The sequence below is a fragment of the Hemicordylus capensis genome, chromosome 6 (assembly GCF_027244095.1).
Source record: "Hemicordylus capensis ecotype Gifberg chromosome 6, rHemCap1.1.pri, whole genome shotgun sequence".
In the NCBI taxonomy this organism is placed as follows: domain Eukaryota; kingdom Metazoa; phylum Chordata; class Lepidosauria; order Squamata; family Cordylidae; genus Hemicordylus; species Hemicordylus capensis.
The window spans coordinates 80,373,698-80,429,305 of NC_069662.1; the positions used below are offsets into that span (position 1 = coordinate 80,373,698).

Sequence of the window (55,608 nt, forward strand, 5' to 3'; positions counted from 1 at the left end):
GTTTGACTGTGCAAACAAGAAATGATAATAAAAGCTAAAAATCCTAAACTGGTGGCAGCAGGTGTTTAGACTGAGGGCCAGATGAGGCCAAGTCCTCACAGGCCCAATAAAACAATGGGACTTCTTAATCAAGGGAAGGGCAATATGTTCTTTTAAGCATCCCTATATAATGAATAAATCCCACTGGTTTTATTGGCCCTTAATGTCAGTGCTGAGCCAGTAGCAGCAGTGGAGTGGGACTTAGGAACCAGGAGCTAAGAGGCAGAACCCATGAACTCAGAAGCCAGTAAATACCAGTGATGTCCAGCCAAAGTTCTAACATCAAGCCTGCAGTTCTGGTGGTTCATCACACAAGTAGAGGTGGTCAAAGGCATTTTGCTACCTTGAGCAAAGGACAATATGATGCCCCTGCCCACTCTCCAGGGAAACATTCCACATTCTCATACCATGCTGCCAAGTTAGTAGCATGTAAGCACTCCCAGACTGTCACAAGGCCAGGTGGAGACAGCAGGGGGGTTCCTAGCTTGCATCAGAGATGAGAGGGGGGGAGAGGTGAAAGAAGACACCTCCTCCAAAACAAGACCAAGATGAGGAAATGAACATCATGCCCCAGTGAGGTGAGAAAGGTGGTGGCAGGGAGCCCCATGTAGTAGTGCATAACAGGGGTGTGAAACACCTGATGCCCCCTGCACACCTCCTCATGAGGCAGCCGCCTTGCCCTGCCCATGCACACAAGGCAGCAAAATACAGATCTATGGTTCCCAGTTATAGTCCTACATGTTACTTAGCCCGAACCATTGCTCTTAACACCACAGTGACCTCTTTTGGCCACTAGAGACATGAGGAGTTATGTTAATAGGTCTGTGTTGGTCAGTTAGATTCAATTGTTGAAGGCTAGTGCAATTTGTGTACAGGTACGTTGTTCTATGTCTCTCCCTCGCTATGTGATGTTTTAGTTTCTTAATAACCTTGTTTTTTAAACTCAACCTAATGTCTACAGATAATCTCCTGTGCTGAACTTCTTTACCACCAGAGCATACCCTGCTGTGAGAGGATTTTAATGTTTCTCCTCACATCACTCAACACATCACTGATTCCAAGTACCATTTCAGGAGGACTGAAAGATGGCCAGGAAAGCAAAGATATCAGTATGTCACATCTCCAAACAACTTCCACAGGGGTCATGTATAGGAAGTCGTGGTTCTGGTCCTTCCTGAAAGATAGATCTCAGAAGGTGATGCTGAGAGACTGCTGCTCTTCCCCATGGCTTGTGTGCCACAGGGTTCCCACTGGTCTCCATGCTATTTAGCATTTACCTGGAACCATTGTGCTCTTTACAATGACCTCATCTGAGTTGAGAGTGGGAATTGGTGTCATGGCTGCTGATGTCACAAAGGCAATTGTTTTACCTCTAGCTATTGTATTTGCATGCCTAGCAAGAGTGGTGGGCATTTGTGGCCACAGGGATGGATGACAGCTGACTAAAGGGAAGAGATGGAGAAAGGGGCTTCATAGAGGTAAGAATGCAAATAATGACTCCTATGATATTTATATATCACTTTTCAACAAATCTTCTCAAAGCAGTTTGGGAAAACTGCATAGGAAAATAAGCAGCATAGGAAAAATAAATAAAAGATGGTTCCCTGTCCCCAAAGGGCTCACCCTCTAAAAGAAACGTAGACACCAGCAACAGCCACTGGAAAAATATTGAACTGGGGTTGGATAGGGACAGTTGCTCTACCCCTGCTAAATATAAGAGAATCATCACTTTAAAAAGGTGTCTCTTTTCTCAGTTAGCAGGGATGTAAATAAGTCAGTGGCCAGAGGGATAATCTGTTGGGGGAAGCCAGGTGGAAAAGGCTGTGTGGTCAGCTATGGCTAGATCATCATACATATTTTCACCCATCTTATTTGGTAGTTTCCAACAAAATTTAAGAATCTACATTATTTGAGTATAAGATTTCCCCATTGCTTACAGGCCCTCTTCTGAAAGCCTGCAAGTTCTTCAGACACAGTCTGTTGCCTTCCCTGCTTAGGGACATAGGAAGCTCTCATATACCGAGTCAGACCATTGGTTCATTGAGCTCAGTACTGTCTTCACAGACTGGCAGCAGCTTCTCCAAGGTTGCAGGCAGGAATCTCTCTTAGCCCTATCTTGGAGATGCCAGTGGGGGGTGGGGCTTGAAACCTCAGGTGCTCTTCCCAGAGCAGCTCCATCCCCTAAGGGAAATATATTACAGTGCTCACACATCAAGTCTCCCATTCATATGCAACCAGGGTGGACCAGGGTTAGCAAAGGGGGAAATTCATGCTTGCTACCACAAGAGCAGCTCTCCTCCCAAAAGAAAGCTTAGATTTCTGATGATACCTCTCTCATAAAAGCTGGCAAAGTGGTTCAGGAGGAGGAGGAGAGAGACAGATTTGCAGAAGTGTGAAAGTTTAACAGAGGATGTGCTTTCCAGTGGGAAGCAGCAAGCAGATGGAGACTGCTTAACTGTTCGCTGGATCAATATTTGCTCTGTCCAGCTACCTGTCCAAGCCATTGCCCCCTGCCCTGGGTCCCAGACCCATATTTCTATCACAAACACAGGTCTGGAATCTGGTTGGCGGGCAACTTTTGATGTGTGGAGTTGTGGGGAACCTGGTTGGCAAGGGAAAGATTAATCACCCACTGTTCCTCCACTGGAAATTGCTTTCTACCTGCCTGTTTATTGTTATTGTTTGTTAATCTGCTCTGTGACCGCAATAAGCTTACCACTACTACTGCTACTACTACTGCCTGTTTGGCTTTGAAAAGGAGTAGTGGTGGTTAGGCTTTGAACGTGGAAATGGAACATGTAGTTCCAGCCTATGTTAACATGGATACCAACACACAGTAATTGCCAAATTCCAATGTAACAGGAAACCAGAAGTCCCTTCACCTCCAGTTTCCTAACCCACACATCCAAATTGGAGGAAATTGAGTTTGTGGGGGAAAGCAACCTACAGTTTATCTCCCCGAACTCCAATAATAACTTTAGGTTCAGATTGGAGTTTGGGTGTCACGAACTCCATTTCTGTGGCACCAACATTACAACCAAACACTGGCATCCCTAATTCCCCAAGGAACTAGGGATGTGCACGGAACCGGCAGGGGTGCGGGGGCGCAAAGCTGGCAGGGTCAAGCATGTAGGTACATCTGCTGCTTCTGGGTACTTCCGGTAAACTTCACAAAGAAGGCAGCAGGGAGGCACATTACCACCCCGGGGGATGTTTAAGGAATTGAGCGCCAGTGGGGGAAACACGGCGGGCAGGGGAGTGCATCCTCCCCCGCCCTTAAAGCTGCACACACACACCCCGCCGTTGAACTGGTGGAACCAGCCACCATTCAAACTGGTTCGGAGGCTCATAAAGGCCCTCCAAACTGGTTCCGTGCACATCCCTACAAGGAATTGAGTTGAGGGAGGAAGCTCCTCCCTCACTCCAGCTCAATTGGCTGTGCGGACTGCCCCTCTGTCAAGAAGGAAAGTCACACAGCCAGCTCCCTCACCTCTCTGCAGTCTCATTGACTGCAGAGAGGCAGCTCTCCCAAACATCCATATACAGGTGAGAGAGGGGGAAAGAACCGCAGTCCATTGGACCTACATTTCTGCATTACATCTGAACAGAGTCTTATCCTAAGTATATTGACTTGAAGATAAGTGTCACTGAGTTCAATGGAACTTACCCCAAGCCCTGTGCAAAGTAGCCCTGCTTAATGTCAAGGACCAATTTGGAGCTTTCACATGGTCCCCTACAACTCAGCCCATCTTCGCTCATTTCCCCTGCCTCTAAAACCTTACTGGGACTTGCAGGTATAATATCTTCATCTCCCCAAGCATCCAAGCGGGGAGCTCCACATCATAAGGGTTAACAGGTGGTTGAGCTTGCATGTGGACCCAGTTAAAGAAATATTCCAGCAATAGAAGTTCTTCACCAACAATGACCAGTTGGGGGGGAGGTTCTTCCCTCTCCCCTGTGTCCATGCTTCTGTTCTGGTGCAGTCCTTTGGAGGGAGCTCTACACCCTGTAGTTTCTTCAACCAGGTATGTAGTGCTTACCCCTTCTTATTGACTTAATCATGCTGCAGGGTCCCTATACATCTGCTTTTATTTCTTTATTTATTATTCATTTGATTTCATCCTCCTCTCAGGGATTCCACTCCTCTAAGGCAGGCTCCCCAACCTTCTGTGAACTTCCAGATCTCTGCTTGCAGACCGCAATCCCTGCAGACAATCTTGCCTGCAGCCCTGGGTGGCTGCCCACACGACTTCTGGCTCCATCACAGAGCTGGTGGGGGCTGCAGGAATTGGGGGCTGTGCAGCCCATGAAAGTTCCAGGATGCCCCATGCAAGTGCATGGGGCATTCTGGAGAGACTGATGAGGCTGGAAGGCTGGCTGCAGACTCTCGGTCGGGGGTCCACTCGTGTGTCGCCATGCGTGGCAGCACATGAGCAAAAAAATGAGGTTAACCGAGCACTTGCTCTGTTAACCTCATTTAAGGAGAGGGGGGAATTAGGTGGGCTAGCTGCCTCACAGGCAAGCCCAGTGGTTCCCACGATCAGTAGAAATCAGGCTAGGTCCTCTTAGCCCACTTTCAACTGATCGTGGGAATAGCTTAATTATCTTCTTCTTTACTGCCCTTCCTTTCCAAAGTTAGTAGGTAGGCTCGTTGCCCTACCTTGGCCAGATGTGCTTGATGAGTCTGGAAGGCAGCTGTTCTTTCTTTTTGCTTAGTCATCCATATGCCAGTTGCTTCCAGCGAGAGATCTACCTCACAGCAAGTGACAGGAGACAAGCCTCTTCTTCTCTTTCTTCACTTTTGTGGTGAGGGAACAAGCAATCATCTTCCATAGTTTTACTTTTAATAAGACTCCCTTTTTACTTTTCCCATGGAGTGCAAGAAATGGTGTGGGAGCTCCTGGATTGTGTATTATTGGGTAGCAGCCATGCAACAGAAAATCCCAGAAAACACCTGCACCATATCCTGGACTCTGGCAAATTGTCAAAAAGAGCAGCAGGAACAACAATAATAAATATTTTGGACAATAAATTTGTTTGGGATTTGAAAAGTTGATAAATTTAGCACTGACTCATCGTGCCACAGCAAGCACTACACACTAAGAGGACCGGGTCTCATGATCAGTGAGACCCAGTTTTGTCTGGTGAGCGAGAAGAGCAGGCTAAGCCCACTCTCTCCGCAGATGAGCGGGCAGGGAGCCCTGGGCGGCCGGATCGGCCACCCACACAATGGCCAGCTCTGAGACGGATCCGGCAGGGGGCGGGGGTGGGGGGAGCGGGGGCCGCATGGCCCCTGCAAGCCTCAGTATGCCCTGCGCGAGTGCGCAGGGCATACCGGGGAGACCCCCGAGCCAGGAGGCTGCTTTTAAGCCTCCCGGCTGGGGGGCTACTCGTGAGTAGGCATGCCACGGCTACTCACGACCGCAAAAATCAGGTTTGCAGGAGTGCTCACTCCACAAACTTGCTTTTATGCCAGGGGTTCTTGAGCGGGTTAGCCACTCCAGAACCACTGGGCTCGGCTCCGAGCCCGGTGGTTCTGACGACCAACAAAAATCAGGCTAGCCTCTGCTAGCCCGATTTTTGTTGGTCGTGAGAATAGCCCCAGTGTGTTTTAACTATCTGTTTGCTGGATAACTTGTGTTAAGGTCTGTCTCCTGACAGTAGGAATGCTTAAATCTAATTAATGGGTTTAAACACACAATTAAATTGAGATTTCAGTGGGGTTCTCTTACACATCATCTTTTTTGCTACTTCGGCGGTTCTAGCTTCCTGGATTCTAGGAATAGTCACTTGGTGAAGTGTTGAAAATTCAGTTAGATATTTCTGCTTCCCACAAATAATAATTCCCAAGATTCCCTGGGAATTGAGAATTGGTCTTAAACCAGTTTAAAGTCTGTAGTGTGAATATTTGCCTTTAGTGTTTTGACAGTAACAGTTATCCCAATCAGGTCTTCATTCATTAGACTTCTTTTCAGGAATTATTTCAGAATGATCTCCTTCACACGATTTAGCAGTATTGCATTTCATCCTCTCTCAGCATGAAGTTTCCTGTGATTTTTTCACATTTCCATCTGGCCTTTAGTTTTGTGGGAAAACAGAAGTAAATCCTGCCTGTGTGAACTCAGACCACACAAACTGAAAGCATGGTAACAGAATAAAACTCCGGGCAAAGACTTGTTCAATTAAATATTTTGCTATTCTACTTGGACTTTTTTTTTTTAAGCCATCAAAACCCCTATCTTCTGCTTCCCCTAACACTCTTCAAAAAGCCCTGTTGCTTCTGAGAATAGCATCTGTTTTTACCCAAGATGGAAGAATGGGCCATGTTCCAAAAGGAGATGTCAGTGAGAACGATTGAATTGGTATATTCTCTGTGATGGAGACAAACTGCAAGTATTGTGACTTAAAAGCAGAAGCTTTGCAATGTTTGGAGCTACGAGCCATAACTTCAGCTGTTATTAATCGGCATAATTCTGTGGATTTCAAAGGAGCTATGTCCATTAACACCAGTGGAGGATGGAGCCTTTGAAGTTTTCCTAATGCAGTGCCCAAGCTTCATTTATTTAGTTCTCCATGTGCATCAAGTTGCATCAGAACACTGCTTTGGGGAACTGACTTTTTCCCCCCTTGGCAATCTGCTTAAAGCATAAAATGCCTTTGAAAACACTTACTCTACTGGATATTAAACATTTAAGTAATTCGATTAAATATATATTAATCACGAGATCTAAAGAGCTCCTTTCTGGTGGGATTTTTAACACTTTTCCCCCCCTTTGAACGGCAGACTCTACTTATCTGTCATAGTTCAAAAGCAGCTTGCAGGATTTGCTCCTTCTGCTTTGGGAAGGAGTCACCATTATAATGGCTGTTGTTTCAGGACCTTCCACCACCACCAGTGCTGCTGCTCTGGGAATTGCCACCACTATTGCAGGAGCCAAAGCAGTTGGCAAACTTTTCATAATTGGAGACAACTTATCTAAAGAGTATGTCAGACAATGAGGTATCATAACAGAAACAATGTAATGATTATCATGTGGGTCAAGATAACAAATCATGGCTCTATTGTTACAGACCAGGCCTGATTGGTATACCAAATATGCTCATTAGCTAGTATACAAAATTAGGTCTGGCTTCAAGTTCTTTTATATGGTGACTGTGTATGATCTGGGCGCAAGGAAGAAAGGAGATCAAACCACTCCTGAAAGAGTTCAATGGGCTTTATTGAGTATAAAGACGGACAACATAATCTAGCAAAGCAGAAAGCAGAACACTCTATCAATATTGCTAACAGTGTTTAAACAGAACTTCCTAGCCAGTACCAATATTCAACCCGTGTGCCTAACTAACATATGTGTGTGCATTAAATCTTCCTAGATTCTAATACATTTCAGATACAGGCAGAAAAGACGGGGGGGGGGGGGAAGGCTGAGGGCTGGCATGGTTTTGGGGAGATTAGTAGAGGGAAAGAAGGGGAGGAAGGAGAAGGGAGCAGGGAAAGGATGAAGGTGATTCCAAGGCTTGTAAAGGAGCAGCATATTTACCCAGGACCAGAGGCTTGAAAGCAGAGAATCACTTCTGCTGAAGGGGTGAGGTGCTTGGCGGAGACAGGAGTTGTTGCAGTGCTCAGATCACGGCTGATAGCCGGAGCATCATGGCTGGGGAGTCTTGACTTTCTCACTGCGCAGTAGAAGTCACAGACAGTCTCTGACCATGGCAGAGTTCCTGCTTTGCCCCGCGGCTTAGCAGCAAAACCCTGGGATTCTCGTGAGCAGCTTTTGCTGTAGCAAAAGATTGCTGAACTCTCTGTCTAAAGCCTCATTCTTTATAGTGTTTTTCTCTTTGATCCTTGAATAGAATCTATTCAAAATCTCCTCTTTTCCTGGGTGTCCAAAAAGGTGACAACTTGCTGCTACCTTCTGAACAAAATATTAATTATTCAGGATATTGGCCAGTCCAGAGAGATCTCTGAATCTCATCTTCTGTAAACTCTGTGCTGAGAAGGGAGGGGTGGGAAAATCTGCAAATTGCATTTCCCCCCAATAGGTGTTTAAATTCAGAGTTAGTAAGGGAATTGATCCTATTTGGTGTGAGACAGTCATTCCATTATTTCTTGTATATCTCTCATCTAGTGTGTAATTATATTTAAAGTAACATATATGTGCATGAGACATTCAATACATTTGTAGCATTAGTGAGGTGTGATTAAAATCTACAGACGGATCTCTGTATGCATTTGGCTATGTTGAACTTCCATGGAGAACAATACAGTTAATCACTGACAAGGATTTAACACTAACAGGAAGGGGGGGGATCAGCCCCCTGGCTCCTTCCACAGACACTTGGTAGTCAGTGGTATTAGCATATGGATTACAGAATTCAGCATTCAGACCTGGCTCCATTGTGTTTCCTTGCATATCCATTTTAACAACACAATGCTGGATCACCTCCTGCTCCAGAGCAGGGGGAGCACCAAGAGGCCTATAAGTACACTATACTTCTGAGTTGGTACCTCTCTGGTTCTGATATGTTATAGACCGTTCATAACACTATGTAATATCATATGACTTCAGTGTTGATTGCAAGAGCTAGTTTTTTCCTTTTAAAAAATGAATACATTTCCCCAACCTTTTAAGAGGGAAGTGAAAATGCTGGAAATAGACCCTGATTTTCACAAACACAGCCTTGGCTGACCCCTGTCACCCAAATTCTGTACTTCAATATAATTTGTGAGAAATGTTTTTTAAAAAATGAATTAGTTGACAAGCTGTTAAGTCGGAGCATGAAAGGCTTTCCCCAGCAATTGAGCAACATGTTTGCTGGATACAAATTACTACAAATTGCTTATTCTATGCTGAGTATGCCTTCCCAAGTGTCACACTAGAATGCTTCTATCCTTCCTAATAAAGGTAAAATGTGCCGCCAAGTCAATTTCAAATCCTGGTGCCCACAGAACCCTGTGTTTCTCTTTGGTAGTATACAGAAGGGGTTTACCATTGCCTCCTCCTGTGCAGTATGAGATGATGCCTTTCAGCATCTTCCTATATCGCTGCTGCCCGATATAATACCAGCAGGAATTCAAACTAGCAATCTTCTGCTTGTTAGTCAAGCATTTCCCCACTAAACCACTTAAGGTGGGGAGGGCCCATAGTAGTATCTTATCTTATCTTATCTTATCTTATCTTATCTTATCTTATCTTATCTTATCTTATCTTATCTTATCTTATCTTGTTTATTTTAACCCTAACTCTAACCAGCAGAAATCCGCAATTTGAGCTCATTACTGGCCTTCAGGAGACCCCATAAAAGCTATCTGTTTGGCCTGGCCTTCCAGGGTTTTTAAACTGTTGTTAATGTCCGGCCTGGTTCTCCAGGTTTTTTTAAATATTTAAATGTTTTAACTGTTAATTGGTTTTATGCTGTTTTCATAGTTTTGATTTTAATTGTTTGTTTTTATTTTGATGTAAACCACCCTGTGCCATTTTTGGAAGGGCAGTATATAAATTGAATGAATGAATGAATGAATGAATGAATTTGTACACTGCCCCAAACTTTTATCTCTGGGCAATTTACAGTGACATAAAACAGGTTAAAAATAGGTTTTTAAGAAATGATTTGATTCACACCATGCTGTCTTGTCTTCTGATCATGTCCTTTCCCTCAGAAAACTGATGCTTTATATGTAAGTCATATGAAGCATGATGTATAAGGCATAGCTCTCAATGGGGTGGTTAACCTGTGTCTAAGTGATAACCCTGCATGACTGCTGCTTTTCCACACAAAACCTAGCCATTCACCCAGGCTTGTCTTGGACATGGCCTGTTTGCCTCAGCTTCATATGAATAAGGCACAAGGAGTATGGGGCTCTCTGGTTGGCTGCTGGGTGTTGGAGGGTTAGGACAGAGCAGGGAAATCTGCTCCCGCTCTCTACCCCAGCAGTCCAAATTTCGAGAAGCTACTGAGTGCATCTCCATTGGGGCTTTCCCTCTGAATCAGCTGGCTGCAGCGTGCCATGCGAGCAGCATTTTGTCGAGTGGCAGCACAGTTCTGTCCAGTGGTTTGGCCGGAGCATTCCTTGGCAGTCTTCTCTTCTGGCTAAAGACCCCATTGGTGCTTTTCTCTTCTTGCTTTTGTGGGGTGGCATTTGGGGAGTGGATCTGTCTGCAGGCCCCTGTGTTGCCTGCCCCTTGCGGAGGAGGCCCAGCAGGGTCCCCCCACCGCACTGAAAGTCTAGCTGATTGAAGGATCTGGGTGTAGGCTTGCTTGCATTGGTGGGCCCGCACTCTTCCCTTGCTGGGCGTGTCCCTCTAAGGTTGTTGGCGGCCCCTTTTGGCTCTCCATCCCCACCTTCTTGCCATTACTGGGTGCTTTTGATTACATAAGATTTTGGTGAGGTAGGGCCGGTCTTGTGGAGGCAAGCATGATATTTCCCCTTTGCTAAACAGGGCCTGCCCTGATTTGCATTTGTGTTGGAGGCTGTGCTATGAGTCCCACAGCACACACCCTCACACCTGAAGGGGAGTGCTGTTGGTTTGGCTGCAGCCCTATTGGGCTCTTTTGGGTAGAGTTTATTGGGTTTGGTGGGCTTCACACACTGTGTGCCCTCATTTATTACAAAAGGGGGGGGTACACTGCAATCAGGTGTTGTTTGGTCAGGTTCCATACTCTTTTGCTGTTGTTTGGGTGTTCTGTCAGTTTGTGCCTGGCTCGGGCCTGAGTTCTCTCCTGTGTTTACTGCGATGCCCCCTAAGAATGGGGAAAAGGCGGGGCTGGCCCATTAGGCCTACCTATCCCCCAACCTGTCTGTTGTCCAATGAGGAGGAGGACATGGGGACTATTAAGGCGCTCATACCTCAAGTTTGAGGCTTTGGAAAAGTCCAAGAAAGCTGCCCCTACTGACCCTGATGTGGAAAGCCTTTCTCGAGTGTCTGACAAGACTGGGAAGGCAAAACTGGTGCAGGCTTTGTCTGACAGATTGGCAAAGCTTGAGGCTGAGAGTACTCCACAACGTACTCTGGAGGTTGACCTCGTTCAAGATACAGTAAAGGCAGCTCTCTGCCAACTCAACTATCGCCTGGTGATGACATGCATGGAGATGAGAGTACTGGCAGCATGTGGCCATGGTCATTTGCACAGTATGGCTTTTACCCACTGGCCCAGGGCTCGGGGTTTTGGTCAATCAAGCTTTCTCCCTGGCTCTCAAGGTTGGCGCACAGCTTCTGTAGGTCAGCAATGTCTACCCTATTAGACCTGTAGACAGGAGTGGCAGGATAGCCATCTGCCCGGACATGCCTCATGTCTCTCCATGCCCACAGGCACTGTGACCTCCTTGGTGACTCCTCATTCATCAGAACACTACCCTAATGGGGTGTTTTCTCTGCCATTGGATAGGGATGTGCAAACTGGTTTGATGTCAAGCTGGTTTGACATTGAACCAGTTTGGTTTGACAGTTCAGGGCTGAACTGAACCACCCCATGTTCAGTCCAACCCCAGAACAACACACACACACACACACACCGTGGCCATTCAGGGGGGTTCACAAACTTTTTTTTAATTCACTTACCCCCTCTGGAGGGCTTCTCCAAGGCTGCATGGGGATCCATGGAGGTTCCCCCTCCCCCTGCCACCCTCCGTTACGCAGTAAATCATCCCAGTGTGGGCCTCTACGTGACCTGGGTGATGACCAATATCTTATTTTCTCACTCAGAATAGTTCAGGAGTGATGGAGTTCATCTGTCTCTGAGGGGGTCAATTATGTTTTTGGTTGACCTTCAAAGGGTATTGGCTGTATTTTTGTAGGGTGGTTGGGTGGTCAGAGGGCCAAGCTAGGCTTACTCTCTGCTGTGGCAAGTACAGTGTGGATTTGGGCTTTAAGTTTATTGGTGAGCACCTTAAGGTATGTATTTGATGTTAAGAAGATTCTTTGTCAGTCTCTAGATGTTGTACGGCTCAGAAAGTGCTGGTCAAGAGTTCTTCTAATCTGCTGAAACATCACCAGTTCAAAATATTGTATGGTAGGGATGTGCACAAATTGATTTTTTAAAATTCAATTTGTACCCAAACGGAATCACCCCCAATTTGTTTTGGGTCCAAATCTGCCCCCCAAATCACCCCAGATTCTATTTGTACCTGCATTTTCCAAATCTGAATCAATTCAGGGCAAAAAAGGGTTCTGGGGGCAAAAGAGTGGGGTGGATGGTAGTGCCCAATGGGTGGAAGCTACCACCTAAATTTCAAAGAAATTGGGCAAAGGGTTGATTTTAAGCTTTTCCCAATTTCTTTAAAATTTGGGTAGTAGCTTCCAACCCACTTTGGCCACAAAATGGAGGTCCAAATCTCTGAATTTTTCGGGTCCAAATCTGGGTGATTTGTTTTGTACCTGAATCTGGGTAATTGAGCACAGGGGTGATTTGTTATGTCTACAAATCAGCTAGAGTTGGGTAGAAACCATTTTGTACCCAAAGCGATTCACACATCCCTACTGTATGGTTGGGGCTGATGATGGGGAGGCAGTTACCTGACCTTAGGTCAGCTAAGAAGGACAGCATCAGTTTTAGACACGATGCTGCCTGGAGCCAAGATGTGTTTGCCTTTTTGCATCACAGTCTTTAGGGACTGCACTAAAGAGGGTGAAGAGCCAATGTTGAATCTTATCTCAATCAATAAAGTTGTGGCCATTTATACACAAACTATGGTGTCTCGTGTCCTTATTGTCTGGGTGCAAAACTCCCTCCATATATGAAACAAGCATTCTTGCATGAGCATTATGGGGTGGAAAGGGTATTGCATTTAGTTCACATTTAGTGGTTGGCTCCTTCACTGAGAAAAACAGCCTTCAGCTCCAAGCCAACACAGGGTTCAGAATGTCCCAAACCCATCAATTTCAAGAACACAAGAGGCCAAAGGCTGTTTATTCATTTAATCTTAAACTATCCATAGAAATAAACAGAAGAAATTATTTGCTTTAAAAACACTATTCAAGTATGTGTGGTAATTAATAAAATTACTCTCCTGTCTTTTAAAAAAGGGGGGGTGGGGTTTACAGATAAGAACAGCACGATTCCGTCACTGCTGGGATACAGAACAAGATTAAAAGAAGCCATACTCATTGTATATTGTACTGATGTCATATATAAGTATTGATGTCATATATAAACTTTTGTAAGGCGAAACCATGTTCAGTTGACCTAGTCCTAGTACTGTGTGACCAGCCACAATTCAAATAGTTGTAAAGCACTCTATAAATATAAATAATGAGACACATTATATAAAATGTTAATTAAAATGATATTCTCAAAAGTGAAATGTTGCAGCCCAGCTCCAGACCTCCAAAAGTCACTTCATCTCAATGGGAGGACTTTTGACCCCTGAATACAGAGGCGTATCTAGGGAAAATAGTGCCTAGGGCAAGCCCTGAAATTGCACCCCCTGCCCACACATCTGACACCCATCTTTCAGATAACTTTACCATAATATCAGCTCAAAAATACAAGTCAAGCTCATGAATCTTTTAATATTTCAAAAACTATTTAGCAGTGGACGTAGCCAGACTAAAAAATGCTGGAAAACTACAAATTTCAGTATGGGGCTCATGAAATACCCAAATACTATGTGGAGGTGTACTTGGAAAACTAAACAGAAGTGCCTGTCTAATTCTCTACTATGCATTGTAGCATCACTATTACATAAGTTTTAAAAATAATTGGAGAATTTGACTTTTCCCAGATACTCTGAAAATAATTAAAGGCTATGCAGAGTAAACTGTGTCACTGCTTGGAATATATTCTAGTCTTTCAGAAAGACAGTTAAAATGAGAGAAAGAGAGCAAGAAACTCCCAGTGGGCCTTAATACTAAGGATTTCACACTGATTCAAAGACGAACTCACCATTAATAGCCATATTATTAAGACATCACATTTAACTCACTTATCATAAGAAGCAAAGTAAGAGCAAATGATACAATGCTAGCTCATAAGCGTCAGCTCAGTATTCACAAGCCCTGATTCTCTGTACATAGTGCCAAACTGAATATGTGTACAGTGATTTATATTATATTATATTTTTAAAAAAATGTATCTATAGCCCCTTCGGGGGGCTTCCTAAAGGCCATGGGGGGTCAGCAAAGGTTCCCCCTCCCTCCACTGCCCTCTAGGGCCCCGCAGGGACCATTTGAGCATGTGCGGTGGCCATTTTAAAAAATAATTTTTAAAAAAATTGCCACTGAAAACAAAATGGCTGCCGTGCATGCTCAAATGGCTTCTGCGAGGCCTGGCATGGTCTAGGGCTTCAAAGAGGCCATTTGAGCTTACGCAGTGGCCATTTTGTTTTCAGAGGCCATTTAAAAAAATTTAATTTAAAAAATGGCGTCCCCTTCAAGTGGTGCCCGGGGCATGTGCCCTGCCTGCCCAACCCTAGATATGTCCCTGCCTGAATATACTGGGCATATTGTAACATGGGGAGTGTCAGGAACCCACCCTGATGCCTCCCAAGTCCAGGGATGTCAGGGGGAAAGGGGTGGCCTAGAGCGGAGTGTGGTGGGTGGTAGTTCCCAAGGGGGGCAAGGAAGCTACCAGAATTATTTGAAAGGAATTGGGCAAAGGGCTGGTTTTTAAGTGATTTTTGAAGTTTACGCATCTTTATGGTTTTTCTCCATAATGAAGAATGGAGGTTTCAGCGCCCCTTTCCGCCTGACGTTAAGCTATACATTTGCTGGAATCCTCATTATTCCCTATGGGGAATTCAAAAATATTTTAAAAATTCACCAATAATCAGAGAAGTGTCCGATTGCCTACCACCTACCCCACTTTTGTGCCCCTAGGTGCTCCACAATAGAGGATAATGGGCTGGTTTGAATCCCATTATACCCTATGAGAAAAATAATTAAAAATATTTCAAAAATTTATTAAAAATAGTAGGTGTGTCCAATTGCTTAAAGGTTTGGGTGGTAGTTGGCACCCATGCATGCTCCACAATAGGGGATAATGGGCTGGTTCAATACCCATTATACCCTATGAGAAAAAATATAAAAATATTCAAAAATTCATTAAAAATCATATAAGTGTCTGATTGCTTTGGGTGGTGGGGGGTAGGTACCCATGGCTGCCAACTACCACCCCACCCACTTTTAAAGCTTTGAACCAATTTGAATTGAACCCCCCCCAGTTTGGTTCAAATTCGAACCTGCAGCTCAAACCTGATAGCTGGTTCAGTTCAAATTCAAACCATCGAACTGAACTGGTTTGAATTCAAACCAGTTCGAATTCAAACTGGTTTGCACATCCCTATTTTACATGCTAGGAAAATAATGCTAAGGATCATCCAACACAGATTAGAGCCTTACTTGGAAAGGGAAATGCTGGATGTTCAAGCTGGTTTCAGAAAAGGCCGACGAACAAGAGACATCATTGCTGATGCACGCTGGATAATTGAGAAAGCCAATGAATACCAGAAAGAAGTCAATATGTGCTTTATTGACTACAGAAAAGCCTTCAATTGCATTGACCATGCCAAGTTGTGGAATATCCTTAGGAAAATGGGCATCCCAGAACATCCCATTGTTCTCATGAGAAACCTATACACAGGACAGGAAGCCACAGTCCAGAAGGAACATGGTGAAACTGGTTCTAGATTGGCAAAGCAGTAAGACAAGGCGGTATACTTTCTCCCTCTTTATTCAATTTATATAGTGAACATATACTAAGAGAAGCTAGATTGTTAGGATATGAGCGTGGTTTTAAAGCTGGAGAAAGAAACATCAATAACCTGCACTACGCTGATGACACCACTCTGATAGCTGAGAATGCAGATGATCTGCAAGCTCTAGTAATGAAAGTCAAGGAGCACAGTGAAAAAAATGGACTACAACTAAATGTAAAGAAGGCTAAACTAATGACAATGGGTACAGCAACCAGTCTCAGAACTGAAAATGAATACATTGAAGTGGTGGATAGCTTCTGCCTTTTAGGATCAAACGTCAACTGTAAAGGATCCAGCAGTCAAGAAATACGCCACAGACTAGCACTTGGTAGGGTTGCAATGAAGGCCTTGGAAAGGATATTTAAATATTATGATGTGTCTACACCTACAAAGATTAGAATCATTTGCACAATGGTTTTTCCCATGACACTCTATGTATGCGAAAGCTGAAGAAGCAAGATAAAAAAGGCATTGATGCTTTTGAACTTTGGTGCTGGAGAAGACTTTTGAGGATTCCATGGACAGTCAGGAAAATAAACAAATGGATCATAGAACAGATCAATCCAGAATTTTCACTCGAGGCACAAATGACCAGGCTCAAACTATCTTACTTCGGACACATTATGTGAAGACCCAGCTCCCTTGAGATGTCCATAATGCTGGGAAAAGTTGAACAAAAGAGAAGAAGAGGACGACCAGCAGCAAGGTGGATGAACTCAATGATGACAGCAATGAATGCACCACTGAGAGACTGTAAAGGCCAAGTTGAAGACAGATCATCCTGTAGAGAATCTATCTATGTGGTTACTAAGAGTTGACACTGACTTGACAGCACTTATCAATCAATCAATCAATCAATCAATCAATCAATCATTCAATTTCATGCATTTAGAAATGGGAAGGCTTGTAGGCACTTACAGTAAAACTAAAATCACTGAACTGCTCCATCCTCATTAGGGGTGTGCAATTCGGGTTTTTGGTGATTCGGTTCAGGACCTGAACCGAATCACCCCCGTTCTGTTCTGTGCCCGAATCTGGGCTACCCGAATAACCCCTGATTCGGTTCGGATAAGGATTAAATCCGAATCTGAATCTGAATTGATTCAGGTATGAAAAACGGGTCCTGGGGCAAAATATTGGGGTGGGGTGGTAGTGCCCAATGGTTGGAGGCTACCACCCAAATTTCAGGGGGATTGGGCAAAGGGCTGATTTTGGGGGAATTTTTGAAGTTTTAGTGTCTTTGGGGCAGTTCGGGGGCATAGAGTGGGATCTGGGCAAAAAGAGTGGGGTGGGGTGGTAGTGACTAATGGGTGGAGGCGACCACCCCAATTTCAGAGTGATTGGGCAGAGGGCTGATTTTGGGGGAATTGTTGAAGTTTACGCATCTTTAAGGTTTTTCCCCATAGAGAAGCATTGAGGTGTCAGCGAATGTATAGCTTCACGCGGGAGGCAAAGGGGTGGCCTAGAGAAGTGTGGGGTTGGTGGTCGTGCCAGGTAGGGTCAAGGAAGCTACCTGAATTTTTTCAAAGGATTTGGGCAGAGGGCTGCTTTTTGGGGAATTGTTAAAGTTTACGCGTCTTAAAGGTTTTTCCTCATAGGGTATGCATGGAGCTTTCAGCAGCCCCATAAGTGCACTTGGGGGGTGCTGGGGTGGCCCAGAGCGAGTGGTAGTGTAGTGCAAATAGGGTGCCAACTACCCCCATGGGTTTCTAACCCATGGGGTACAGGGTTCTGTTGTTTCAGAGGTATTCTGAGTGTGGATTCTATGATAGCTAATGAGATTTTCAATGGAACACCATGAATCCACTCTAATTTGCTATCATAGAATCCACACTCAGAATACCTCTGAAACAACAGCACCCTGTACCCCATAGGCTAGCAACCCATGCGGGTGGTTGGCACCCTATGTGCACTACACTACCACTCGCTCTGGGCCACCCCAGCACCTCCCAAGTGCACTCATGGGGCTGCTGACACCTCAATGCTTCTCTATGGGGAAAAACCTTAAAGACGCGTAAACTTTAACAATTCCCCAAAAATCAGCCCTCTGCCCAAATCCTTTGAAAAAATTCAGGTAGCTTCCTTGACCCTACCTGGCAATACCACCAACCCCACACTGCTTTAGGACACCCCTTTGCCCCCCATGTGAAGCTATACATTTGCTGACACCTCAATGCTTCTCTATGGCTATAGAGCTCTGGCTATAGAGCGGTATATAAATGTAAGTGCTATTGCTATTGCTATTGCTATGGGGGGAAACCTTAAAGACGCATAAACTTCAACAATTCCCCAAAAATCAGCCCTCTGCCCAATCACTCTGAAATTGGGGTGGTAGCCTCCACCCATTAGACACTACCACCCAACCCCATTCTTTTTGCCCAGATCCCACGCTATGCCCCCGAACTGCCCCAAAGACACCAAAACTTCAAAAATTCCCCCAAAATCAGCCCTTTGCCCAATTCCCCTGAAATTTGGGTGGTAGCCTCCATCCATTGGGCACTACCAACCCACCCCACTATTTTGCCCCTGGTACCCAAAATTCGAGCTGACGTCACATCAGACCTTTTTGCATTCAAATCAATGGAGGCAAAAAGGCAGGAAATTCAAAGAGACGTCAGCCCGAATCACCCGAATTTTTCGGGCCCGAATCAGTGGTTATTCAGCTCGGGCCCCAAAAATATCAGGGTACATCAGGGGTGATTCGGTTCGGACCCGAATCACCCGAAATTGCTCGTTTCGGGCACAGATCATTCTGTGCCTGAAATTTTTTGCACATCCCTAATCCTCATGAACCACATTATGAAGGAACAGAGTCAGACTACACATGTCAAGGAGATCCCAATGCTTTTATTAAAGAAAGGCAGCTGTGCGTGGCTGCAATTGGGAGCAAAAGTACAGTATGGGTGTGAGCTGCAGTGCCAGATTTAGGCACACATGACTCTGTGGTCACCAGGAGTCGACACCAACTCAATGGCACAATTTTACCTTTATCTGGATACCAAAATAAATAAATAAATTCAAGTTGTACATAACTGATTGAAAAATAAAGGAGAAAGGGGAGAAAGTCTCTAAAACAGACATTATCATTCTGGTAAGACAAAAAATACACTTATACGGTTACACAGTTGTTTATGATATTGAGTTTACAAATATGTGCAGAAATAATTGTAAATTATTTCAAAATTTTATTAGACCAAGGCTCAATCTAGAATGAAACCCACCTGTATATTTTGTGCTGAACTTATATGTTAATTCCCTAGTTGACAAATTGAAGGGGCAGGATTTTTACATACACACACCTCATATAATTGCAAATTAATTTGTAAATGCTCTTCTATATGCGGTTGACGTAGCAAAATGTTCCCAGATGCCAATTGGACTGAAAAGTACTCTGAGAGTATTATCCCGATGGGGCTCAGAGGACTTACCAAAAATAACCAGTCTTTGCTAAAAGACCAAAAAAAAAAACCCAAACCCACACAAACAGAGAATGAATGGAGCTTACAGCAAGTTGGGGTTTTTTAAAGTACTTAGAGGTAGTCTTCCACTCCTCTGGGAAATGGAATGCTCAAGTGAATATGTAACTTGGATTGCCCAAAGAAGTGCTGCCACAATTTCTTGGGGGTTTTCTTTTTCAAACAAAGGGAGGTAAATATATCTCTGCAGCAATTAGGCTTTATGAAACAATGGTAGTGGCACAGCTTTTTAAAGGTACACAGCTTGATTCTTATTCAAATGTTCCCCCTTAGGTGTTATGACTAAATTTTTAAGAATGATTTTTCAAGTGGCAAAATATGTGCCGAGTGTAGTTTTAAAATTGGAAGCTGGACTATTGAAGATAGAAGCTAAAATCTGATTATTTATTATAAATTATTGCTTAAAACCTAGGTGTCTATCAATTGGGCTAGCCTCCCTGACACTGGAAGATTCCTTTAAGTCAACTTGGTATCAACAAATGGAGACAAGGCTTCTACAGTATGGGTTCTCTTCAGAGATGTTACTCTCCTTGGGTTACAATCAGGCCAGACAGGTTTTGAGACATGTTCTAGATATTGAGCATCAAAGGGATATAAGTTTATTCACTGATTGATTGATTGATTAAGTGCCGTCAGGTTGGTATCGACTCAGTGACCACATAGATAGATTTTCTTCGGGATGATCTGTCTTCAGCTTGGCCTTTTTGGTCTCTCAGTAGTGCATTCATTTATGTCGTAATCGAGTCCCTCCACCTTGCTGCTAGTCATCCTCTTCTTCCCTTTCCTTTAACATTTCCCAGCATTATGGTATTCTCAAGGGAGATGGATTTTCGCATAATGTGTCCAAAGTATGATAGTTTGAGCCTGGTCATTTGTGCTTCAAGTGAAAATTCTGGATTATTACCCAAATCTATTAATTTGGAAAGACGGAAATGTGGTTTAAATCGAGCAGAATATCCCTTTATGTTAAAGGTTCCTAGCCATAGAAGGACTTTTACTCTGGTATGATGTAACGCATTACCATCTACAGTGCTATTTGGGAAATTTCTGAAAATACCATATGAACAAAGAATTTGTCCCTGTGGCTTGCATGAAATTGAGACAACTGAGCACATATTATTAAACTGCAAATTACACCAAAAGAATCAGAGTTTCTTTTATAACTCTTTTGTTGTTCTATTTTCCAGGGCGTTTAGAATTGTTTCATGTAAAGTATTTATTGGTGAACCAAAAACCAAATATAATGTTTGCAGTTTCTAAATTTTGTGCTGCTGTTTGTAAAATAAGATGTAATTTATCTAACAAGGAGTAGAATGTAAGGTAGCTTGTCGAACTGTATTGTGGATCATGGTTTGAATTTATGTATTACAACTGGTTATAGACCAAATAATTTTTTTATATTTTATATATATATACATTTTTATATGTTGCTGGTCATAGACCATAATGAAGAACTGAACTAAACTGACCAATGCCCATGATCACAGTTACGGGGATCGCTTGCCTCTTCAGATTAACACTGCTGTAACCATGAGCAATGCAGTGAGAAGTGGGGTGAGTGATGCTCTGAGGTGGGACTTCCAACCCATTTTGTAACACTATGGGGCCTTTTAAGCTTGACATAGCCTAGGGCCTCAGCCTGCCTTAATCCAACTTTGGTGGGTTGTTTAAGCCTTTCTTCTCAAGCCATTTGTCCGATCCAACATCATCCCTCTATATGCCTCTGAAGGAAGAAAAGCAGATTGGAAGTGGGTGAAAGGGAAAGGTTAAGCAGCATCTCATCTAATCCCAATTGCAGGTTCTTACAGCTCCTTTCATGTCAAATACAAACAAACATTAGAAGTAAGGAAGAATCATGGGACTACCCATCACATGCAGTTTGATCTTGAGCTACTCCTTTGCACTAGTTCTAATATACACAGGGGATTTGGAAGGGGAAAATCTTTCCTCACTCACAAAACATCTTAAGAATAAAGAGAATTTCATCTCAGAGCATAGATACCAAAACTGTGTTTGGACATTAAACAAACTACAAGGTATTCTCCTGCTACAGAACTTTCCCATATAAGCAACAAGATCACATTAATTTCCTCTTAATTCAGCTGTTTCCTAATAGGGATGTGCACGAACCTGTTCGGAGGCCCTTTTATGGGCCTCCAAGCAGGTTTGAAAGACCAGTGGTTCAACCGGTTCAAAGGCAGGGGGGATACCTTTAAGGGGTGGGGAGGTTCTCTTACCTCCCCGCCCCCGGTGCTACGTTTGCCCTGCAGGCGCTGCTGTTTAAAAGGATCCTGCAGGGTGACAACATACCTCCCTGCTGCCCCGTTGTCTCCTCAGACTGGAAGTGATTGGAAGTATCCGGCACGAGTGTGAATGTCGGGTGCACGCATGCGCACGGCATGCTCGCTCACACACACATTTGGCGCATGCGCAAGTGAGCGCAACATGCATGCACATGTGTCCGACATGACCACATGCCCCAGGATGCAATGGGGTTGCAGCGCACCTCCCTACTGCTGGAACCTTTTAAACTGCAGCACTGGCCTGGGAAATGCGGAGGGGGGGGTAAGAGCACCCTCCCCATCCCCAGTACTTAAAGGTATCCCCCCTCCACCCTCGAGTCACCCCCCCACCGGTTCCATGCATATCCCTATTTCCTAGGCCAAAATCATACAGATTATGCATCTGAATATTTTTTATTTGAATATTTTATATAGTTATAGAAATGTTAAATAATGAACTTGGTAACGTGTAATGAATTGAATCCTTAAATGTATTATATTTATGTTATGCTGATGTGAATGTTTTCTTCTAAAGATTTAAATATTAGTATTTTATAGTAGCAGTGCCATTTGGATAACATAGAAGCAGACATTGTTTATTATTTGCATAAGAGTGTCTGATACACTGCTCAAGAGTACATCAGCCTAGTAATGTTGCTTTCCAGTGGACTTCTGCTTGTTTAATGCAATTTGTGAAAAATTCGCATTTGCCCAACTTGTGCAACTTACGCAAATTGTGCATATGCAATGTCATTAGCCTGACATACTCTTGTACACAGTATGTAAGCCAGTAAACCTACTCACCCAGCACGAGCTGCCAGGTGGCTGCTCCAGTTACCCAGCTCTTCTACCCAGGACTTTACCAAGGTAAAATGAATGTTAATTCATTAACTTCAAAGGGATAGTTGAAATTAATTCAAGATTTTTCCCTCTTTGCTCCACCCCTCCCCCAGCTCGATAATAATCAAATTATTATTATTATTATTATTATTATTATTATTAATTAAAAACACACATAAAGAGCAAATATGTTTTATGCAAGGGCAGTTCCCTAGTTTTCTAGATAAGATTAATTATGTAACATATGTATGATACAACCAACATCTGTAATTTTGTGAATACTAATGCTCTCATGTGAATGCTGTGGAATCTCTCTCTGTGTGTATTTCTCCAACCCCTACTTTGGTGACATAAACAAATAAATACTGATAATCACATTTAAGTGGATATTATCAATCACTGGGATTTTGGGACATTCATTATATCTGGTTGGGACTGTCAACATGCCTGTGTGAATGTTGATAGTAATCACATTTGAGGCCTTCACTGTAACATATATATTACACACACTACATACATGTCTATAAACTTGATGTTCTAAAGATACATCCCCCACCACCACATCCCTTCCATGGAGAAATTTCACTAATCATATCAACATTATTAGAATGCAGAATTCCTGCAGATGTTTTGCCCGAGAAGGATGCACTCATTTTGTATCCAATTTCCCTTTAAGAACTGGTGGCAACATAAAGATGTGTGAACCTCTCATTCCCTGAAAAGTTTCGCTTATTGAGGTTGATAGAACTTTTTTGAAAATCCCTACAGATGTTTTATCTGAACAGGATCCTCCAAATTCTCATCAGCCACTACTGTTGCTACTTCCACCACTGGATGGGTAAATGAAGGGTTAGTGGGGAGTATGTTTTAGGGCTGGTGAGGATGGTTGGTGGGCACTGCCAGTCAAAGAATTCTTCTGAATACAAACTCAGAGTAGAACTGTGGTGCTTTGGGGAGTAGCAATTTTGTTAGATTATTTTCAATGAGACTTAAGTGCACTTATTTTAAGTTTCACCATTACATCCATTAGAATGCAGGAAAAGCCATTTGTTAAGATCCAACAAGATACTAGAAGTGTGCCCAAGCTCTTTTGCACACCCAATAAGATTTTTTTAAATGTTTATGTCATTAGAGGTCCCCCCCACCCGTCAGAAGAACCTAAGTGAGAAAGACTGGTGAGATTCTGACTTTGAACTAGGGATGTGCACAAATCGCAGTTCAAAGGGTGATCCGTAACACATCCCCTGCATCTTTAAAATGGAGGAGAGCAGGTGCATTCCTGCTCCCCTGCCACTCGTTGCCACTTCCTGAATCGGCGGCACTCCTCCCAGTGCCAATGGTGTTCTCCCCCAGCTGCACCCACACAACTCTGCCACATATGTGGCCACCACACAAGTTCCCTCCATCTTAAAGGTGTAGGGGATCTGTTATAAATCACCCTTCAAATCGTGATTCATGCACATCCCTACTTTGAACGTCAGTCAGCCATGTAATATGAAAATGCATTTTTGAAATTCCGTTAAATTTCAAAATTGATTTGCCATGTGGCATGAGGAGAAACAGTCTGATACGCGCTGGCAATGTAAAACTAGTCACTTAGTTCTTTGGATCCAGGTGACTGAGCTCTGCACCATACAAACTCAGAGAGCCTTTTAAATATTTGTTCTTCGTTGCACAAAAACAATATGAATTACAAATTACAGCTGTATTCCCACAGCATATCAGCTTCACTCTGCACCCTAGGCCTCCTAGGTTGCACCTCTAAACCCTTTTAATGAACTACATCTAATTAAAAAGCAACACCTGCTGTTGGGTGACAGGCATTGCCTTCTAAACGCATATTCATGTCACCACATTTCCAAAACACGTCTCTAAGTTGTCAGCAGCACTGTGTTCAAAGTTCATTTCTTTTTGAAATGTGTCTTAGAAAATAGTAATGAAGATAAGGCATCCAGCTAGTTCAACAATTTATTACTATTTCTCCCTTCTTTCAAGAATAAGTCTGATAAAACAGTTAACTTATATGTTAAATACTGGTAGCAGGGGAAAACCTATTTACTTATCTGTCATGGTCTGCCTAAAATTTGCAGCTCAAGATCTGATTAAGTATTCCCATTGCACAAACACAATATTCATCATAAAACTTCTGGAAGTCATCAGGGTTTTGAAGAAGATTGGCTCTAGCTAACATAGACAATATATTTAATTTCCTCCTGGACTTCCTTTTCCCCTTTAAAATGATCATAAATAAAGTCTCTGCTGCTTCATACTAAGGAAAACATCCCAGCCTCCACTGCATTCAGCACCAGACATGGTAAAGGATGTCTTGACCATTTCCCACACGTTTTGTCTGTACTGTATAAATATAAATAGCCTGCTGTATACACAATCCTTTCTAAAAATCAGTGACCCAGAGCTCATTAGGCTGAGTACATTAGATCAAGAGTGTTTGAACATTATCAGAATGAACCCCCAAAGGGATAGAGTAAAGTTTAATTAAATCCAAATTAAATATAAGGCATTAGATAAATTTATCCCTGAAAGGGGGTGTTGGGGGTGCATGGAAATGGTTTCTGCAGTTTGTTTTGAATTTGAACCAAATTCAAACTGGACCTTGGGTTTGAGAAACTGATTCTATTGAACCAGCTGCTGCTTCTGTTAGAATTCAAACCGGATCAACCATGGGGAATAATGGGGACTTGAACCAGCCCATTCTTCCCCATGGGTAGCACTTGGGGCACCAAAGTGGGTTGGGTGGTAGGGCATGATGGGTGCTACCTATCATCCAACCCACAAAACAATCAGGCAATCAGGCAATTTTTAATGATATGTTTGAATTTTTTATGGCTTAGTAGGTCAACACTAACCCTATTAGGGTTAGGATTAGGGCTGATCTGACCCCCCAATTTTTTTAAAAAAAAATAAAAATCACCTGATTACCTGATTGTTTTGTGGGTTGGATAGTAGGTAGCATCCATCATGCCTTTCCACACAACCTGCTTTGCTGTCCCTAGGCACTACACATAGGGAATAATTGTCTGGTTCAAGTCCCCATTATTCCCTATGGGTGAAACAATACAAAAAGGGAATCTCTCAGAACAGAACACACGGTGCACAAAACAGTTTTTTAAAAAAATCACTGACCCTGACTCTGCCAGCCACCATGCCAGGTGTGCAGGCTGAGTCATTGTCAGAAATTGCTCTCTCACACACTCACACACACACACAACTCAGTTGCAACAGCAGCAACTCCCTTTGCAAGCAACACCATAAGCTGCTCAACTGGTACAACCTAGGAACATAGGAACATAGAACATAGAAAGCTGCCATATACTGAGTCAGACCATTGGTCCATCTAGCTCAATATTGTCTTCACAGACTGGCAGCGGCTTCTCCAAGGTTGCAGGCAGGAATCTCTCTCAGCCCTATCTTGGAGAAGCCAGGGAGGGAACTTGGAACCTTCTGCTCTTCCCAGAGCAGCTCCATCCCCTGAGGGGAATATCTTACAGTGCTCACACTTCTAGTCTCCCTTTCATATGCAGCCAGGGCAGACCCTGCTTAGCTAAGGGGACAAGTCATGCTTGCTACCACAAGACCAGCTCTCCTCTTCAGCATCAGCCACATATATATTTTTTTTTACCAAGTACACCTGACAGTTTAGCCACACTTTAAGACTAGTGCACCTTGAAATGCCAATGCAGAATCAGATTGCAGAGCAGAGTCACCAAAGCAGTGAATGAGGCACAAGGCCAGACATGGAGCTCGCACATTCACCAAGAAATCTCACAAAGAGAGAGCTGCCATTGTCCATTTCTCAACATCTGATCTCACAAACAAACCCAACCACCATAACTCTAGTAAAGCAGGCACCCAAAGGTCTGCCTTTCTCCATTTGAGATCCAGCAAAACCAGACTCCAAGCATATTGTAAACTGTGCTGCTGAAAATAGAAAACCAACCACATATTCCCTTCTGAAAAGTCTTCTTTCTTCTCTTTGTGTCTGGAGTGAATTGGCCTCAGTTTGGCTGTGCCCAGCTGTGCTGACAGCCTGCCAGGATGATACATGCCAAGACACCAGTCCACAATCATCATGGGGCCACAGATTGTGGGGGCATGCATATGTGTATGTGGCTGTGCTGCTTGGAAAAAAAGTTAACAGTAGTAACACAGAACAGTAAAACACAAAGTATCAAACCTCCTGACTGCTCCACCATGGCCTCTGATTGGTGCTGGCCCTCAGGGCACCAGTCCACCATCATCTCAGGCCTGGTGATGGGCATGTGTGCATACCTGTCTGTGCCAGCAGCACTAATGAGATGGTTACACATCTGGTTTGGGGGTTGGGCAGGGTGGTAGTGATGTTGCAGTGGGTGGGAGTGACCATGAGTCACTCACCCTCCACATCCAGCTCAGGAAAGCACTGCAGGGGGAAGTCAGCCTTGAGAAAGACCAGTTGCCCCACCAAGCAAGCATCCAGGTGTGAGCAATGGGAGTCACCACGTCTCTGGCCATGGAGAACAGTTTGTGTCCATACACTGTATGGACCTGCATATGACAAATGTACTTGAAACCAAGGAGCCTATGGCCAGGGAACATAGAAGACTCCCCTCTGGAGTGCCTGCTGCTGCCGCCATGGCTGCTCTTGTAGAGAAGTGCTACAAGATAGCAGCCTACTTCCACAGCAGTGAGACAGGTAGGCGCATGCTACCCCTTGCTCTGGAATGCTGGTTGGCAGGCAGGAGAGGAGCCCTCTGGCAACAGTTGCCAAGCCCGGTCAGAGTTGGTAATGCATTGCCCAAAACTGGACCAGATCCATCTCCAGGTCTGCCACCACTAGCTCCTGCAGATACTGAAGAACGCTCTTCTCGGCACCGCTGCAGGGCACCATTGGCGCTTCCCATAATCCTGGCAAGGCACCCCCATTTGAACCACAGGGTGGAATGCATGAGTGGAAGTGCCAGCTGTGTTGGCACTTCACCACATTGCTGAACTGGGAAGTGGTGGTGGTGGTGGTGGTGGTGGTGGTGCTGCTGCTGGATTACACACTACAAGTTGGCGCTCTAGCACCCTCCTCCTCGTTCTGACCCAGCTTCCTCTCCTCTGCATGCCTGACCTCTTGAACCAGGAGGGCCCTCCACCTGGGCAGTTCACTACGGGTGGCAGTGTTGCCCTTCATAGTTGGGTCACATGGACAGACCAAACCATGCTCTGCTGATTGATCCAACTTGCAGCTGATCCAATCCACCACTCCAGTTCTCAAGCAGTCTGTCAGGGCAAGTGCTTCCTCAGTGGTCAGTATGGTCTGGAGCTCACCCATCACCTTTTCCATGAGAAGATCAGTGGGGAAAGTCTAGCTCAGTGCTGCTGTCTCAACAAACAAGGTGCTCATCACAAGAAGGAACCGCTCAAATGTCAAGACCAGCTCAGAATTGAGCTTGCAGTCCACGTTGGATAGATTGCACACTTCCACTCTACAGTTCATCACCAGGGCCACCTCTGGTGGATGGCCGCCTCTTGTTCCTGCAGGAGCTGGAGCAAGAGAAAGGTGGAGTTCCACCGCATCTCAACATCCCTAGGGACGATGTGTCCAGGTAGGCCGAGCTCACACTGCCTCCCCCTAAGCATCCACCTACCCTTCTCACTGTGGTGGAAGTAGGCTGCTATCTTATGGCACTTCTCCACAAGAGCAGCCATGGCAGCAGCAGGCACTGCAGGGAGGAGCCCCCCATGTTCCCTGGCCCTAGCCTCCTTGATGCCAAGCACATCTGTCAACCAGGTGTAGAATGCATGCCATACAGTATATGGACACAAACTGCAGCTGGCATGCTGTCCTCAGCATGTTTGCACCATTGTCGGTGACCAGGAAGCCTCAGCAAAGGTTTGGATGCCCAGAAAGCCATTCATCCCCCTGGCAACTGGTGACTGCCAACATCTCATCTGCCATGTGGTCTGTGTCCAGCGGCTCCACATACAGCATAGCCCACCTGGGCTTAAGTGCATGTCCCCTCTCTCACCTGCCCCCACCAGTGCACCGTGAGGGACAGGAAAGCAGCCTGCATCCCACTGCAACTGGTTCACACATCTGTAGTGAAATGCAGACTGGTTTCAGGCTATGCTGACTCCAGCAGCCCTGACACAACCTTCCTGCATGCCCAGTACAGGGAAGGCACCGCCCACCTAATTAAGGTGGTGCATGAGGGGATCTGGTAGTCGGGGGCAAGCAACTGGAGCCACCAGAGATCTCCTCCATTTGGAAAGGCTGGTCACCCAGAGCCATCTTCTCTCCAATGGCACGGGCAATGAGGCACGTCTGTGGGTGACCAGACTGCTTGCTCACTGACTGTACCCACTGCATGACAGGCAACACCCCCTGCTTGAGAGCAGGAGCAGGAGTACATGCCTTGCCACTGCTAGTCGAGGGTACATCGGTTGGACTAGTGCTGCCAGCAGGAGCAAGGACACCTAGATGGCATCATTTATGGTGCCTCCACATCACCTATGTCCCAAGATGCTTGGCATCCTTGCCCCTACTGACCTGTGCCCTGCAGTGTATGCAGACAACATATGTAGGATAACCCTAGTAATGTTCAAAGTGGTCCCACATGGTGCTGCTGCTGCCAGTCCTGGACCATTTGTGTGATGGCGATGCTACTGGGCCTGCTGGTTTGGGGCCACCTCCTCCACCACCACCATGCTCTGTCCAGGGCTGAGAAGGTCCAGGTGCAACAGGAATCATTTCCTCCTGCTCCTCTTCAGTCTTGGACTGGGCGCACTGAGAAGGGGGATTCCTGGATAGGAGGATGGAGTGGGGGATCTGGCTAGGATAGCAGCTGTCAACACCTCTACCTCCACTTGCTTGAGAGTAAGACTCAGTGAACTCAATGGAACTTACTTCTGAGTAAATATACATCAGCTTGTGCTGTAATAATGAGAAAGTACTGGTACTGCCCCATGTTGCCCCGTGCCCTGGAACTCCAATAATGCACTGCACGAGTGTGTGGTGCATTATGGGGATCCTCCCTCCCTGAATCTGCCAGCCACAGCTGCAAGAAGCTGTGCCTGACCAATATGCAGGAAAACAGGGTTAGGATACTGCTCAGTCTCTTAACCCCATTCTGAGGGGAGGCTCCGTAGGCGGGTTTGCCGCCGTGGTGCTGCCAGGATCAGGCACAATCCCAGCGGATCACATGTGCATGCATAACTGAGCTGGGCTCCCTTAGCCTGGTTTGGCATGCCCGTGTGAAGAGCCTCAGTATGTACAGAGAGGCAAGTGCAGACTGCTTTTCCATGCTCTTGCTGCTAGCTGTATGGATAAGCTTACAGCAGGAAGACAGCAGTAAATGTGCCTCATTAGCTTGGGCCTCTATAAGATATTGTTACCTGTTTTTGAAGAAGTGTTTTTTTGTGACAGGATTACATTGGATAATATTTTACCCCAAAGAAGTCTTCAGCCAATACACATTGGGCTCAAATAAACAAATCTACAGCACCATGGGACTTTTGTCTCTTCATTTGCATCTGTATGTTAGCCCCGCCTCTACCCCAGGACTGGAATACAAGTAAATAAAGTCCCATTCAAAAGCTGGCCTGGATCAAGGAATGGGTTAACCAAAAACACCACATGATCCACATGGATCTGCCTGTTGACACCCCTTGCTCCACCTACCATAAGCTGCCCCCACACTACCAACACAATAGGCACCAGCTAGAATAGTAGAATGGATACTTCAGACTCTTGGTAGTGAATCCTGGTTTTGTTTTTATTTAACATATTTTGAATGCTTCCCTACATGGAAGAAGAAGAAAAACAATCCCCCAAATTTGACACAAAAGAGAGAGGGCTGGGCTTGATTCTTCCACCCTTATGTGCTGGTTTTATATTATAAGGAGTTTTGTACAAAGTATTATTTAAAAAAAACATCCCGCACCTTCTGAGTGAAGTGGTACGGTCCATTTTACAACCTCGGGAGTCTACTGCCTCAGTCTGCTGCAAATGTAGACCTGGCTTCAGTTCTGTCTTGTTACCCCTGTTTGTAAAACAGAACCAATAATACAATTTCAGAAATTTCAGTCAAATACCGATGATTAAATAATGTAAATCAAGTGCTGCCAAGTTTTTCCTTCCCTCTGACTTAAGTTTTTGGTTTTTTAAACATCACACTGCTGTCAAGCCATTTTATGAGGCTATAACAGAGTTAAACTACAAACACAGAAGCTAAGCAGCTTATTCCAACAGGGAACAAAAGTATTGTTTCATAAAACCTCATAAATAGTATTATTTTTGTTACTGCAGAGCAACCATTTATAAACAGAAGACATTCAACATTCTAATCTGCTGTTCCTGGAATTCTCTGTAGGATTACTCTTCCCCTCAAAGATTTGATGACTCAGCCTGTTCAGGCATTACATTATGAACATGGCATCAGATTAGCTCAATAGCCACAACACATAAACTAAGAATCAGAAAATTAGCACATGTCAGTATTCCCAAGACATTTGCTGAGTTCTGAGTACGTTCCATGTCACGTCTTTAGAGGGCATCTGCTCTTTCTCTGTGCCCAAGGCACTATGGGGAGAAGTCATGTAATATTTATTTATATATTCGATTTTTATACCGACCTTCCGAGCAGGCTCAGGGTGGTTTGCAATTAAAAGACAAAAATCATTAAAAACAATTAAAACAGAAATACAAATATAAACACCAATTTAAAAACATCTTAAAAAACAATTAAACTATCAAAACAATTAAAACTCTGAAAGCCAGGTTAACATTAAAACAATTAAAACTAATTAAAAACCCTGAAAGGCCAGGCCAAATAGATGAGTTTTAAGGGCTCTCTTGAAAGACAATAAAGAATTAAGATTATGAAATTCTGCTGGGAGTGCATTCCACAGCCCAGGAGCAGCTACAGAGAAGGTTCACCTCTGAGTCACCACCAAACGAACCGGTGGTAACTGGAGATGGACCTCCCCAGAGGACCTTAGTGTGTGGTGGGGGCAGGGGCGTATCTAGGGTAGGGCAGGCAGGGCATGTGCCCCGGGCGCCACTTGAAAGAGGGGCGCAATTTTTTTAAATCAGTTTTTTTAAAAATGGCTACCAAAAACTAAATGGCCACTGCACATGCTCAAATGACCTCTGTGAGGCCCTGGGCCATGCCAGGCCTCACAGAGGCCATTTAAGTATGCACGGTGGCCATTTTGTTTTCAGTGGCCTTTAAAAAAAATTTTTTTTTTTTAATGGCCACCACACATGCTCAAATGGTCCCTGCAAGGCCCTAGAGGCCAGCAGGGGAGGGGGGACCTTTGAAGACCCCCCATGGCCTTTAGAAAGCCCCCCTAAGGGGCTACAGGTTAAAAAATATATAAAAATTAATATAATATAAGTCACGGTGCACATATTCAGATTGACACCATGTACAGAGAATCAGGGCTTGTGAATACTGAACTGAAGCTTATGACTTAGGATTGTATTCATTTGATCATACTTTGCTTCTTGTGATAAGTAAGTTAAATGTGATGTCTTAATAATATGGCTATTAATGGTGAGTTTTTCTTTGAATCAGTGTGAAATCCTTAGTATTAAGGCCCACTGGGAGTTTCTTGCTCTCTTTCTCTCACTTTAACTGTCTTTCTGAAATTCTAGAATATATTCCAAGCAGTGACACAGTTTACTCTGCATATCCATTAATTATTTTCAGAATATCTGGGAAAAGTCAAATTCTCCATTTATTCTTAAAAACTTATGTAATAGTGAAGCTACAGTGCATAGTAGAGAATTAGACAGGCACTTCTGTTTAGTTTTCCAAGTACACCTCCACATAGTATTTGGGTATTTCATGAGCCCCAGCATACTGAAATGTGTAGTTTTCTAGCATTTTTTGGTCTGGCTACATCTACTGCTAAATATTTTTTGAAAGATTAAAAGATTAACGAGATTGACTTGTATTTTTCAGCTGATATTATGGTAAAGTTATCTGAAAGATGGGTGTTAGATGTTTGGACAGGAGGTGCAATTTCAGGTCTTGCCCTAGGCACTATTTTCCCTAGATACGCCTCTGGGTGGGGGTCATGTAAAAGAAGGCGCTCTCTAAGATATCTCGGACCCAAGCTGTTCAGGGCTTTAAAGGTAATAACCAGCACTTTGTATTTTGCCTGGAAACATATTGGCAGCCAGTGTAACTGTTTCAAAACAGGAATAATATGGTCTCTCCGGGTTGCCCCAGATACCAGTCTGGCTGCCGCATTCTGAACTAACTGAAGTTTCCAGACTATGTACAAAGGCAGCCCCACATAGAGCACATTGCAATAGTCAAGCCGGGAGATTACCAGCTGATGCACCACTGTTTTGAGGTTATCCTCTTCGAGGAATGGGCGCAGCTGTCGAATCAGCCGAAGCTGATAGAAAGCACTCCTGGCCATGGCCTCCACCTGAGATACCAAGGTGAGGCCTGGGTCCAGGAGTACTCCCAAGCTGCACACCTGCTCCTTCTGGGGGAGTGTAACCCCATCCAGCACAGGAAGATCTAACTCACCCTTCAGATTCTGAGCCCCCACAATGAGCACTTCCGTCTTGCTTGGATTCAGCTTCAATTTGTTCTCCCTCATCCAGCCCATTACTGCCTGTAGGCAGGCATTTAGAGAATGAGTGCCATTTCCTGAAGATGAAAAGGAGAAGTAGATTTGGGTGTCATCAGCATACTGATAACACCCAGCACCAAACAGTGGATGTGTAGGAGTTTTGATGTTTGTGTATAATTTTAAATGAAATATCATCCTGCCATTCCTACATCCTGCCTCTCTTTGAAAAAAAAAAGATGTTTGTGTAATACCTAGTGAAATGTCATTATGGGATTCTATTTTCTGTTGGCTTGGAGTAGGAAAATAATAGATTTTCCCTCTGGTTATTTGGACCAAGGCCATCATTTTAAATGACTTTGATTCTAAGTCACTGTATTTATTTGAACTTGTCAAAATAAAACATTTCAAGCTCATACCAAGAGAAATATACAAAGGAATAAAATATCATTCTGATATAACCCAATATTATGGACAGGACAGATAGAAGAAACAATTTGTTATCTTCTTCCAAGTATACTACTATTTAAAGAAAACTTTACACTTCATAAACTTAACCCTATTTAAAGGAATTTGACATTTAAACAAGCTTCCCTTGAAAAATCTTAACACTTGGCTAACCTTCCAAGGAAAAGCTGAGAAAATTGGACAGTCATACTTTGTTCACGAAGTTTCTTGTAAATACTGTGCCTGTTTACTTGAACTCCCAAGAACCAAGTTTCATATCTTGTATTAAGACTGCAACTCACTCTAATTAGGGGTGTGTATGGAACTGATTTTGCCAGTTCATTTCAAATCCAAACCAGATTCAAACTGACTACGTCTGGTTCTGGTTGAACCAGACTCAGTCCAGTGCAACCTCTAGACCGGTTTGGGGGTCTAATAAAGACCCCCGGTTGGGATCTACTAATAAAGGGGAATCTGGTGATGATTCCTCTTTACCAGTAAAAGGGGGGCAGCGGGGCTTCCCTAAGACTAGAGAGGGGATGGGTGGTGAGTCAGGGGAACATATCTCAATTATCAGTGGTGGCAGCAGCTGCAGTGCCCCCACCCCCAGCTTCCCCCAGAGTAGCCCTCGGGCCTTCTCTGGTCCATTTTAGTGACCTCTGGGCATGCATGGAGTTCATTAGAATGGGCCAGAAAAGGCCTGAACTGGACTGATGCCAGCCCTGGCCACTCTGGGGGAGGCCGGGGGGGCGCTGCTGCCACTGCTGAAAATTGAGTTAAGTACCCCTGACTCCCCTCCCTGCCCCTTTACTGATAAAGGGGAATCATCACCAGATTCCCCTTTATCAATAGACCCCCAAACTGGTCCAAACAAGTCCAGTTTGAACCAGGATGGTTCAATTCAAACTGTGGTTCGAATCAAGCCAGTTTGCACATCCCTAACACTAATTAGTGAGAGCTGAGAACATAGAGCAGAAACTGTTCAATTTTGCCTAGGTTTAGGGAAGGTGAAACAAAGAAGCTCTAATGTGAAGCTTGCTACACATTAATAATGTTTGACAGCTCATATTTTTATAGCTTCTATCAACAGATATTTTGATAGAGAGGTAGTGCCAGGAGAATGAGGGGAGTGTCAGTGCCATATTGGGGTGAGGGGATGAGGCCACAAAGGAAGGCAGGGCAGAATATTGCAGCTATTGTTTATTTATTGTTAAATTTCTATACCACCTTTCATTAAAAAAAAATCTCAAGGCAGTTCACTCAAAAGTTAAAACAAGTCTATGAAAATTACACCATTAAAATATTAAGCTAGAGTATAAAATATGGATCTGATTTAAAAGTTTGAAAAAAATAAGTGCAATATAACCATAAAAAAATACAAAGCAGCAGCAATTGTTTATTGTTTCCTTCTCCTCAAGCGGCAAAAGGTGTGAAACTTGTCCTGTTCTAGGGCCATTCTTCTGTCAGTTCCAGCCCTACATACCCAGTGAAGCATGCTTCACACATGTAGATCTGAGACACATTGATAGAAATGTAAATGGACATAAATTCAATTATATTTATAATTAAATAATTTAATTATATATATTTGTGACAGGATAAGACTTCCAAGCACAGACCAAAGCAAGTAGTAGAGGATTTATTCCATTCCTAAGGCATGTAACCATCTTACAGCATGGGAAGAAAAGGGTTCAGTCACTTGCCTTAATAGATTCCTTGAAAATTTCTGCCATGCAGAGGTTCCCATTTTAATAGCACAAGGGACAAAAGAGATGATGTATTGTGGCTAGTTGCACAGTCATTGATATTTTGTGCTGTTGCGGTCATACACAATCACAACTGAATCTCAGAGAAGGATACAAGTAACATTCCATGAATTTAAACTATTTCGGATTAAAGCAAAGCCTTCCACTCAATTGCTTTTGCACAGCTGGCTCCCGCTTTGAGCACGTCCCTCTTAGTTTTATGCTGCTCATAATACATCAGTTCATTTTCTCGACATTTTCTTCTGTAGGAAACAGACTAAATTAACACTTCAGTTACATCTACCAGAAAAGTGTGGTGGAGCAAGCAACTCAGCAAAGTAACATTAAAAACTGTATATTTTCCTAAAACATAAAGGTACAATTATAGTATATTTAAATTATAATAAGAAAGAGTGATAGAAAGATAATGGTGACATACAATTCCTGTGTGTTTTCTTTTGCCATAGATATCCCAATCTTTTGTCATAGATATTTCACTGAAAAAGGAAAAGAAAAAAACTACATGCACCTCATCAGTCAAAAATTGTGGTCTGCCAGACTTTAGACAACCCCTCCCCTATTTTTGCAGTCACAGGCAGACACAAAAACAACAAATTTATCAACTGCCATCAATAGCTGGTGGGCTGCTTTCAGTATCATGGGTCACAAGGTGTTCAGGCATGCAATAAAGGATCTATTGTCCAGATGAAAAACAGCACTAAAAGTGCTGAAAACCTTCATTTGATAATTTCATGATTGATTGAATTTCATGGCTTATTTGCAGTTGCTTTTCCCCAAAAACTGCTTTGTATTAAGTGTTTCAATGATTTGTACCCCACCCCCCCAAAAATGGTATTTGAACTCACTAAACTTTATGCCATTCTAATTTCCATTAGATTGCGGAGCTCAGTGGTTGTTTTGTTTTTAATCCATTTGGTTTTCCCCCCTGTTGAATGTCTCTTGTCCCATTATGCAGGCTGGAGCATAGTAAATCCCAAAGTACTGTTGCAACAAGTAACTGGGAAGGAAAACCAAAAATCAAAATGTGAGTACACTGAGGAAAAGAGTCTAAATTTTCCTCCCAAGGGAGAGAAAGGTGGTGACGGGTTGAACGTTCCCATGCAGAGCTACTGTAATGGAACAAGCTGGCCTTTAAAAAAAATGTTTTAGAACTTTTAATGGATAATTTTAAACTCAGGGACCTCATCAAAGGTTTTACCCACGAACCAGTTATAGATTAAAGACAAGCAGTGTCTCTCGAAAGCATCAGAGAAGTGGATCAGAAGTAACATTCTTCCTAACCTCAATGGAAAGCAAGAGAAAGAAAGTGAGGCGAGCCCAAAGCAGGGGGCAGACCATTCATCCCTAAAGGCAAGTAAACAAGATAGAATTGATGAACTTGTAGCATCAAGGAGTCTGGGTCTCTGGGAGCCCCCTGAATTTATTAGCAGATGAAAGGATTGTACATAGCTCCCAAAGGATTGTACATGGCTCCTAATGTACATTATATCTCCTCTGTTATACTTGTCATTTCCTTTCAAAGGAAAAAGGAGTCAACGCTATATTTCAGTCTCTCTGACCTACATACTGTATTTCCATGAGACTCTTAGTTTTTTTGACATGGTACCAACCTCACACTAGTTCTGCCCCAGCCATGCCTATAGTCACTAGAGTTGTGCGTTTTGTATTTTTTCTGTTTTGATTTGTACCAAATCTGAATCAACCCCATTTTGTATTTTGTTCAAAATTAAGCCTTCCGAATCACCCCCGTTTTGTTTTGTATCCGAAATAATCCAAATCCGAATCTGAATTAATTTGGATTTTTAAAAATGGGTCATATGGCCAAAAGAGTGGGTGGGGGTTGTAGTGCCCAATGAGTGGAAGCTACCACAAAAGTTTCAAAGGAATTGGGCAAACGGCTGATCTTTTGTGAATTTTTAAGTTTGCGCATCTTTCAGATTTTCCTCATAGGGTATAATGGAGGTTTCAGGAAAAGTATAGCTTCACACGGGGGGGGAGGGGTGGCCCATAGTGGAGTGTGGTTGGTGGTAGTGCCCAGTTGGTGCAAGGAAGCTACCACAATTTTTTCAGAGGAATTTGGCAAAGGGCTGATTTTTAAAGAATTAATGAAGTTACGCGTCTTTCAGATTTTCCTCATAGGGTATATGGAGGTTTCAGCAGTCCCGTAACTCCACTTGAGGGGCACTGGGGTGGCCCAGAGCAAGTGGTGGTGTAGTACTCATAGGGTGCCAATCACCCACATGGGTTACTAGCCCATGAAGTACAGGGTTTTGTTGTTCTAGAAGTGTTCTGAGTGTAGATTATCTGGTAGCATATGAGAGTGGATTCATGGTTTTTCATTAAAAATCTCATTTGCTACCAGAGAATCTAAACTCAACACCTCAGAAACAACAAAGCCCAGTACCCCAATGGGTTAGCAATCCAGAGGGGTGGTTGGCACTCTCTGTGCACTACAACACCACTCGCTCAGCACCACACCAGTGCCCCCCAAGTGCAGTTACAGGGTTGCTGAAACCACCATTATTCCCTCTGGGGGAAAGCTTAAAGACACTCAAACTTCCCCAAATCACAAAAATCAGCCCTTTGCCCTATTCCTTTGGAATCTGGGTTGTGGCAGGCACCCCTTGGGGCACTTCCACCCAACCCACTGTTCTGCCCCAGCAGACCCCTTTCTGCCCCAAATCTGCCCCAAAGACACTCCAACACTGACAATTCCTAAGAAAGCAGCCAATTCCATGGGAGCCTGGGTTGTGGCAGGCACCCCTTGGGGCACTTCTACCCAACCCACTGGTCTGCCCCAGCAGACCCCTTTCTGCCCCAATTTTGCACCAGGCAGCACACACATCGACGACGACAACAGCAGAGCTTTGAAAAGAGCCAGGTTTCCGAAGCAGGCATCATATGCGCAGCAGACTAGTAGCCAGCAGCAGCATCAAGTGCGCCCTGCCCTCCATTCCCCACCCAAGCATTTGTCATCCACAGACAGGGACTGAGACTTCCAGAACATGTGATGCGAGTGAAGCAGGGAATGGCAAGGATACAAAACAACATACTCCCACATAAACAAGTTGAAAGAGTGAAGACTGATGAACAGCGGCACTCAATTTTTTGACACCGTTATTTGGACATTTTGTGGCATTTTGTAGCCTGTGGCACCCCAACGCAGCAATAAAATGATGCAACAACTCACTATATGACCCAATCCTCATTATATATTACTGTCTGCTAGACATGGGTGGGTGAAAATTAGCATTTTATACCTGTGTGTGCATGGCTGCGTGTTCTGTGAGAGGGTTGGAGAGGGTTTAGGGCAGGCCTGCTCAACTTCGGCACCCCAGCTGTTTTTGGACTACAACTCCCATAATCCCCAAACACAGAGGCAAATAGCCAGGGATTATGGGAGTTGTAGGACAACATCTGAAGGAGGGACAATGTTGAGCAGCCCTGGTGTTGGGTTTGTGCTGTGGCCTAAAGCATCACAATTTTTTTTTTAACATTTCACATTTGTAACCTTCATTCTAACATCAAGCCTTTTTTAAAAAAAGGCTGAACACACAGGAGAAGCAGCAGGCTGGTCAGCGAGGCTAAGGAAGGGTGTAAATCCTGGAGAATGGCAGCTCCCCTGGGAAAGCGGAGTCAATGGTGGAGGATAGGGGCAAAGGATGGTGGAACAGGCAATGAATTGAGCTCTCTCTTCACCCACACATGCAGCAGTAGGAAGGAAATGGTGCCCCACACCAACATATATATTCCAGGTGCAAACTCAGTTCTCTCTTTCTGGAAACGGGAAATAGAGCCATCAATTCAATAAAGGCAGCTGTGTCTAAACCCCAACTAGTTTCCTTTCCAATGAAAATTTGAAATTTAAAAATCTGTCAATCGGGATGTCTTCCTGTATCATGTTACCTCCCAAAACGTCACCCTCCCCATATTCCACTTATATACTTCCCAGTGTGTTAATAGCAAGTGTATGCTTTTTGCTTTAACCAAGCATAACAGCTTGTGCCTCCCATATACCTTGAAAGTGTCCTTGCTGGCATTTTGTTTTGTTTTCTGCAAGGGCTTAAATATTTTAAATGCAAACAGGACAGGGCATGTGGAATCTTAATCATTACACACAAAATAATAAAGAGGGAGAGGGGAGGCAAAGCTGTAAGAAGTCTCTTCTCCAGGCACTCCCAGCAGCCCCCCAGACAGAGTGGGGAGCTCCGGATATTGTTACTTAGAGTTGACAATGAATTGGCTGCTCTCAGCTTAATCATTTCATTCTCAGCACACAATTGCATCACAATACAGCTCATTTCTCTTAACTAAATATCCATTGACCAAAGAAATGTCTTCAGAAGCTGTGTCCCTTTTTGCATACCTTATCTTCTGCTATGCTAATCCTTCTGACAAACACTCAGTCAGTTGCTGCTGGAGTCTGTGTGGAGAGACAAAAAAGACAATTTGCAATGCAATGCTGATGGGGCGCCGAAGCGTTTTCCGAAGTAAACAAAATTCGGATCCGAGATTTGTGCCCGAATCGAAATGCACAAGCCTAATAGTCACTAGTTATTTATTTGAATTTCCCCCCATCTTTCTCTGAAGACTCAAGGTGACAAGCAATTGATCTAAAAATAATGTAATACAGTAGCAATATTTTTTTTAAAAAAAAACACGTGGGTTGAGGGGAAGTATTCTGCTTAAGCTTAAATTCAATCTGATTGATGGACTCTTCCAATCCTGGACAGATAGATTCAGAGACTGCACAACTCACTTGCCACTTGCCTGTGGGCTAGCTCAGGGAGTGCACCATTCTCTGGAACCTTAAAAATCAACATGGAAGAGGGGTTTCACAGCTCTTGCTGAACTGTGATTAGTGTCCTGGACTTAGATGAAAAGCACAGTTTCAGTTTCTGTATGATTTGCTTAGCTCACCAAAAGTCTCTTCTTCATCAAGCATGCAGGTTTGGTATAAAAATGAAACTTGTGAAAAATTCACCTTGGTTCTATGCTAACTATGACAGGTTTCAAGAGAAGTTTTAAAGTATTTCAAGCTTGATTGAGGTTTGCCATTTTCTTATAATTTACCCCCTTTTTATGATTTATATCTGGGCTTGTTAAAATATTATCTGTCTAAATGACTGAAATATTTGCATTGTTAAAGAATATGCTGCTATGTAAATTAAGATTTAAATCCATTTTAATCCACTTTGTCGGATATTTCTGTGACGTTCAAATTCCCATGTTGCTTTACCAAGTAACTCCAATCAATAAAAGGAGATTTCTTAGATATCTTTCATTTCTTGATAACAATATTTGAGGCTGTGGATAGCTTAGTCTTCTCTATACTGCTTTGTAAAAGCAGCACATTTACATATTTATTCGTATTTATATCCCATAATCCAAAAGATTCCAGCTCATGGAGCACTGGAGCTGCTGTGCTGCAGACTAGAGCAACTGAACTGATCATGAAGTGGGAGGCAATTTTCATAGCTCTCTCCTGCTGCTCCCCGGAGCCCCCCTGTGACTTGGAAATAGGAAAGGCCCTCTTTGTTCGCAGGTGTTCTGCTCTGGCCGATAGGCGTGAATACAGAAACCGCAAATAAAGAAATCTTACTGCATGGGAATCCAGGGGTTAGGTACACACACACACACACACACACACGCTAAAAAAAGGCAGGGGGTGAAAATAAGAGAAACAAAGTACTGCACCTTGCTCTCCAGGTATCCAGATATGTCCCCCCCCAAACCCCCAAATTGGATGAACTGAAGGCAAATTGAAGGCAAATATTCACAAAAATATTCACAAAAAATAAAAATAAAAAGAGCCCCAAAATGGCTCTGCACTGTAAAATGGTGGCTGGAAATGACATTTCCAGGTTATTTCTGGTCACTCAAAACTATGAATAGGTGAATTTTGCCTTTTTTGGTGTTTTTTTTTACTGCAGATAAAGAAACTGTGCTCTATCCGGTTTAATCCGGTCCACAGATACACAAAACCTCCGTTGTTCAAACTATGGATAATGAGGGCCTCATGTAGGTCCCTGAAGGATGTGAGACCTGTAGGGACCTCCTCCTGAATCACACAGAGTGCTTCCAATAGCAGGAGAGATAAGTGAAAATTGCCTCTCCCTACGTGATCAGTGCAGCTGTGCTGGTCTGCAGCAGCGCAGGAGTTGCGCTAGTCTGCAGCACTAGAGATGTGCATGAAACCAGCTGGCCCAGTTCAGCTTGAATCCAGACCAGATTTGAGTCATCCCAGGTGGCTCAGGCTCAATCGAGCCTGGCCTGGTCCTGTTCTGCTGTCGAACAGACTTGAGGGATTCGACAGCTATACCTGTAAAGGGGAATTTGGCAAGAATTTCTCTTTACAAGTAAAGGGCTGGGGTGGGGGAGAGAAAAGTTCTAAGTGCTGGTGTGCAGTGGGATAGCAGTGGTTGGGGGGCCAAGGGAAAAGTCTTTAAAGTGTTCATTTTAATTTTTAAAACCACCGCAGCAGCCATGGGGATGGTGGCAGAGAGGGCTCCTTCCATCCTCCTGCCTGCTTCCCAAATGAAAGACCGGCCAGTTGCGGCCCATTTCAGGCCTCTAGGCAAAGGAATATGCGTGCAGAGAGGCCTGAAATGGGCCGCAGGTGAACCAGGCTGTCATTTGGTGGCAGGCAGGAAGGTTAAGGAGCCCTCACCACTACTGCCAGCGAAGGTAGCAGTGAGCACTCCTTCCACCTCCTGCCTTCCTCCCAAATGACATCGGCCTGTTTTGGGCCTCTGGGCACATGCATATGCATACAGAGAAGCCCGAAATGGGCCACAGCCAAACAGGGCTGTCATTTGGAAGGCAGAAAGGAGGTTGGAAGAAGCCCTCTCCACTGCCATCCCCGCACTTTTATAAGCTAAAATTTTAAAAGGTAAAAACTGTGATGCTTTTAAAAGGTAAAAATGAACATTTATAGACTTTTCTCTCACACACTCCCGCTCTGACTGCCATCCCACCACATAGCAGCACTTTTTAAAGGTTAACAATAGCAATAGCACTTACATTTATATACCGCTCTATAGCCAGAGCTCTCTAAGCGGTTTACAATGATTTAGCATATTGCCCCCAACATTCTGGGTACTCATTTGACCGACCTCGGAAGGATGGAAGGCTGAGTCAACCTTGAGCCCTTGGTTAGGATCGAACTTGTAACCTTCTGGTTACAGGGCGGCAGTTTTACCACTGCACCACCAGGGGCTCATACAACAAACAAAACACACACACACACTTTAGAGACCCAAAACTTTCTCCTTGCACCCCCCCCCCCATCCCATTGTGCAGTGGTGCTTTTTAAAAGTAAAAAGCCTTAGAAAGCCTTGAGTGTGAACTGGCTCAATTTTGAGCCGGTTCACACTTCCCTATGCAGTGCAGAAGCTTCCTTTGTCTGCACGTGAGCCCCTAATTACTCAAATTAAAACAAACAGAACATGCAACATTAGCCCTTGAAAGTAGGACATGAACTGGAACCCAAAATGGTTAAGGTGTTTTGATACTGGCTAATACTTGGAAAATCACAGTAATTTACCTGAGAATAGTTCATGAGCTCCTACCTCATAATAAACATTCAAGACAACAGATATTTGGGACTGCATAACTAACTGAAAAATGTAAGATGGGAAGGAAAGATTCACAACAGCAGCCCCCCCCAAAAAGGTATCTCTTCACATCTTTCAAGCAAGTTTGGTGTCAATGGATAAGGCACAGGTAATTACTAGGCTTGTGTAAAGCAGCATTGCTTTGATTCAGGAGCAGTCTCAGCATTTCAAAGGGCCTCCAGATTGATTTGACTTCTTGTTATGTGGGGGGCTTCAATACACTTCAACCCAATTTGAAGGAGTCACTTTAAATCAGTCTGAAGTCTCAGACCATTCTCCTCTCACCTTGCCATTCCCCCAATCCCTTTACTAATTGGGCAGGGGAGGACAGGATAGCCTCTTTATTTTGCTCCGGGTTCCAACCCCTTTATGTAACTTCCAGTGGTGGAGAAGCAGTAGGTGTGATGTATATTTCATTTTTGAAATGACTTCCAGCAAGGTTTTTTTTTAAAAAAAAATATTATTAGTTGGGCCGGGCACAGAGCATCTGTGCCTCCGCCGGCCCACCCAGCCCACTTCTCCTCCCCACCCCTGCTGTGGTTTCTCGCTTTCCAGCTGGCCCGCCACCTCCTCCCACCTGCCAATTCCCAGCAGCCAGCCTGGCCCACCACTGCCTGCTGCTCCCGGCAGCCAGGCCGGCCCACTGCCACCTGCTCCCACCCGCCCGCCGGCCACTGGCGGGAGCAGCCCGCTTCTCCCGCACCCACCCATGTTTTCTGGCTGGTGGTTTCTGGCTCCTCCCACCCACCCACCAATTCCAGGCACTCGGGCTGGCCCACTACTGTGTGCTCCTACCTGCCGGCCACTGGCAGGAGCAGCCCGCTTCTTCCCCACCCACAGTTTCTGGCTGGCAAGCCAGCCAGGAAACCAGCCCTCCACTTCCTCCCGCCTGCCAATTCCTGGTGGCCGGGCCGGCCTGCCACCACTGCCTGCTCCCGGAGGCTGGCCTGCCACCGCCTGCTGCTCCTGCCATCCGGGCCAGCCCACCACCGCCTGCTCCCATCGGCCGACCAGCATCCCTATTTTCTCCCCATCCCTGTCGCTAATCGGCAGCTGCTTGCAAACTCTCGCAAGAGCTGCCACGCATGGGATTAGCCACGGATACACCCAGGAGAGATAAATATATAGATAATAAATTCTGAAGTCCTGTGAAAAGCACAAGGCATCTTGGGAATGGAAGTCTTTTCAGGGGCTGCTGTAATGGCTACAGCCCCTGAAAAACCTACATTTTCCAAGATAACGCACTTTTCTCAGGACTGCGGGGGGGGGGGGTTCATTTTAAATTCTGGAATTCATTTTTAAAGTGAAGCTGCAACAGCTGCTAATCTCTTACTGCCTATGTGATAGCCATGAATAATAAAATTAAGGGATGCCAGTTTGTCTCCTCCTGCCCATGCCCAGTAAATAAAAGGGTGGGGAAGTGATGAGATGGGAGGAGCAAGGAGGGGCTGGAGCAGGTCAGATTGTCCCCAATTCAACCTACACTGATTATTTAGAAACCTCTGCTCTGAGCAAAAAGGCACCTTTTAAACGTGGCGCTTCTCTTATATTTAGCAGGGAGAGAGCAACTGGCCCTATCCAAACCCAGCACAACATTCCTCCTGTGACTGCTGTTGGTGTCTATGTTATGTTTCTTTTTAGACTGTGAGCCCTTTGGGGACAGGGAATCATCTAATTTATTTATTTATTTTTCTATGCAAACTGCTTTGGGAACCTTTGTTGAAAAGTGATCTTCCTATATCGCTGCTGCCTGATATAGGCGTTTCTCATAGTCTGGGAAACAAACTCTTTCAGTCCCAAATGGCCAGGGTTGAGATGTGATATCAACTTGTTTTGGTGTGCTACCGCCCCACAACACTTCCCCCTCCCCCTCTGTGTGGACAGTGGCAAAACGTTATAAAAAGGGGAGGCATCTTATTGTCTAAAGAAGATGTTTTCCCAATAGTCCAGAATAAATCTGATGGATCAGGACTCCAGAATCCACCGTCAGCATCCAGTTTCTGTGCCATTAATGCACAGACTAGCTGAATCTCTCCAAGCTGAAAGACTGCATAGACTTCTGAATCACATTAGAGTGTGTGTCAACTCTGGCATTGTACGAGAGCTGGAATCAGAGTAATTTTTCTCAGATTTGTCTTGTCTGGAGAGAAAAAATGGTCAGTTATCAGAAAAGTGTTTTGTATTTAAAATAAAGGCTGATAAATTATTGCAATCACATTTTCTCTTTCATCTCATCTAATTTTGTCAATCACATTATTTCCCTTCCTAGATATATTCAATTGGCTATTTCTTATCTTATTATTTCTTTGCAAGGTTATTATCTCATGTCTTCATATTCAGTTTCTCTCCACATTGGTACTGATATAAAATCCATTTTGCTAACACTACTGTCTGATATTATGGGAATCACATTTTGATCTTCTAACAAAAGCAATAGTTTAACATTTTGGACCAATGAACCAGGCTTAACCATCCGCTCTTCTGGTAGGCTCCTTTTTAAAAAAAGTCAGTTTTTGAACAATGTTAGCATTTCTTCTGACACCTTTAGAACTAATATTTAAATAAAATATACAGAACAAGGTTTCATAGACTACAATAACCCATTTCATCAGATGCTGAGGTTGAAATATTCACCTTCCACCCCCCGTTCCAACACACACCTTATTCCATTTCTTAGTTATGCATTGCTGTGGCTGCTCATGCTCCAATTGATATGTTTATACAAATCACTTGACACTCAGCACTGATAGAAATAAATAAATAAATTTATATATCAGTCTGTTTTCTCACATATTGTTCAAAGTGGGTTACAAAGTTCAGTATGCAAAATATATCAAGTATGCACAAATCAGTGTCTATCTTGTAGTGCATTCAGGAGTTTGTGGTGATGAGGGTGAAACCTCTGGCAGTGATTGGCTGACCGACCTCAGTGTCACAATGCTATGAAGCAGGCAGAGGTTCTTGGGCTCCCATTGACTAAGCTGCTGAAATCTATGGTGCAGAGCAAACAAATGGGGATAGGGAAGGAGCAGGCCAATACCTAACAAGTCAGCAGGCTGAGGGACACAGTGAACAAGGAGGATTGAGAAAGGGGTAGTTCATATGAATGAGACCAAGGAAAAATATAGAGAATAGCATAGCCTGGAGGTATAGGTATCTGTTGTAAGCCGCCCAGAGAACAATTTGTTATGGGGCATCTAACCAATTAAGTTTGTTGTTGTTGTTGTTGTTGTTGTTGTTGCCACTGCCTCCTGCTCCCAGCGCTGGGAGGAGGAGGCCCACCACCGCCTCCTCCTCCCAGCGGCTGCCATCCCTATTTTCTCCCATGTCCCTGTTGCTAGTCCAGCAGCTGCTCATGAACTCTTTGCAAGAGCTGCCACACATGGGATTAGCGATGGGTACGTTTAAGAGAATTCAATATATAGAAGATAATGAGCCAAACCTATAGCTGCAATCCTCTAGAATACTAATACAATCTATCTGCAGTCACTAATATTCTCTTGTAAGAGGTCTAGACCCAAACAGATAGGAAGGGCTTGGCCCAATTAAGAAACAGACCTGCCAGTAGTAACAGTGGCACAGACCAATGTCCATTGATTCTCACCTCAACATGGTGGCTCGTTGTTTTCAGCTTGGTACCTAACTTCAAGGAACATCCTGAGCCATATTCCATACATTACATAGAAACTGCTCACTGCCCAACTGCCCAGTGAGTTGTGATTCTGCCAACAATATATCCTTTGCATTGACTATACCATCACCTCTTGCCAATGATGTGAGCTATAGCATATATTATATTTTCATTGACAGTGAAATGAGCACAACCTTTCCACACATTTTATTTTATGTTAAGGCCAGTCCTGTAGTTTTTGTGATGATGAAGCCATTCTCATCCAAGCCAGTATTTATTATTATAAATACTTATCTACCACTTCTCAACAACAACAAAATTCAAAGCAGTTTACATAGAAAAATAAGTAAGATGGTTCTCTTTCTCGAAAGTGCACACAATTTAAAAATAAACAAAAGGTAGACACCATCAACAATAACTGGAGGATGCCATGCTGGGGTTGTATCATATTCCAGAACTGTCATTATCACTAGTTCATCCCAGTATTAATATTAGATTTGGCAGGACAGAGACAGAGAGGAGGATAATTCAGCTATATGTATGAAAAGAACATGAAATATTAAAGTGTACTGACTTTTTTCTTAAGCACCAAGCCTCTTAGTTTTAAGGCTCTCACAAAAAGTCCCTCAGTGTCTAATTCAAGGGTTTTGCTTTTGGTCTTCTGGGCACATTTACTGCAGCAGTCAAGAATAGATGCATTGCATCACAGTAGCTGTGATGCACTGCAGTAAGATGTAGATAAAATTTGTCTTCCACATGCGCAAATTTGTGTACTCAATTATCTGTCAGCAGTTCTAATTGCCAAGTTACCTAGTTAAAAGCTTGCACTGCAAACTGCACCTCTAATGGCATTAAGTAGTTACCTCAGGGAGTCATGACCCATCATTACGTTCCCAGAAGCAGCTATGGAACTGTGCAAAGAGGAACAGTTAAAGGTCCATTCTCTGATGCTTCAAAAGAGCACATTTAGTTCTTTGGCTTCTAGTACGTCACATAAGTGTGTTTTTTGTAAACTGATTTGGCAACTATTAGGGAGAGAAATTAGGAACAAAGAATCTCACGCATCTTTTAGTGAGAAAGTGTATGTTGCAATGCTGCAATGACACTATGCTACATGATAAAGGCATAAATGAGTTGACTCATCTATATATTTAATTCTCCTAAATGTACCCATCACTAATCCCATGTGTGGCAGTGCTCGTGAGAGCAGCTGCCTCGGGGATAGCAATGGGGACAGGAGACAATGGCGGCGGCAGACCGGCCTGGCCCAGCTGCCGGAAGAGGAGGCTGCCCGGCATGGCCCAGCCGCCAGGAGGAGCAGGCGGGAAGAGGCATCGGGGAGGGGGCTGGCCTGGCCCTAGCCCAGCTGCCAGTTGGCCGGAGCCATCAGCGGGTCAGCCTGGCCCGGCTGCCGGGAGGAGGAGGTGGAAGAAGGTGCCAGGCCAGCTTTCCAGTTTGCCCGCAAGCCAGGAAGAGTGGGGTGGGGCCGAGAAGTGGGCGGGGTGGGGAGAGCAGCCAGCCAGCCAGAAAGCTGGGCATGCTGGCATGGGGCGGAGGGAATAGCAGTAGTGAGGGGGCCGGCCGGAGGTGCAGATGCTCTGCTCCCGGCCCAGCTAGTCCTAAATAAAACCCTTTTTATTTGGGCCCAATTTGCACACTGCTTTTGCAACATGGATGATGTTCCCCTGTGGTCAGTTCCAAGGTTACATTTGAAACATCTAAACATTGGCTTCATTGGGGGGTGCTTGGATCAAGTAGGTACATTCTGTGTTGCTCAGCTGGACCATGGAGCCTGGTCCACTGCATTTGTCAGAAAGTCCCACTGAGTTCATTGAGGTAACTCCCAGGTAAGTCTATGAGAATATTCTCACAATTGGCTAAAATCGGGCTGCGGGGCCTAGCCCAATTTTAGCAGAACATGAGAACCACCGGACTCACAGGCGAGCCCGGTTGCCTCAAAGAGGGTAACCTGCTTTTGAAGCCCTCCCCTTAGACCAGGTTAGCGGAGCGAGCACTCCACTAACCAGGGTTTCTGGATCATGTCTTGCTGCGGTGCAGCGCTGCACTGCGGCAAATCACAAGGAGACCCCCGACCAGGAGGCTAAAAAGCAGGCTCCCAGTTCAGGGGTCTCTCCAGCATGCTCTGTGAGCTCACACAGGGCTTGCTGGAACTTCCGAGAGCTGTGTGGCCCCCAAACTCCCATGCCCCCACTGGCTCTGTGACAGAGCCAGCAGTTATGTGGGCAGCCGATACGGCCACTCAGGGCTTCCCCTCCAGTCAGCCCACTTTTCACGCAAACCCGCTCTGGGCGAGTCTCACCGATCGTGAGACTCACCTCTATATGGGATTCCAGTCCATGGAGAATCTGCCCCCACTCCCTGGTCTCCATGATGGCTATACCTCTGAATGAAAGGTGTGTTCATGAAAACTAATTTTCTATTAAGAGATTATTGGAGACAAGTAATTTTCTTAGGGTTTTCTGCTTGCTCATGAGAAATTTTAGGGGAAAGGGGGCAGAGTCAGGAAGGTGTTAGCAAGAAACTTTGGCATGGCTTTGGGACAGCTTGTGAGTATAGCTGTGATAAGGCCTTGAAATAACTAAGCTCTTTGCAGTTACTTGTCATGTAACACTCTGTGAAATCAATTTTTTGAAGGTTTGATGCTTTTTATTTACTATATTCTTTATAACTAGCCAACCTCTTCGGGGCTGGCGGTTACCGCTTCCTCCCCACCTTCTGCCCCATTCTCTGCTTCCGGGCCCAGCCGTCTCTCCTCCCCACCGCCACTTCTGCCCCCCCCCACTTTCTTTCCCCCCTCCTGGGCCTTGCCTCTGCGTCTAGGCCAGGCCCGCCACCACCTCTGGCCTCCGCGGCCAGGCCTGCCAACGCCACGGCAACCAATCCTCCTGGGTGCACCTCAGCCAATCAGGTGCATCCGCTACCCAGCCAATCAGCTGGGTGCTGGGATGCACATTCCAAGGCACACCCAGGAGAATTGTATATATAGATGCTTTACTAAAAACTATATGAAGAAATTAGGATTGTAATAAAACTTTGTCTCTCAAATTATTATTTCCAATTGTTAATACAGTATCATAGGAACACAAACTTAGTGGTTTATTCTTTTTATGAGAGCACTACAGTTTCCTGGTATCACAATGTATTGGTGTGTGAGAGGTCATCCAGCCAGAGGCAATCCTCAATAAAGTGAACCGCTGAACTGGAGACTAGAGTGAAAAAAGTAGGGGGGTGTTGTCTTGAAATAGGGGTGAAACAAAGAGGAGTTGTGAAAAGAGATTGCAGGGTCAGCCAGATGATGAAACAAGAGAGTCTGTGGAGGGACTTGGCAAATGAACAGCTTCATGGCAACTTGGAGCTTGCTAAATATGGGCACTGTGATGTTTTTGGTTAATCCATTCCTTGATCCAGGCCAGCTTTTTAATGGTGCTTTGGTTACTCATATTCTAGTCCTGGAGGAGAGGCGGGGCTATCAAACAGCCAGCAGCAAGACCACAGAAAAGCAGTCTGCGCTTGCCTCTCTGTACACAACATCTATTCCATTAAACTATTAATATTTCTGATTCCATTCCACTGCCTTGTCCTTGCATACCACAACTCTTTCCCTGCATTCTACAGGAACTTGCATATTTTGTTCAAGGGAGTATACATAAGCATGCACATACAACCGGAGGTGATCAAGCTCCTTAGTGGGACCTAAGTGGGATGTTTTGGTTCAACTCCCCAGTTTTTTTGTTTCATCCTCAGACTGTTTCTCAAAACATTTCCCTTTATCATTCATCATCATAGTTTGCCTCAGAGTTTTGCCCATCAGTTCATCAATCCCAATTTCTAATCTGGCAGTTCAGTTGTCTTGTCCAGCCCCTGCTAACTGGGCAAAGAGGCACCTTTTTCCGTGGTGATTCTCTTTATTTAGCATGTTTGATCTAAGATCGTAACTAAACAACTAACACTAACTTTATTTAGCAGGGGGAGAGTAACTGGCCCTATCCACCCCCAGCACAGTACTTCCAGTGACTGTTGCTGGTGTGTGTCTTATGTTTCTTTTTGGAATGTGAGCCCTTTGGGGGCAGGGAGCCATCGTATTTGTTTGTTATTTCTCCTTGTAAACCTCCCTGAGCCATTTTTGGAAGGGCGGTATAGAAATCAAATTAATAATAATAATAATAATAATAATAATAATAATAATAATAATAGTCAGGATTTGCCATGTTGCTGCCTTTTGACGAGTACCTACCTTCTGTTTAGCAAAATTGCCATGAATCTTCCTTGTTTTCCCTTGTCTAGCCCCTGCTAACTGGGCAAAGAGGCACCTTTTTCTGTGGTAATTCTCTTTATTTAGCAGGGGGAGAGTAACTGGCCCTATCCACCCCCAGCACAGTACTTCCAGTGACTGTTGCTGGTGTGTGTCTTATGTTTCTTTTTGGAATGTGAGCCCTTTGGGGACAGGGAGCCATCGTATTTGTTTGTTATTTCTCCTTGTAAACCGCCCTGAGCCATTTTTGGAAGGGCGGTATAGAAATCGAATCAATGAATGAATGAATGAATCGCCAGGCTAAGCTTAGAGTGGTAGTAGGGAAGCAGAGAAGGCTAGAACACTAAAAAGATCAGTACCTCAGCTCACTCGCTTGCTCTCCACCCCGCAGCTCGCTTGCTCTCCCCCCCCCACAGCTCACTCGCTCTCCCACCTGCAGCTCGCTCGCTCACTCTCCACCCCGCATGCCACAGCTCACTGGCTCACTCTCCCCCGCTGCAGCTCGCTCGCTCACTCTCCCCCCCCCGCAGCTCTCTGGCTCGCTCCCCCCCCCGCAGATCGCTCGCTCGCTCTCCCCCCCACGCAGCTCTCCCCCCTCGCAGATCTCCCCCACTTCAGCTCTCTCCACCTGCATCTGTCCCTATTGGGCGGGCCAGGGCCAGGCCATCCCACTCCCACCTCCTCCTCCAGGCTGGTAGGGCTTTGCCCGCCGTCTTCCCACCTCCTCGCCGCTGCCATTATTTCTCCCCGCCACCACCTCCTCTTCCTGGCCAGAGGGGCTTCACCCACTGTCCACCCACCTCTTCTGGCCGGAGGGGCTTTGCCTGACAGCCCTCCACCTCTGCATCCTGACGGCCGCCATTATTTCTTTCTGCTTCAATGCTGGAACTCTTGCACATTCTAGAGCATCTGCATGTTAGTACTTGATTGCTCCCCTCACCTCAGAGATCTCCCCACCCTCACCTGAGCTGCACTCCTGCTCCTCCTCCATCCCGTTGCTTCCATCCCCCTCACCCTTCTTGGTTGTGGATGCAGCACTGCTGCCACCTATTGGCCAAGCTGCAGCCCCCTATCCCCCAGAGACCTCCCCACCCTCACTTGAACCCCACTCCTGCTCCTCCCTCCAGGAGCAGCAGCAGTGGTTGACCGGGCTGTTCCTCTCTGCTGCCACCACCATGGCCACTCATTCTCTTCAGGCCGCTGACAGGCCTGGGACCATTCCTTGCCTGCCTCCCTCCCTCTGACAATGGCCTCGGTGGCCCCAAAAAGCAGCAGTGGTTGATGGGGCCCTTCCTTGCTGCTAGTGCTGCCATGGCTGCTCTTTCCCCTCAGGCTGCTGACAGGCTCAGGCCTGTCCCTTGCCCTTCCTTCTGTCTCTCTTCCTCCTCCTTTTTCTCTCTTTCTCTCTCCTCCACTCGCTCTTCCCCATTCTTTCTTCCCCCTCCCTTCATGTTTTTTCTCTCTCTCCCTCCCTCCCAGAGTTAACAGATTTTGTTCATCTTGTTTCCTCATTTAATTCACACAACAACATCCTCCTTCTCCTGAAGGGGCTCTTTCTCCCTCACGACCCATCTTTTTGCAGACCCCTGCCTGCTATCCTTATATATATATATATATATATATATATAAATTCCTCTCCTCTACAACCAAGAACATCTTCCGACCAGTAACAGTTGCATTCCAACTGACATTAACCATCACAGGCTCCTGCTCCTTATCTGCATAGGGAATCCCCACTGCCCAATCACCACAGTGCCACAGGCTCCTCCTCCCTATCCGCATATGGAATCCCCACTGCCCAATCACCATGGTGCTTCTGCTCTCACAGGCTCCTTCTCCCTATCTGCATATGGAATCCCCACTGCCCAATCACCATGGTGCTTCTGCTCTCACAGGCTCCTTCTCCCTATCTGCATATGGAATCCCCACTGCCCAATCACCATGGTGCTTCTGCTCTCACAGGCTCCTTCTCCCTATCTGCATATGGAATCCCCACTGCCCAATCAGGTGCTTCTGCTTGAAAACTCTGTCAGCCAATCGCCTCCTTTCTACCATGTCCCCACACATGGCCCGTCTTGGAGAATTAATAATAGATAATTACATTTCCATTAAACTTCAGTAAGTATCTGAGTCTTGGTTCTACCACATTTAATGCCTTTAATCATCTGCTAAGGGAAAAGAGATCATGGCACTTCAAATTAAACATAGATTTGGAGTCAGCAGGTCACATTGGAGGTGGTAAAGCTGTACAATAAGTGATCCTCCAGAAGTGGAAAGTATGAGATGAGGATCCTCAAGATCCAATCCTCCACATAGACTTACAGCTCAATCCTATGCATGCCTTCTCAGGGGGGGGAAACATGTATCTGAGTAGTAGGACGTTTCTAGAATTCTGAGTCTCAAGATATGGTCTAGGGGCACATTATGTGACCATCTTGCCGAAGGTAAGTGGGATTGGGTGTGGTGCCTGGATGGGAGACCTGGGAACCTTTTGTATGCACCTGTGTTCCAAGTGAATGAAAAGTCAGATATACATGTATGCAAGTATGCAAGTCCCACTGGTTTTGAGTCGGGCTAAGTGTGTTCATTGGATTCTTATCAAATAAAAGGTGGGCATGTTTGAAAGACTTTAAGCAGCTACAACTCGGAGTGGGATATTTATGATGCTATCCACAAGCGTGTGCAAAACTGGGCTAAGGGAGCCCAGCCCGGCTTTGCACGTGCATGTGAACCGCCGGGATTGGGCTGATGGCGGTGGCACCATGGCAGCAAACTCACCAAAGTAGCCACCCTTTAAAAGAAAGTTAAGGGACCGAGTGCTGCCAGACTGCCAGGAGCCGGGGAAGGGGAGGAGAGGGGAGGGGGCATCCCCATGATGCACCATGCACTCTCATGGTGCATCATGGTATTTCTGGGGGCCGGGACAACACATCCTGGCCTAGGCATGCAGGGAATCATCTGGGCATGCAAGTGCACCCAGCACAGAGGGTGCGGTTGTCTGTGGGGAAGGTAAGTCTAACCCACCTTCCCTGCAGCCCGCTCTGGAGCCCTTCTTTCCAGTTGTGAGAAGAGGCTCTATGTGTTGCTATCTCCCTGCTTCCACATTATGCATGTGCTTTTGCAAGGGCAGGATGTATGAGGATATCACACACACACACACAACACACACACATACACACACAGAGCTTGATCAATAACTATGTGCAAACATACTAGAATGGAATGGTATTGTCTCGAATCATCTTTAAAAGGGAGTGAATGAAGAATGGCAATTCCAGACCACATGTCTAATGGTCCACTGTGGGGGAGTGAACACAAGCTCTCCGACAATAATCATCAATTATGGTAATAACTATTTTAAAAGTTGTAGCTAACTTGAGGAAAACATGGTGTATAGAAGAGCTCTTGGTTTTGAGAGAAACATCTGAAGCAAAGCCCCAATTTCTTACAACTTTTAAAAAATCAGTCAAGACAAATTCGTTCACCCAGGCTTTTATTAAGATACTGTTTTAATTGTGTTTTTATTCATCGTAGCATTTTAAATTTTAAATTGTTGTAATCTTTTAGCCTTTTTATTTGTTGTTTTTTATTGTTTTGTTGTAAACCGCTCAGAGACTTGCGTTTTGGGCGGTAAACAAATGTGTTAAATAAATAAATGAATAGTTGTACTGAAAATCTGGAAATCCTGACACTATAATGAATGTGGTTTTATTTATGACACATATCCCACATCATGAAAGATGTTTACCTCAAGGAAATCAGTGAGAGAATTAGTTCAGAGGTAAAGGTAATAAAAGCACTATAATTCTCTTTGATCGCATGATGGCAATTTGGGAACTAACTCATGAATAAATAACTGTTCGCTTGGCAGCCAAGAATCAGGGGATTTCATACACTGCGTGAAAATTATACCAGCACTAGGGAGAGAATGGGGAAATGTCATATAGGCTGACAAGGCAGAATATATAATGCTGGAGCAGCTAATAAGCAGAACTGTCTATAATGATAGCCAACAGATTTGCAGGTGGCTCTCATAGCTGCCCTCCACTAAAAGTTAAAATTCATCAGCTCATGACTGAATGTCCTAAGTTGTGATGGTGGGGCATTGTGGCTGGCTGTGTTTGCCAGTTTCTGTGGGCATCTCCATAAGAACTTTTAGAACTACCATCTCTACACAAGTCTTCATTGTAGAGATGTGCAGAACATTTCAACTCAAAACGGGCTGTTTTGAGTGTTTTAAGCTTGAAACACCCTCTAAATAAAGGGCCTGTTTTGAGCTTGGAGCAAAACAACCCCATTTTGATCAAAATGTTTTGACATTTCAAGCACCATTTTGGAGGCCTATTTTTCCCCTTGCTGATTGGTTTTCTGGCACTGGCTTCCAATTGACCTGTGATCTCCTTGCTTCTTGGTTGGCTGATCATACAAATCAAGTGTTGTCATGGGCAACTGTGCCCCCATTGCCTGGGAAGAGGGAGGAGGAGAACCAAAACGGAGGGAGTTTCAAAATGTATTTAAAGGGACTGAGGCAGAGGGAGCCCTTATAGGTCTTCTCATGGTAAGAATCTAGAAGCTTTGTTTCTTGCCAGGCCATTGGTCCTTCTAACTCACTATTGTCTACATTACACAGAAAATCAGACTTTCCCCAGGTTACAGGAAGGAGTCTCTCCCCAAGTCCTAGATCTGAAGATGCCAGGGAGGGAACCTGGAACCTTCTGCATGCATGCAAGCATGCAGATGCATTTCCCAGAGAGGCCCCATCCCCCATGTCTTAAAGTGCTGCACACATTTCTTCCATCCTGTTCAGAGTCTTCAGACAGCTCAGCTCAGAGCTGAGCTGCCCAGGCCATGACTGCCCTCTCCTCCTGTCTTTCTGTGACAGTCAGGATGGAAGGAAGGAAGGTTTGATTTTGTGGTTTTCTCAGCACTAAGTAAAATATGCTTGTTGTGCTATTGCTTGCTCTTTAAT

General features: G+C 44.6%; 1 long non-coding RNA gene across 1 annotated transcript; it reads left to right on the top strand.

Moving 5' to 3' along the window:
* The first annotated feature begins 1,464 nt into the window (after window positions 1–1,464).
* Window positions 1,465–38,309, top strand: LOC128328722 (uncharacterized). Its single transcript, XR_008309367.1, has 4 exons — window positions 1,465–1,517; window positions 36,075–36,143; window positions 36,329–36,473; window positions 37,956–38,309. It is a non-coding gene; the product is annotated as an uncharacterized LOC128328722 (long non-coding RNA).
* Window positions 38,310–55,608: the final 17,299 nt, after the last annotated feature.